At 45.6% G+C, this 59,503-nt stretch overlaps 1 protein-coding gene across 1 annotated transcript; it reads right to left on the bottom strand.

The window, feature by feature from the left end:
- Positions 1-22,205: 22,205 nt before the first annotated feature.
- RGS8 (regulator of G protein signaling 8) lies at positions 22,206-51,252 on the bottom strand. Its single transcript, XM_081492550.1, has 8 exons — positions 51,137-51,252; positions 49,915-49,987; positions 48,408-48,555; positions 47,878-48,006; positions 45,346-45,447; positions 44,018-44,082; positions 24,172-24,338; positions 22,206-22,733 (listed from the first exon to the last, which is right to left on the bottom strand). Exons 4-8 carry the CDS (start codon positions 47,901-47,903, stop codon positions 22,551-22,553), a joined length of 543 nt encoding a protein of 180 aa, XP_081348676.1. The 5' UTR covers positions 47,904-48,006; positions 48,408-48,555; positions 49,915-49,987; positions 51,137-51,252; the 3' UTR covers positions 22,206-22,550.
- Positions 51,253-59,503: the final 8,251 nt, after the last annotated feature.

Genomic DNA, 59,503 nt, shown 5'->3' with positions numbered 1-59,503 from the left:
TCCTCTGTGCCTCAGTTTCCCTTATCAGTTAAATGGGGAATAATAGTGCCTGCACTCCTTCACAGATTCACGTATAGAGGAAATACAGCGCAAGGTATAAAATTAGAAAACAGAGCATGCACGTGCTTGTATAAGTAGCAAAAGGATATCTGCCAATATTAATCTGGGGTTTTCTTCCTCTACCTGAAATTTCCTCTTTTGCTTCCTCTCTGCAGTCAGGTAGACTGCAGATCTTCCTGGCTTTGGATTTCCCAGACCCTAAATCTTGAGAAGGGTTCAGGGTTGCAGAAAATAAAAGGAGGAGTTTGTGGGTTCCTATGATGGTGTCCTAGGGAAGTCATGGGGGCGATGTGGCAAACCCTTCTTCCCGGGCTCTCAGATAGTCCTGCTCCAGCATCCTATCCCCACCTCCTGCAGGCACGTGAACTTGACCCCTGTCAATCAACCAAAACCCCACTCTTCACCCCCACCTGCTGGGCTCACATTTCTATCCTCTCTGGTCAATCTCTTGTCATTCTTCCCTCTGCTCTCTGTCTCTCTGTGTTAACGCTACCGATGTTACCTAGTTTCATGGAGTTACAGTTTATTTTGCTATTTGCTGTTCTCCTAGTTGTTAGTCATTTTTGAGAGAAGAGGAGGTACAAGAAGGTCTTTACTCTGCCTTATTGAAATTGTAAGCTTGTGATGCCTTTGCCTCATATTTTTATTGAGACATATACAGCAAAATACACAGGTCGTAACTGTTTTAGTTCAAGGAGTAATGACAAATGCACTCATGCACATTATCCACATTGCTATTAAGATCTAGAACATTCCCATCACCCTAGATAGATCCCTCGTGACTCTACACAGTTTCCTGCTACCATCCCACTCCATCCATCCCCAACCAGACTCTTTTTGTTTTTAAACCATAGATTAGTTTGCCTGGTGTAGAAATTCATGTATACATTATCACACAGGATGTAGTATGTGTGTCTGCCTTCTTGAACTCAGCTTGCTTTTGAGGTTCATCCAAATTGTTTCATGTACCAATAACACATTCCTTTTAACTGCTGAGTAGTATTTTCCGTGTATGGGTACACCACAATTTGCTGATCCTGCATTGTCCTGCTTATTTTGGTTGCTTCGAGTTTTTGCCTGTTGTGAATACAGCTGCTATGAGTGATTGTGTCCATGTCTTTTTGTGAACATGTATTTTCAGTTATGAAAGCTCCATAAGTGGACTTAGCTGAGCCATAGGGTTAGCTTTATAAGAAAGTTATGAGCTATTGATAAATTATATATATATAATTAATATATATAATAATTAATTTATATAATATATTATATATTATATAAATTAATATAGTATATTATATATAAATACATAATATTAATATGTTAATATGTATAACACATATATAACATATATATTATTATATATTAATATATAATATGTTATAATATATTAATATATAATATATTATTATATATAATATATATTATATATATGTGATAAGTTAGCTTTATAAATTTTATATATATTATATATAATATATAAAAATATAATTTATATAATTTATATAATATATATAAATAATATATAATATATATTGGATATTATATATAATTTACATAATACATATAATTATATAATATATAATATTTTATTATTATATATTATTATAATAGATAAGTTAGCTTTATAAATTATATATTATAAATATATAATATATAATATATATTATATATTATACATTATATATAGGATATTATATATTATGTAATATATAATATTATATATTATATATGTTAAAGTTAGCTTTATAAATTATATATAAGTTATATATAAATTTATATATATAATAGCTACATAAATTATATATAATATATTATATATTATTATAATATATATGTTATAATAATATATAATATTATAATATACATTAATATATAATATATTATATATTATGTGTATATAATATATAATATATTATGTATATATATTATATAATATATAATATATTATTACTTATTATATATGTTAAAGTTAGCTTTATAAATTATATATATAAATTATATATAAATATATATCAATTATATATATTATTATATTATGCAATATATTATATATATTATATATTATTTTATATATATATATGTTATAAATTAGCTTTATAAGAAACTGCCAGACTTCTTTCTGAAGAACTTTGTACCATGTTGCATTCACACTAGCACTATATAAGAACTCCAGTTATTACACATCCTTGCCAACTCTTGTGTGACCAGAATTTTCATTTTACAAACCTGGTGGGAGTACAGTGAAACCCCACTGTGGGTTTTGGCATAATTATTCCAAGTGTTCTCTAGTTCCTGGGAGAGCCTCTTAGAACTCTGAACAGCAGTCTCTTAGCACTCTCTTTGGTTTCACTTGTACTTCACAAGTGCAGCTGTTTATATGGGCAAGAAAAATCATTATGGTGCTATACTCTTTTAATGTGGGTTTGCATGTTTACAGAGGATGGTAGCTGCAGCCTCTTGGGAGACCACTCCCTGGCAAACTCAAATATTAATATACCATTTTTGAATTTAGGAAAGAGACCTCGAAGGCCATTAATGAAAGATTACAAAACCATTGACACCTACAGATCATCTAGCTGTATCTTCATGGCTTTAGTGTTGTGGATAAAAAGAATTTGGAGGCAGAGAAGGGATAGGAGGAAAAGTTTTATATCTTAAATTTTGAAAAGAACTCAGGATCCATGGAACTGTTAAGGATACACACAAAGCCATTTCAAATGGTGGCTCTGTTATTTAAAAGCTCAGTGTTGGCAAACTACTGATTTACACACCCCAACTGATTTATGGTGTTGACTAGTTTTATAATTTGGTTTATTGGCCATTAATGTACATTCATTTGTGGAGCATCTGTGCAAGTCTTTTGACCAAATTTTTACATTGCTTTTTATTTGTTTTTTATTGAGTTATAAGAGTTCTTCAGACTTCCCTGGTGGCTCAGATGGTAAAGAATCTGCCTGCAATGTGGAAGACCTGGGTTCGATCCCTGGGTTGGGAAGATCCCCTGGAGGAGGGCATGGCAACCCACTCTAGTATTCTTGCCTGAAGAATCTCTGTGGACAGAGGAGCCTGGAGGGCTACAGTCTATGAGGTCACAAAAAGTTGGACATGACTGAGCAACTAAGCACAGCACACAGGAGTTCTTCACATTTTCTGGATATAAATTTACTGTCAGATTACAGTATTACAAATATAGTCTCCCACTCTGGTCTCTCTATTTATTTTAGTAATTGTCATTTTAGGAGCAGAAGTTTTAAATTTTGAAATAGTCTAATTTTCACTCTTTTCCTTTTAATGCTTAGGGTTTTTTGGGTCCTGAGTAATCTCTGCCTATCTCCAAACCACGAAAGTGTTGTTTTCTCCTAGAAGCTTATGCAAATTATTGTCTTTTGAACAGACCTCTGAGAAACCCCAGAAGGGCCTCAAGGGGAGATGGTGAGGTCCAGCCAATGTGACCCCTGACTTTTTACGTCTTTCACCCCTTCCTTCCTCTCTCTCCACCTCAATCAAAGCAGCCCAGGCCTTCTCATTTTATGTAGCGCAGTTTTTAAATAAAATTTCTCTTAACAAAAAGATCCCCCCTCTTTTTTAGCCACTCCTGACCTAGAAGTTCCTTGTACACAGGAATCATGAATATATTATTCTTTATGTTTTCAGCTATGCACAGTGCTTGGGCATATTGTAAACATTTAATAAAAATGTTTAATTAAAATAAATCTAACCAGGGCTTCCCTGGTGGCTCAGTGATAAAGAATCTGCCTGCCTGTTTCCACGCTACTCTGTTCATTTGTCCCACCCTTGGATGGCCAATGGAAATTCGCTGTATGACTCAGGGAACTCAAACTGGGGCTCTGTGACAACCTAGAGGGGTGGGATGGGGAGGGAGGTTCAAGAGGGAGGGGCCATATGTATACCTATAGCTGATTCATGTTGATGTATGGCAGAAGCCAACACACCATTGTAAAGCAATTATCCTTCAATTAAAAATAAATAAATTCTAAAAGAAAAAAAAAAACCAATCTGCCTGCCAATGCAGGAGACATGGGTTTGGTCCCTGGTCCTGGAAGATCCTACATACCAAAGACTAAGTAAACCTGGGCGCCACAACTGTCAATCCTGTGCTCTAGAGCCCGGGAGCCCCAACTACTGAGACCCAAGCACCCTAGAGCTTGTGCTCCGCAACAAGAGAAGCTCAGGCACCGCAAGAAGAGGGTAGCCCCCGCTTGCCACAACTAGAAAAAAGCCCACGCAGCAGCAAAGATCCAGCATAGTCAAAAGTAAAGAAAGAAAACTATTTTTAAAATAAATAAATGAATGAATAAATTTCTAACCAAGTTTGAACTAGGAAGAAGGGGTCTATGTCTTTAGCCAAATCTTACATAAGATGTATTCCTGGGCTTCGATTCTGGGTCAGGCTCCTGGGAAGGGAGAAAGTCTCCCAGTGGGAGCAAGATCAGAGGCCCCTGCCTGCAGCAGGCTCCATAAGAAGCAGGAAGAAAAGCATCCCCTTACACTTATGTAACCTTTTGCTATTTATAAAACGCTTTCATATACCTTATCTCCAAAAAAAGCATGCCTCTAAATGTAAAAAGCCTGTCCCTACTCTCAAAGGCAGACAAACACCCCAGAGTTTCAAATCTCTAGGAGGGTGGGGAGTAAAGAGATTGGCCATGCTTCCAAATAGGACAAAATCCTGCCCTTCAGAGTAAAGAGAAGGGCACCCAAGGGGGTCCTTTAAAAAACCCTCCCTCCCCCCAGATGCCTACGGAGGCTCAGAATCTCACCAAGCCCTATCCCTTCAGGCCAAGTCTTTCATCCCAGTTAAATGCAGATTCTGCGGGGATGACAGGCCAACCTCAGTCACCTCCCTTCTCCACGTGGTGTGATAGGAGGGTCTGTGTGGAAAGGTCAGTGTTTCCAGGAGACAATTCTAGCTGGGAAGCGAGGGGCCCCCAGGGCCTCCCTCCCAAGTCTCACAACTGGGCTCGAGTAAGAATCTGCAGACACCACCCCCGCCTCCAAGGGAGACAGGCAGGAGTGACCTAAGATACAGGATGCTCTCACTTCCTGTCTGGGGCAGCCACCTCCGTCCTGACGCCTGCTCTCTGCCCCCACATTTTCACTATTTATCTCTGGGTAACCCCATCTAATCAAAGAAACCACCCCACGTCTAGAAAATGAAGATTTGGAGACGTACTGGTTATATACTGTAAGGTGTTGTTTTTTTTTTTGAGTACCTCAAAAGCTTTGCACTAGGCTAACACATGTGGGTGTTGTCTATATCTCTGTTTTGAAAGTAAGTTTCAAAGTTCCCCTCAGGCTTCTGGTCTGTTTCACAGACCAGAACTAATCATGGACAGGGATGAGCTAAGTCACTCTCTTTGAGGGAAAAGTAGGCAAGTTTCTCAGCCACGCGTAAGAATTTTTAAAAGACCTGCAGTTTGTACATTACAGGTACCCTTAAACCTTCCTCCCGACTTCCACCACCATTAGGGTACTCCAGAATCGACAGCCAGTGACTTATTTTTCCTCCCAGGACTGCTCTGGTTGACTCCTTCCCCTTGGTTCCTTCTGACACAAAACTTGAGAAAAGAGCCACCAGTAAAGTGATTGTGGTCTTTTTGCCCAGGCTTCCCGCACCAGTGGGCGGGGCTCAGAAAGTGAGGAAGAGAGTCAGGACCTGCTTCCAACCCCATGTCAGATGTCACCCATCTGTCCCACCAGTTCATCAGCCTTGAATCTGAGAATAAAGCTTTCTTGTCAAATCTGGATTGAGTCATTTTCACTCTAGCCGAAGTGAGTGTCCCGATCACCCGGAAGGAAACTCAGGCTCTAGAGAGGATGTGGGATTCAGATTCGGCAAGCAGTTTTGAATGGCAGCTATGTGTCAGGCAAGCATTGTACTGCCTCTGTGTGTGTCTCTGGGTGTGTATGCATGTGTTTAATTTACATTCAACTTGCATCATACAGATGAGGAAAGCAGAGCTCAGGGATGCTGAGTAACTCACTCCCCTACAGCCAATGACTAGGAAGGTCAGGATTCTAATCTAGGTTTTATAGCTCCACGTCCAAGTCCGGGGTTTTTTCCATTCGATCACAGATGTCATCCCAGGGGCAATGCCCTGCCATCTTCTCCAGCATCCTGCTCTATCCAACTAGAATATTAGAGATTACAGCAGCCTCTGTCTTCCCCAAACATCAACCGCATGGTCACGGGTCCCTTTCACTTACGGAAGCTGCCCAGCTCAGCAGTTGCATCTTGTTGTTCTCACCCACTGACAGAAGGCAGGCCACATGGGGAAGTGACAGTTTACCGAGGGCTCTCAGCAATCGAAAAGCCTTCTCATATATACTACCCCCATAACTCAGGGACATAGGATATAAATAAGCTTTATTTGTTCTGGGGAGGGAGAGAAGAGTAGGGGGAGGGAAGAAGGAAGTAGAAGAAAATTAGTGAGTGATTTAGCACTCAGTCCTAAAGGATCAAAGCACTGAGAATCCTTATATATGGGGAGCAAGATCAGATCCATGGTAGGCTGGGAGAACAGAAGGATTAACTTTACTTCTTGAATACCTAGTAGATGCTAGATAGTGTCCTAGTAGGTTGTTAAGAATATTATCTCATTTATTGGAACCCTGCAATCATATTTTTTAATGAACCTCAGTGTGCAAAATTGAATTAATCTTTACAATTTTTTTATTCATTTCATACTATGCTTGTAATTGTTTATTTTCCCTTTCAATCACTTAGTTTAGTGATATGATGCGCACCCTTGAACCACGTCCAACCTGAGAATTTAGACAGTTAATGCTAAATTACATCTATTCATCTGCCCCTTCCCTATCCTCTCCAACCTCCCTTCACCCAAGTCAAACCCCATTCTAGCATTCCCTTGCCCTTTTTTAGTTTTATTGCATATATCTGAAATCTCAAAATACATTGTTTATTTTGTGCTTGTTCCCAGTCATATTTGACTCTTTATGACCCCATGGACTTTAGCTTACCAGGCTCCTCTGTCCATGGGATTCTCCAGGCAACAATATTGGAGCAGGTTGCCATTTGCTCCTCCAGGGAATCTGCCCAACCCAGGGACTGAACCTGCAACTCCTGCATTGGCAGGCGGGTTCTTTACCACTGAGCCACCTGGGAAGCCTCACTGTTTATTTTGGTCATTGTTGTTGTTGTTCAATGGCTCAGTAGCATGCCAGGCTTCCCTGTCCTTCACTGTCTCCCAGAGTTTGCTCAAACTCATGTCCTTTGAGTCAGTGATGCTGTCTCACCATCATTCTCCTCCTGCCCTCAATCTTTCCCAGCATAAGGGTCTTTTCCAATGAGTCGCCTCTTTGCATCAGGTGGCCAAAGGATTGGAGCTTCAGCTTCAGCATCAGTCCTTCCAATGAACATTCAGGGTTGATATCCTTTAGGATTGACTGGTTTGATCTCCTTCCAGTCCAAGGGACTCTCAAGAGTCTTCTTTATCACACCACAGTTCGAAAGCTTCAATTCTTTGGTGATCAGCCTTCGTTATGGTCCAGCTCTCACATCTGTACATGATTACTGGAAAAATCATAGCTTTGACTATATGTACCTTTTGGGGTCATATTTAAATTTTAATAAAAAGGACTTGCATTTTAAGCTCAATGTTGCTTTGCTAAGATTCATCCATATGGTTGCTACAGTATCACTGCAGTCCACTCATTTTCACAGGTAGATGGTATTCCACTGAATGAATGTGCCGCAGTCTATTCATTTTTCTAAAGCCTGCTGTGTGGTGTCCAGCCTTTGATGACCGCAAACAGTGCTGCTAAGAACACACTCATGCCTGTCTGCTGGTATCCTCAGACAAGGCAGTCTTTGAGATTTATATACCTAAAGGGGCAGAAATGCTGGGCGCCCTTTACAGATAAGGAAACTGAGGCTTAGCAAGATTAAGGAAACTATTCAAAATGACACAACTAATAAATAAGCAGATCCAGGATTTGAATCCAGGACAGCTGTGAAGAGCAGAAGGTGAGGGAAAGGTGGGAGAAAGCGGTAATGAGGTGTATTCAGAGAAACGAGGCGACTCCGTATCGTAACGATTTTATCTTGAGATGAGAACTTCTATTTACTGCATGTGCTCAGCACTTTATATCCCTGTCCTCATGGGCCCTGGTTTGTGCTGGAGTTGGAAAGTACAGAGGTTGGGGGAAACTCTGGCCCTGGTTCTGGACAAGGAGCCACCAGGCCCTTTATCACCGGTGCTGAGGGCTTTGTTACAGGCCAGACCTTTCTGGGAGTTAGGGGCAGCCTCTTCGCAGGGCCCCCCTTGCCTCCCCGTGGCGGAGGTGCTCCCAGACTCTGCCCCTGCCCAGCCCCACCTCCCCCATGGTGCATACAGGATGCCAGAATCTCCCCTGTCTTTCCTGCTCTAGGGTGTCCCTCCCCAACCCCTCTGGCCCCCTGGGGGCTCTAGGGTGCCCCCACCCCCACCCTGTGCTCACATATTATAGGGTGAGGCCACCCACAGAGCCATTTAATCATCCCCAGAGCAAGGCCACACCACAGGCGCAGGCAACCGGAAGGGAAAACAAGACCCGCAGCTGCACAGTGATGTCAGCAGACGGGGCAGATGGGCGTTCAGATAAAAATTAGAATTACCAGGCAAATATACCCTCGGCCTGCCAGCTGCTCACTGGCCCCAGGCTTACAGGATTCACAGATCTGTGCTTGTTTAAGTAATGGCAGGACCATAAAACCCCTCCCCAGAGGGCCCCCAGGCACACAGATCCTGTTCCTCTGGAAAGAGGCCTCATTCTTTCCTGAGGCCACAGACCCCTCACTCAGACCTCAGCCTTCTAACGGAATTTGCTGAAGGCCATGAGGGGAAAGCATGGACGGAGGAGCCTGGTAGGCTGCAGTCCATGGGGTGCGAAGAGTTGGACAGGACTGAGCGACTTCACTTTCACTCTTCACTTTCATGCATTGGAGAAGGAAATGGCAACCTACTCCAGTGTTCTTGCCTGTTCTCCATCCCTGGGACGGGGGAGCCTGGCGGGCTGCCGTCTATAGGGTCGCACAGAGTCGGGCACGACTGTAGCGACTTAGCAGCAGCAGCATGAGGGGAAAGAGTATGGGTCCCAGCTGGAAACCTACCTAGTATTGAAGCCCTGCAGATAGAGGGTCAGGAATGCCATCTCCTGTGGGAAGGACAGCCCAGGGTGAACTCAGGTCATCAGAGAGCGTTCGAGTGTTAGTGTCGATCATCCAACTGCCCTGGGCATCAGGAGCTGCCTGCCAAGATGTATCAGATTTGGCTCTTGCCCTTGGAAAGCTTACATTCTGGATAAAAAGAGAGAAAATGAACAACAGATGAAACGTTAAATAAATGGCTAAGCTCTCTCCTAGGAGAGGTGTCTGGAGGGGTTTGTCTCTTGGAAGGTGGGGCACAGACAGAGGAGGTGGTGACAGGCCAGGGCAAAGGGCACGGGGCCAGAGTCTACAGTCTCGTCCTGCCAAACCTTCAGAGCCCCACGCCCCTCTCTGTAAAACAGGATGATGGTGCCTGCTTCCCAGGGCTGCCTGGAGGGTCATGCCGCGTTTGTAAGGCTTATAATCAGGGCTTTGTGAAGAGCAGCAATTCCTACATCAAGAATGGAGCACCCCCATCAAGTTCTCTGCTCAAACTCAAAGATGACAAGATGCCTTACTTCCTCGCCTCTGGTCTGTTTCTTTCCTCTCTCCTTCTTGATTGGTGGTGATCTGAACACGTGGCATTTTCTTCTACTTCTCCGCTCCTCAACCCCCACCCCACCCTCCTCATACACAAGCACAGACACCCCAAAGGTAGTTCGTTGGCTCTGCTCTGGGATCTGCACATGTTCTAGAGTGAGGGCAGGGGTGGAAGTCTGATGCCCCCCCCCACCCCCATCCCCGATCTCTCTGCCCGGTCAGCTGCCCGCCTGTCTGGCTCTGGGACAGACACCTCCTCTGGGACATGGGTGTGGGAGCAGGGGCAGGTGCTACTGAGACAAAAAGGCCGGCAGATGGAACAGCTGCCAGCATCCGTGGGGGGCCCTGTGTGGGAACTTAGGTGGGTCCGTGAGGGCACGTGACTAGCGTCTGGGCCACTGTACCTCGCTCTCAGCTCACCTCCTCCCAGAGCTAATGGCCCGGGTAGGCGGCGCTGAACGCACCCTTTATTCTAGAGGCCAGCCTGCTTCGTTCCTGTTCAAAAGAGGATTTAACCCAGCCTTGGTGAGCAGGTGGCCGACAGCTGCTCCCTGGACAGAGAAAGAGTGTCTCGGCCGCTGCAGAGGGGCCCAGATGCCGCCCCTCTGCGTGAGAATGTTCCCTCCCAGCCGGGACAAGTGCTCTGCAGAGCTGCCTGCCCAGAGCTGTCTGCCAGGGAAAGGGGTGAGGGTCCCACGACTCCCCTGGCCACCCGCAAGCCCTAGCTCCCTGCTTCTCCAGCAAGTTCCCTGCATCTTAGCAACCGCCTCGCCCGAGTCAGGAAAGGAAAGCTGTTTGCCCTCTGGCCTGGGTTCAGACTTCACCCAGGCCAGGCCGCAGCGAGGGCTGACATTTCTTATGAGTAATTGCCCCCCATTTGTCTCCCTGGGAGTCAGCTCCTTTCCTTCCCAGGATGCAGGGAGAAGAAGCTGGCCCCAACCCAGCGTGTTCCTGTCCCAGGGTTTCTGTGATGGGAACGTGACTGTGAAGGCTGCGGTCCTAGAAGACCGCTTCCCAGCTTCTGATCACTTCTTTGCTATTTCCTGGGAGTTGCTGACAATCTGGACCCCTCGGACTTGTAGACTTACATGCTATTGGTTACAACTGACTGGAAAACTCTGCCGAATTCATTTTTAAATACACGGTTGAAATAATTTCCCTTAATACCCCAGCAAACCTCCACACGGCTATTTTGTAGTCGAGGCAGGCTCCACTTTAATCTACTCCAGAGCCACTTACATTCTCTGCACCTGGAATGAGAATATCCACATCAGTTATGTTTCCTGTGTTTCAGCAAAGGTTGCAAGTCAAAACTATAATTTTAGTCCCAGGATGAATTAGAAGGTGCTGGAGATGCTTGATCTGTGAAATTGGTTTTGAAAGACACAGGGATTTTTTAATTCTGCCAATTCAAAGTCCAGTTAGTTTGTTGCTTTTTCAGTGCCCTTTGAAGAGCCTGTGTGACAAGTGAGCGATGCCAGTTACAGTTCGCTCACAGGGCATCCATGGAACAGTCCTAGTACCTTGGCCAGGGCAGAGCGCCCTCCTCAATGAAAGGCATCTTGTCTTGTTTCTAGTTGACCGAGGTCCTGTATTCCTGCAAGTGTAATTTACACTCAACCCACCCCATAGATTTTCCACTGCTACCAGCTCCATGACAGTTCTGACCCTCAGAAAACTTAAAAAAAAGACTGAGAGCCAGGATGTCTGCAACTTCAGGGCTAGATCACTAATACTTATACCTGCCATTTTTTGAGTCCCAACCTATATCAGCTCCTGCCTCAGGTGCTTTGCACATATCACCTCTAATTCTTTAAATTTTTTGCCACACCTCAAGGCATGCAGAACTTCCCTGACCAGGGATCGAACCCACGCCATCTGCAGTGGACATGCAGAGTCTTAACCACTGAATCATCAGGAAGTTCCACCTCTAACCCTTGCAGCCACTGTGCCTGGAAATGTAGGCATTATTACACACACACCCCTTTTTGCTAATAAGAAAACAGAGGCAGAGAGGCTAAGTTTCCCAGAGTCATATACACAGAGTAAGCAACAGTGTCAGGATTCAGTCTCAGCCCAGCGCATCCAAATCCCTTATTTTCTCCCACGCTGTGGCTTGAGAATCCTCTGTCCCTTTTGGTGCCAGCGAGCCTGGTCTCAGCGCTTGAGAAGATGAGGCCGTTTCTTCCTCCTTGGAAGGGCATGTCTGGAGCCTGCATCATCAGGATGTGCTTGCTTAATGGCAGACGTGGGAAATGGAGCCAAAGCTTCTCTGGAAGTTGTGGGCAGGGCCGTGACTCAGCCTTCCCTGGAAGAGTGGTGGGTTGGGGTGAGATGGACCACAGTGAACTTGTACTAGTAGAGAGAGAGTATAAAGGGTAGGCCAGCAGCAAAACAAAGCCATGTAACTGCACCTGAATGCACCACCAGGGAAACTAGCTAATCCAATTTCCAGCCACCACCATTTTCCACCAGGTCTCCAGCTTCTCCAGGAGCCCAGATTTCCACCACCACCTGGCCTGCATCCTTCCCATCCCATAAGCATTTAGCTCCAGCCCGTGGAAACAGTGATAGACTTTATTTTGGGGGGCTTCAAAAATCACTGCAGATGGTGACTGCAGCCATGAAATTAAAAGATGCTTGCTCTTTGTAAGAAAAGTTATGACCAACATAGACAGCTAGTGGAGGTGATGGAATTCCAGTTGAGCTATTTCAAATCATAAAAGATGATGCTATGAAAGAGCTGCACTCAATATGCCAGCAAATTTGGAAGACTCAGCAGCGGCCACAGGACAGGAAAAGGTCAGTTTTCATTCCAATCCCAAAGAAAGGCAATGCCAAAGAATTCTCAAACTACCGCACAATTGCACTCACACACTAGCAAAGTAATGCTCAAAATTCTCCAAGCCAGGCTTCAATAATACATGAACTGTGAACTTCCAGATGTTCAAGCTGGTTTTAGAAAAGACAGAGGAACCAGAGATCAAATTGCCAACATCTATTGGATCATCGAAAAGCAAGAGAGTTCCAGAAAAACATCTATTTCTGCTTTATTGACTATGCCAAAGCCTTTGACTGTGTGGATCACCACAAACTATGGAAAATTCTTAAAGAGATGGGAATACCAGACCACCTGACCTGCCTCTTGAGAAATCTGTATGCAGGTCAAGAAGCAACAGTTAGAACTGGGCATGGAACAACAGACTGGTTCCAAATAGGAAAAGGAGTATGTCAAGGTTATATAGTCGCCCTGCTTAATTAACTTATATGCAGAGTACATCATGAGAAACACTGGGCTGGATGAAAAACAAGCTGAATCAAGATTGCCAGGAGAAATATCAATAACCTCAGATATACAGATGACACCACCCTTATGGCAGAAAGCAAAGAAGAACTAAAGAGCCTCTTGATGAAAGTGAAAGAGGAGAGTGAAAAAGTTGGCTTAAAGATCAACATTCAGAAAACTAAGATCATGCCATACTCCCATCACTTCATGGCAAATAGATGGGAAAACAGTGGAAACAGTGACAGACTTTATTTGGGGGGGCTCTAAAATCACTGCAGATGGTGACTGCAGCCATGAAGTTAAAAGACACTTACTCCTTGAAAGAAAAGTTATGACCAACCTAGACAGCATATTAAAAAGCAGAGACATTACTTTGCCAACAAAGGTCTGTCTCGTCAAGGCTATGGTTTTTTCAGTAGTCATGTAGGGATGTGAGAGTTGGACTATGAAGAAAGCTGAGGGCCAAAGAATTGATGCTTTTGAACTGTGGTGTTGGAGAAGACTCTTGAGAGTCCCTTGGACTGCAAAGAGATCCAACCAGTCTATCCTAAAGGAAATCAGTCCTGAATATTCATTGAAGGGACTGACTGATGCTGAAGTTGAAACTCCAATACTTTGGCCACCTGATGCAAAGAACTTACTCATTTGAAAAGACCTTGATGCTGGGAAAGATTGAAGGCGGGAGGAGAAGGGGATGACAGAGGATTGAGGTGGTTAGATGGCATCACCGACTCAATGGACATGAGTTTGAGTAAACTCCAGGAGTTGGTGATGGACAGGGAGGTCTGGCGTGCTGCAGTCCATGGGGTTTCTAAGAGTCAGACACGACTGAGCGACTGAACTGAACTGAACTGAACTCCCTCCCGCCCCTGCATCTGCTCAATTCCCCCCATGACCCCCATCCCCACATTTTCCTCTGGTCCATTAGCATAGCAGGGGTTCTGGATTTATAGGGTTCTAAATCTCCCCTTTGCCATCTGCAACTTGTGTGACCTTGGATGTGTGGCTTAAACTCTCTGTTTCCTTATCTGTAAATGAGGATAATAACAGAATACTCTATCTACCTGTTATGGGATGAGTTATACCACCCCCTGCCACCACCCCCAGCAACCAAAATTCACATGTGACTACATTTTGAGATAGGTAGTTGGAGGAGTGAGTAAGTTAAAATCAGGCTGTTAGGTGGGCCCTCATCCAATCTGACTTGTGTCCTTATAAGAAGGGACACCAAGGGCATATATACAGAGGAATGGCCACGTGAGGACACAGTGCAAAGGTGCCACCTGCAAGCCAAGGAAAGAGGACTTGGAAGATGTTAACCATGACTACACCTTGATCTTGGACTTCCAGACTCCAGGACCATGAGAAAATTGATTTCTGTTGTTTAGAGATCCCCCATCCTGTAGTATTTTGTTATGGCAGCTCTAGTAAACCAATACACTACCTCATAGAATTGTTGTGGTGATTCAACTAGATGAAGCATCTAAATTGCTCTTCAAAGTCCTTGGCTCCTAGGAGTTTTGTATTAGTACTGTCACTGTGACTATGCAGCCACTTACTTCCTTTACCACCTGTTGGTTAAGTCCTTTGGTATCTGAGATCTATCTTCTAGGCCTTGGGAAGGGTTAAGTTCCTGTAAGAATTAAATAAGCTCTATGAGGGCCCAAGTTGTGGGTTTCTTGCCTCCATCTCCAGTCTCGGTGCCTAACCTGTAAGCGCCCAACTTAAAGGAAATCAACTCTGAATATTCACTGGAAGAATTGATGCTGAAGCTGAAGCTCTAATACTTTGGCCATCTGACGTGAAGAACTGACTTATTGGAAAAGACCCTGATGCAGGGAAAGATTGAGGACAGGAGGAGAAGGGTGTGACAGAGGATGAGATGGATAGATAGCATCACCGACTCAGTGGACATGAGTCTGAGCAAACTCTGGAAGATAGCAAAGGACAGGCAAGCCTGGTATGCTGTAGGCCATGGGGTCACAAAGTGTGGGGCACAACTTAGTGACTGAACAACAACAACTGGTAAGAGGTGCTCAAAAAGCACTTATAGGTGCAATATTCTTTCAATAAATATTTGAGGACTAGAGCAGGGGACAAGGCTGATACAGTCTCTGCCCTCAAGGAGTTTTTGGTTTAGCAAGGAGGGAAGAGACATTGACAGCTTCCCAGGTGGTGCAGTGGTAAAGAATCCACCTGTCAACGCAGGAGACACGGGTTTGATCCCTCGGTTGGGAAGACCCCCTGGAGTAGGAAATGTCAACCTACTCCAATATTTTGCCTGGGAAATCCTATGGACAGAGGAGCCAGTGGGCTACAGTTCATGGAGTTGCAAAGAGTCAGACACTAGTGAGTGACTGAGCACACTCACGAGAACCCCTGAACTGGTATCATTTGCTTTGAATGACTTCATTTTTCAATCAAGAAGGGGGTGCTGGCTAGAGCCTTGGTGATCCCAGTGTGAGAGAAGATGACAGCACATACTGTGTGCCTACTATGTGCCGGGCATCATAATAAACCCTCTTCTATGTTAAGTTACATGATGTTCACAGCAGCCCCAAGTGGTCGGCTCTGTTATGTACATTTTACAGATGAGGAAACAGAGCCATAACGTTCCTAGGCTCACACAACTTCTAAGAGTTAAAGCTGGGATTCAAACTCAGAATCTGCATCAGAGCCCCAAATATGAGAAAGAGCGTATGATGACATCCTGATCAAAGAAAGCTCTTCCAGGCTTGTGACTTTGTTTCACCTCCTGCAGCCGCGGGGTCGTGGTGGTCCCCATGACTCATTCCCTCTCTGTTGTAGAATGAGTTATAGATGGAGAGGCAGCACCCGTGATGGCAGCTTTCAGGGCGGCTTTGTCCCACAGCTTCTGGGCAGGGGACCAGAACAGACCCCAACCAAGAAACGTATCCGTGGGAGGGTGTTATCTCAAGGGCCTCTGCTCTGTCTCCCTCTGACTCGGGCTCTCACCTTGTTGACGTAGACAATTGGACCAGAAAGGCTTTGTTTTTTTTCCCCCACATTCACTGTGTGTTGATGAGATGCCCGGCATAGAATTAAGTGTTTCCCATCTGTAAGAGCCTTCTCTCAAGGCCTAGGAGATAGATTTGAGATCCAAAGGGTTGCAGATCAAGCAAACACTGCAGGGAGGGAGTGGCGAACCAGTGGCAGGCACTCAAAACCTGTCTCCAAGGGAAATCAGTCAGGGCTAGAGAGAATCTGTGACAGTTTTTGGAGACAGATGTGGGTGTACTCTAAGTTCTACCCCACACATGTGGGGCTGAATGCCTGTCTCTCTCACCTTGCCCCCAAGAACGCCTTGCCCCTTGGAGAGCCTGATACATGGCTCCTGATGTTTGGGGACCTGACTCCAGCCTAGAAAATAGAAAACGTGAGCAGGGTGCTGTCTGGAGGCTTTGGCTGCAGAGAACAGGCAAAGCAACTGCTGCCTTGTAATTCTAGGGCCACATGAGGGCCCGGTGCTTCCAATGGGCCAGGTGTGGGTCTCTGAGAGAAAGAGACTGCCATGGGGTCATCCTAGGGGCTGTCCAAGAGGATGTCCTGGAGGGACAAGCGGACTGCAGCAGAGAGATGCCGGGGTACCTCCCAGAAAGCAGCAAGCCACTAGCCAGAGGAGGAAGCATTTACCCTAGTTGGGAGAGCTGCAGGGGGGAAGGAATCCCCCAGAGACAGGGTCCCCCATGAGCCTAGGAAGGACCCACCTGAGTCTTCTAGGTTCCGAGAGACAGGGGCCTGTCCCAGGAGGCATGTGCACCAGGTATGAGCCCCACGCTCCTTCACCTCGCCTCCTACGCCGCTCTTCTCCCACTTGGGGGTAGGCGGGTCAGAAAACCCAACTGGCAACTGGGGTAGGAAAACTGCCAGCAGGGCAAAGTTGGCAAGAGAGGAGTCAATCCCAGCCCCTCCCGAGGGGCAGCGTCCCCATCTACAGCAGCCGGGCTGTCAGCTCTCGTGGCCAGTCCACAAAACTGGGATGCGGGAGTAGGGGCGGATCGTGTCTAGGCAGAGGGCGTCTTCATTTAACCCAAAGCAATCACCTATGAAAAACATCAGCTTTCCTTTAAAGACAGACCATCTCTGGTGCATTTTAATTATTTCGGACGATTCACATTTAGTGTATCTCTGTCTCATCACCACACCTGAAAAATGAGCTTTTGCGAGCAGGTTCTCCAGCTCATTCTCCTGCGGGTCCCCTCCATGGGACCCATCACCAGAACCTCTGGAAGATTTGATGACTCACCCGGGCCTTTCAGGGGCACACAGATTGTATAAAGTGAGGTACAGGCATAAGCAAGATCAACCCACTCCATTCTCAGATAGCTCCAGCTGAACAAATATACAAGCCATGCCTCAGTCTTTTCTCTCCCTGCGTTCTCAAGCAGTAGGTGGCACTAATAAAAATACCACCTCATGTTTGCATAGCACTTCACAGTTTCAAAGCCACTCTGGCAGCCCGAAGCCACTCTCCACCCACCCCCGCTCATCCCAAGTCCTTCCCATCCCATTTTCACCCACACCACTGCTTTTCCTCATGGCCGGCCCCGTGCCAGCCTCTGCCAGGGAGAGGCCACGTGCCCCCTCCCGGGGTGTCCATGTCTTACGGGAAGCGTTTCCTCACAAAAGCGTCAGCCGGCCAGAAATGTGGGCAGAGAGCGAAGGGCAGCGTGTTCAGGTTCGGTTTATTATGTTCTCACAGCCTTGTTTATAGTAGAGGTGAATGACATTATTCCACTTTGCACGGTAATGAAACAATTCAGTGAGGATGAGCTGCTACAGATGCGCGCGCGCCCCGTGACTGGGCTAACGCTGCCTCGCCTGGAGGGCACACAAGCCCAGCCACCGTTTCTGTCCTTGGAAGAGGGGAGGGAGCCGAGGGGCAGAGGGAGGAAGAAGCAGGAAGGGGACCAGTGTATCGACAGGACCCGGCCCCCACACCTGGGACGGCCAGTGGCCCCATCCTGCCGACTTGGACCACGGCATCGTGTGATCCGGTGAGGTCTCAGGGACAGGAAGACTTCTTCCTTCACAGTCTCATGCCGAGTGGCACAGGCTCCCCGTGCCGGGGGGTGACTTTGCCATCTCTTTTGCTTTTAAAACGGAGGAGGCAGATTTAAAGAGGGCTGATGTTCAGCAGATTGCAGGAGAGCCTCAGATGGAAAATCGTTAACTCCTCTCCCTGGCTGGGAAGTGGGCACAGACAGGGGTCAGGAGAGGTCTGGGTGTTCTCGATGATGGGAGACATCCTGCCTCTGAACTTACCACTCACCGCCTCTCCTTTCTGGTTTGTGGAGAAGCAGATGCCACAGGAGCGGCTTGCCTTCATCCCACCCGCAGCCTCGCTCCTTCCTCTTCCGTCTTCCCCGGCTCTCAACCACCGTGAGTTCACGCCTTGTCCTCACACCTGGACACCCAGCCGTGCCGGGGACAAGCGCCCAGGGCCTGAACCCAGCGGCTGGGCCTGCAGCCCAGGCAGAGAGCCAGTCACAGCTTTGGTTAATCCAGAGCAGCAAGTTCTGCAGGGAGCACCAGAGAGTAAAATCCACTAGGAACTTCCCAGCTGCCCACTCGGCTTGGTGAGGGCACAGAGCAACAACCTAAGCCCCACGGTGGCCTTGGCAGAGAAAGCCTCAAAGGGCTTGCAGTTCTGAGGGTATGACACCCTCCGCTGAGAAATCTGAAGCTGCCGTGTTACCACTATTACTACCGCTATGAGCTCCTCACCCGCTACCTAAGACCAGCTCCCGTGTTTCACGGTCTTGGGTACAGAGGCACAGCCTAACATGAAATGAGCAAGCACATGAGTGCATGAACACAAACAAAAAACAGAGAAGCAGCCCACGAGGCAAGCTTGGAGGCAGCCCTGTGAACAAGAGCCAGGAGCCATAGAAAACCCCAAGGACCCCTTCAGCCCCCACCGTTGGCATACCCCATGCATGCAGCTGGGGCAGAAATATTTTTATTTCAAAAGAGCAGGTCAGAGAGGGCACAGAGACAGCCACCCTAAGAGTCAGATTCAGGGCTGGCAGGTTCCTGGTTATTGTGCTTGTTTGTGGCTGGGTGTGCTCTAGCCCTCTGGGGCCAGCTGGAGACCACCACCCCTCCTCCCCATTCCTCAGGCCCAGCTTCCCAACCTCATCTGCACACTGGATTCACCTGTGGAGCTTTAAAAACTACTGATGCTTGAGTTCCAACCCCAAGCTGTTCTAGGGTGGGATCTGGACATCTGGGTTTTTTAAACTCCTCGGGTGATTCCACTGAACAGCCAAGGGGGAGATACTCTGTCTTAGACCACTGTCTTAGACCATCTTTTTTCAAAGTATGGTTCACAGGCCACTACGTACCTGGGAACTTATTAAAAATGCAGATTTTTGAGTCCCACCCCAGATCTATTAGATCAGCATCTCTGGGTGTGGAAGCTGGGAATTAGCAATTGTAACAGGCTTTCTGGGTAACCCCTGCACATTCTCAGGTTTCATAATAGATGCTGCTCAGGGATCCTTCCTCACCCCAGAGGTGCCCAGAGCTCTGAAGGGTTGTCATTGATGATGTTCTATTTGGTTTAGCGAGGGCAACAGGAAATCTCACACCAGCCCCCAAATCGGTTAATACTCATGAGGGGCTGAAAGGCCACTCAGGGATGAGAGCAGCCCTAAATGTCACAGCTCTGCCCGGCCCACTGCAAGGCTTGCACCCGGAAGGCAGTCCACAGCACAAGCCTGGCACGAGGCGCCAAGGAAGACGGTGAATGGGAGAAGCGGCCCCTGGGGGTGCCCCCCTTAACGAGGCAGAGGAGGGCTTGTGAAGAGGGCAGGGGAGAGGGTGGAACAGGGTGATGGGGAAGGTCAGGGATGAGGTATGCTCGGATATTGCTCTAGATGTTGTAAACATTTCTCTTTGTGTCGTCACAGACCAGAATCTGGGTTGGCATGACCAAAGTGCCTGAAAGTAGCATCAGAGCGGAGAGCTCTGCGCCTCTATGGGAAGCAGGACATAAAGGGTGTGAGGAAAGCTCCACCCACGGGAAGATCATCTCTGTGGTGTCCTAGTCTAGTGCTCTTAATTGTCTCTCTCTCTCTCTCTCTCTCTCTCTCTCACACACACACACACACACACATTCTCTCCATGGGAGTACCATAAACATAGCTATCACGTTCCTCTACACACAAACACAAGCCTACCCACCCTCACTTAGCGGCAAATTTCGGGATACCCAAGCTGGGTCCTTCACACCTCCCCATCGTGGGAGGAAGTCACCGGGCACCATGACACCACTATCTGCTGCCTTCCTTCCAACAATAGTTAGGCAAGAACTCTAGGCTCCAAATGAGGCCCCCGCACAACGCTCCTGTTCAGACTTTTCTTCTGGGGACAGCGGAAGTGGTAAAAAGGCCCCTCTTAGAACGTTTCAAGTTTCCATAAATCTGTGCTGTTCCAATTTACATGCCCTTCGTATTCGACAGTAGAGTTGGCAGCAGATGCACGTTTCGTATGTAAACAATGTTGGAAATACCCTGTTCAAGAATTTGATCATTAAATTAATTCTGGCAGCGTAAGCTAAGGATGGTTTTTCACCAGAGGGGACGGGGGAATACTACCCGATCTAACTAGGAACACCCACATGAGGCTGCAGAGTTCTTGAACGTGAAATTCCACAGGTCTCTTCAGGAGTCCCGTGTTCTCTCTCTCCTTGATGGTTTATACAGACACATCAACCCTCACTCACAAATGCTCATAGATACACAGCCCGGCAGCAGACCCTAATAGCCAGTGGGACTCAAGAGCCTTCTTGGCCCGTTGTAGCTGTAGCCGAGGAAGGAAGAGATTCATGAAGCTGCTGGATGAGAACACAAACGTGGAACACCCTCACATTTAAAGAGGCCCATCCTTCCGCCAGGAGGAGACAGCTTCCACCAAGGCCTCAGTCACCTGCACTGCAGAACCCACACCTGTGTAGCTTCATTTAGTCCAGCTGAAAGCTTTGGAAATCTGCAGTGAATCCAAATCCATTGGCTGTCAATCACCCCGACTGACCTCCAGCCTGTTCTCTCTGATTCAGTCTACTAGGAGACTAGCATCTCCCAGGCTCCTCTCCCACTTTCTGGTCTCTCTGCTGAGGCTTCATCTCCCTGGCACCACAGTCTTGGGCCAAAGTCAGCTTCTTCCTGGGCAGCTGGAAAAAGGTTTCCTGCATCTCACTCACCATCCAAGGAAGAGTTTCCTGATGTACTTCCAAGAGCAGCGCTGGGGTACCATGAAGTCATCTTGAAGGAAGGTTCTCCATAAACCAGATGTTCACAGTGATCTTCTCAGCCTCACTTTCACTTCCATGTTCAATCCCAAAACATCAAGAAGGAAGCTGCTGATCAGCCAAGATGGCCCTCATGAGAGGGACCTTTCTAAGAAAGTATGCTCCCAGGAAGCAAGCTGGAAAGAGAGTTACAGCCTAAGTTCCCATTCTCCCCCACCAGAATTACATGACCTGCATGGAGGGGGGGAAGAGGGAGAGATAGGGAAAGTATTAGGCACATGAGAGCTGTCCATGCTAGGGTAATTCACCTCCCTTTACCAAGCTGTCCATCATTCTATGAGATCTTTGATGTGTGATGCCACAGGGAGGTGAGGGCAGAGTGTACATTAAGCAACAGAGAGGTTATATGGTGCCCCGCTGCCCAAAAGTCTACTGGCACTACATTCCCTGCTCATTCAACTTCTGGAAAACTTCTTGGTAGAACTGAGGAAGACTTGCAAGCTGTCTATTTCTCAATAGCGGCTCTACATCAGAAATGATGAAGGATGTCTCCCAAGATCCTTCCTGGATTTGCAAGTGTATAGGAGTCTTGTGAATTTCCTAGGTTGAGATGGGCAGTGATCATGGCCTTTCATACTGGTCCTATGGAAATGGAAGAAATAGCCAACTTCATGGAGTTTGTCCCTTTCCTCAGAGGCTACCTCTCAGCAGCAGTGCTGAAAACCCCAGATACCACTGAGGTCTCAGCACCCGGGACTGGCCAGTACATCATGACAGCAAATCACAAATGTGATCCAGAGTCTTCTAGGCCTGCCTCACGGGGGTCTAGGACAAGTTCAAGAGTCGGGAATCCTAAATGAGGAGCGTGTGGAAGTGATGGAAATTGCATTTGCGTTATTTACAGATTAGCCCAGCACAGCAAATCTCCCTTCTGGGTGCAGATGACCCAAGGCCTTATGAAGGGCAAGTTGCCAACCCAGAGAAGGGTGACAAGGTACTACCACTAACCAAAACACAAACATGGGTAAATGGGATAGGTTAGAGTCCGAGCTCTGGCGGCTGGATCAGACTTTGGAATGGCCCTTCATCCGTTCCTCACTCCTGGCCTCCCAACCCAATCGCCACTGCTTTTGAACACCTATGACACTTCACATTAGAATATGGTCTTGGCAGCAAGGGAAGGGGGGAGCCGGTGATCTCCAAGAGTCCCCATCTGAGTTCTAACTGAGCCGCCTCTGGCTTTGGGACAGCAAATCTAAGTACATTTTGGACCTCAGGAACCGGGGGTAAGAGTCTTTCTCCATGAGACTGTGTACTTTGCCCTGGGCTTGATCAAAACAAGTCAGAGATGGCTCTTGCATGTTCTTCCTCGTGGCTTCTCGGGTCTGGAAGTCTATGTTTACCTGGAGACACAAGCAGAAAACATCGTCACAGGCCCACGAGGGCCAAGGCACCTGGCAGCTGGTCCTACTTAATAATTATTCATGACAGCATCTTAAATATGTTAAGGTTATTCATGCTTTTCAAACTGCTTTCATGAAAGTCATCCCGTTTGATCCCAGGAAGAGTCCTGTAAGGTCTGAAGACCAGATATTCTTCATCCCAATTTATAACGATACTGAAGAAATGAGATATCAAAAAGCTGGTCTATGGAGTAGGACATGGCAGCCCACTCCAGTATTCTTGCCTGGAAAATTCCACTGGAGAGGAGCCTGGTGGGCTAACTACAGCCCATGGGGTCACAAAGAGTTGCACGTAACTGAGCGACTGAGCACTCCCCTTTCCCACTCACCTCCCCACTTGTATTCCCTGTTGCTATTAAAATTTAGTGTGTAATCTTAAAAAAAGAAAAAAAGCTGGTCTAATGTACTATGGAAAGTTAGTAACAGTCAAGGTAAAAAAACCCAAGTTACTCAACCCTCAATCCAGAGGTCTTCCCAATGTCAGGCCAAAAGTTAAACCAGAGACTAGCATTAATGTGGATTCCCTAAAGTAAACTTGCCCATTTGTCCTTTCTCAGCTACTACGGAAACAAATGCCCTGGGGAGAAAGAATATGTTAAGAATGTACATCTCTCATCCAACCAACATTTATAAGAAGCCTGCTGTATTCTGGCCATTGGCCAAAGGTCTCCTGAGTCCCAAGTCAAAGCATAATTGAAGAGTTCTACATACATAATGCATCTAAATTCATAGACAGCAAATATTTTTCTTCTATAAAACCCTCCCAGGTAAAAACCTGTTTTATAACTCAGAATAGCAGTACATAGAAATTCATATTACTATTATAAGTAATTACAATAAGTGACCATAAAATAATATAAGTGACTGTAATTACTCATTACTAAGCAATGGCAAATATTGGCTAGGTGTTTGACCCCTAATACTCATAGTGGTCTTGAAAGGTAGGTGACATTATACCCTTTTACACTGGGGAAAATGTGATTCAGAGAAACAAGGTAAGTTGACCAAGATCACACAGCAAGTAAGTGGTAAAGCTGATGTTGCAACAGGATTCCAAAGTACATGCTCGTTCCATCAAGCTGTGCTGCCTTCCTCTAGGAAAACTAACACGGATTTATTGGCATCTATCTTGCAGAATCCCTATAGAAACACAGTTCCTGCTGGCACATATTTAACTGACAGACAGCTAAAATACTCCTAATAGAGCTCCTTTTTATAGAATCCCTGGGCTCTGCACCTTAAAAGTGATCCCTTTTTCAAGAGCCATCAGAGCAGTGAGGTTCAGTTCAGAAGAAAGTCCTCGTCAAACCTGGCTCAAACCCCTTCAAAGAGAGAGGGCTATGGATGGAGGTCTGACAAGACCCCACCGCCAACACACCTCCCGCGGAGCCTGCACGTCCACAAACTCCTCAAAGATTCTATGGGCCTTGGAGACCAGTTTGGTGGTTGATCTGGTCTTCTTGAACTCCTCACAGGCCAGCCAGAACTCCAGGTTCTCTTCACTGAACTCCGTCTTCAGGAAGGCGCGGAAGGCAGCCACTCCATCTGTGGATGTGGAAGGGTGTGGAAAGGAAGAGAAACAGGAAGAGGCTTAAGTTCAGGAACTGTAGAAGAAAGAAAGAAAGGTGGTCAGAATGCAAGAGTGGCCCTAATTAGGCCACTGTCCAGCCCCCATTGATCCTCCTCCACATCCTCTTGAGGATTCTCTTCTCTTAAACACACAGGTACCCTCAGAGGTGAGCCGTGCTCCTCATTAGAGGATCACAGGGATGTTCTGGAGAAATGATTAGGACGCCACAGGAATAATGACTCTGGGAAGGCCTGGTCACTTCTAATCAGCCCTCAGGAGTCACTGCCTGTCCCCTAATGCAGAGTTGGCTGTCCCCTGGGTCTACTGGTGAGTCTGTTTCTAATGAGGCCAAAGTAATATATGGAATTCGTTCTCACCCAATCCAAATCAACCAACCTGAAAAAAACAATCTGTCACAAGACAGATTGGGTGGGTCGGGTGTGTGTGAATGCCTCAGGGCAAATCCTTTACTAATATCAGAAAAATGTCTGAAAGTAAACACCCCACTGCCATGTAGTCAGTAAAACCATCCTATTAAATGGAAGGGGTTCTCAGCCTCTTTTAAAAAACTTTTGAGGTACCATATTTTAATGATTAATTCCGTGGATCCTTTATTTTAAAAGAGCTTGCCTATCAGATTATATGTTTTAATTAAGAGCAATTATAATTTTTCTACCAAATGGTTTAATGATTAACACATCCTTTCATTTTTCTTAATGAATGTCATGCATATTGCCAAATGGAGCTTCTGATCAGAATAAGATGAGCAGGGTTATCACACAGATTTGGCAGAAGAAACAACATTCATTGACAGCCTATGCATTCGGCTGATGTTTTTATCTTAAAAGAGTTTTTATAAAGTATCCTAACCCTTAACAGACACTCCTCAAATCAAATAAGACCTATAGCTTTCTACCAACTGTTCCCAGAGAAAAGGCAGATACAACTGAAAATAAAGGAGTGACTGCATTTCGTAAAAAATGACTCTGCCTATAATGTTTCATTTCTTTTCTAAAATTTACTAGAAGGACAATATGTTAACAGGTTTTTTTATTCACTCTTTTTTTTTAGTTTTTAGTATTTTTGTTGGTTTGTTTTTTGTTGGAGTATAGTTGCTTTACAAGGCTGTGTTAGTTTCTGCTGTACAGCAAAATGAATCAGCCGCACATATACATATACCCCCTCTTCCTTGGATTTTCTTCCCATTTAGGTCACCACAGAGCACTGAGTAGAAGTTTCAGTGCTATACAATCTGTTCTCATTAGTTATCTATTTTACATATGTTGTTGTTTAGTCACTAAACTGTGTCAAACTCTGCGACCCCACAGACTGTAGCCATTAGGATCCTGTGTCCATGCGATTTCTCAGACTCAAGAATACTGGAGTGGGTTGCCACTGCCTTCTCCAGGGGATCTTTCCAACTCAGGGATCGAACCCACATCTCCTACGTCTCCTGCATTGGTAGGCAGATTCTTTACCCCTGAGCCACCAGAGAAGTCCTGTTTTATACATAGTAGTATGTGTATACCACTCGCAATCTCCCAGTTCATTTCACACCCTCTTCCCCCTCTGGTACCCATGGACTCCCCTGAGCAGCCTAGGTCCATGCATATGTACAAGGATTGGGCACTGCCCAGCTTCATTCCATGGACCGGTGGCACCAGCCACATGGGTGACATATTTAAATGTTTGTTTTACTTTCCTGAAACATTTTTATTTTTATTTAATGCCCACATTAAAATCATAGTTATAAAAACCAAGACTTTTAATTTTAAGAGCCAGGAACTTGGGAGAGAAAGGGGTTTCAATGAAACTCCCAAACCTAAACCTTAAATCACAAAGAAATCTAAGTTTGGGGGCATGAGCTTAAAGTGTTTAACAAAGGTAGGGTTGGCCATGACATTTATCACCCTAGCCAGGACATTTCTGAGAGTGAAGGGGACCACTTCTGTTAATTACACAGGAAGAACAGGCATAAACCATGACCACCATAGGCAAAAACCAGGACACGCGGTCACCTTTACAGTAAGACAAGGAGACTGGAGAAAGCAGATTATAAGGTTGTTTTGCCTCAGGCAGGATGGAAATAAAACTGTTGCCATGCCAGGCAGGAGGGGAGTAACACAGTTTAGATTCATATGAGAGGCCTGCTCAGAGCTTCACTCACCGTTGTCCCTGCCTTGGGTTCAAAATCCTGAGAGGAGAGAATAGAAATGCGAGATAAACTGAGGATCAAAGTGTGCGTGAAACAGTGGCCTGGTGATGATTAGGCAGAGAGAGAGAGTCTGAAAAACATTCATTCAACTCAACAATTTTTTTAAAAACCTACTTATGTACAAAGAACCATTCAAAGCCTTGGGATATGTTAGAGGACAAATCATAAAATTCTTGTCCATAATATCTCTTGTGGGTGCTCTTTTTGCCACATCCTGTCTCCTCCAAGGTCTTAAAGAGGAGGTCAAGAGGTTTCCACACCCACCTGCCGCCGTGGGAGCCTGAGGGGACTCAGTGCCCGTGAGAGGCAAGGGGTGGGGGTTGGGGTCTGCTCCAGCAAAGTGACCTCGGAGCAGAGACCAATCCACATGTGACCAGAGCCAGGGACACTATCCATGACATGGGGAGGACGCAGGCCGGAGGCCCTGCTCTTGTGCCTTCCCACTGTGGTCAGGGTACAGAAGGAAAAAGTTGGGGGGACCCTAAAACACTGCATCGATCTAAAGGAGCAAATGTGAAGAGACTCAGAAGAGTGACTAGGAAGGGCCTGGGTGTTTTTCTTCTTTTTAATTGGAGTATAATTGTTTTACAACGTTGTGTTAGTTGCTACTATCTACTGAAGTGGATCGGCTATATGTATACCTAAGTTCCCTCCCTCCTGAACCTCCTTCCCATCCCACTCCCATCCCACCCCTCTAGGTCATCACAGAGCACCCTGGGCTATACAGCAAGTTCCTTCCAGCTGTTTTACATATGGGAGCGTATATTTGTCAATGCTACGCTCTCAAGAGCCTGTTGTTTTTAAACCAGAAGAGGCTAAATTCTTTGAATTGAAAAGTTTGTTGCTTGTGTTAGATTTTGTTTTGCTTTTCATCAAGCAAGAACAGGTGCTGGTGAGCAAGCAGAGATAAAGAAAATTACCTCTCTGCCTTCCTCAATGGTATCAGTGAGAATCACCCTCCCAAGGAAGCTGTCTGGCCTCAGGCTACCCAAGGTACAGACCTTATCTCTTTGCATCAGAGCTCAGCTTTGCTGGGTCTTTGTGTGGATTAAAGGAGATAACACTAGCAAAGTACTGTCAGGATCATTGTTTTACGTCTCTGCACTTTACCGATGAGGAAATGGATGCTTAGAGAAGGGGCTAGACTGAGTTCACACAGGTAATAACACGCAGCACTAAAAAATATAAGACAGGTTAACTTCCACTCTAACACAGCAGTGACGCCATCTTTACTCATTCATTCATTTATTCTTGCACCCATTATGCGACCCAGGCATTCTGCTAGGAGCCTGGGCAGAAAACAGACACAGTTAAGTGATCACAGAACTTCCAGTAAAAGAGCAATTTGAGCCAAGATAACATAATTATGGTAATTATGGTATAGATGATAAGTGATATGATAGGGAAAGCGTAGGTTGCTGTGAAAGTACCCAGAAAGGGTGCCTGTGCCAGAGCTGAGGAGAAGAGGGAAGTCTTCCAGGAGGAATAAGCTTCTAAGCAGAGAAGTGAAGCTGAGAAGGAAGAGAAGTGAAAGCAGGAGGGGAAGAGGGAGAAGAGACCGGCAGGAAAGGCAAGTCACACAAGCAGAGGCCTACAGTTAAGAAACGTCATTAGAGTAACCAGAAGTAGTTAAGACTAGTGTTTACTACTAATAATAATGCTAAAATTATTGAGGCTACTTAGAAGATACACATGCACCAAGAGGCCTGTGAAAGAGCCAGAGAGAGAAGTGTTGCAGAGAAGAAGCCAGTTCTGACTCCACGTTGGAACTGTTTCTTTGACTTGCTTTTTGCTGCTTTTATTATCATATACAGAATGGCCTGCCTCGGAGAATCCTGCCCTTCTGCCTGACTGTTTAAACTAAAGTGCCTTTGTTCAGAACCTTGTCCACCTGTGGATGGCAGGAAGGAAAAAATTAACACATCCCCTGCCTGAGGCTTGCATTTCTGGGAAACGTTTGCAAGATTAATGGACCTTTTGCTTTGCTTCCTCACCTCCCCCATCTCTGATCTATAAAAGAGCCTGGCTTCCAGACCACCCCCCCACAAGATGGTCATTTTGAGATGCTAGACTGCCATCTTCTGTGTCAGCCCGCTCCCCAGTTACAGTCTCTTCCTGGCCTCAACCCTGTCTCTCAGGTTCATTGGCCTGTCATGTGATGCGCAGAGCAAATTTGCACTTGGTAACAGAAGTATGACACAGTCCTGCAAAAGACCTGAGGAGTTAACATTTCAGGGAGAAGGTAGCCACCGTGTCCAGTGCTACCCAGAGATCAAGCTTGATAGGGTCTGAGAAGCAGTGGTTGTTAGACTCAGCAGCCAGATTCAGCAACCATTGGCAGGAAGGGTGCCAGCGGTGTGATGAGAGCTCTAGTCACATTGTGGTAAGTCACAGGGGTGAGTGAGAGGGGAGGAAGTTGAAGCAATGAACTTAGATGCTTCTTGCAAGAAAGGGAGTAGAGAGATCAGAGAGCAGAGCTGGAGAGAAACAGGAAATCAGGAAAGAGCTCTGGGGTGTGTGTGTGTGTGTGTGTGTGTGTGTCTGTTGGGGTTTTTGTAAGATAGCCTTGGTGGTGGTTTAGTCGCTAAGTCATGTTTGACTCTTGAGACCCCCATGGACTGTAGCTCTCCAGGCTCCTCTGTCCATGGGATTTCCTAGGCAAGAATACTGGAGTGGGTTGCCATTTCTTTCTCCAAGATAGCCTTGGGTATGATTAAATGTTGATCTGGCCAGAAAATACTTGTTGAGCAGGAGGAATTGAAGCTAACGAAAAGAAAGAGTTTAACTGAGGGGACTTCCCTGATGGCCCAGTGTTTAAGAAGCCATCTTCCGGTGCAGGGGACATGGGTTCGACCCCTGGTCAGGGAACTAAGATTCCACATGTCGCAACTAAGGAGACGGCTGCATACCACAATGAAGATCCCATGTGCTGCAACTAAAATCTGATGCAACCTAAATAATTTTTTTAAAGAAAGTGTTTAATTGATAAAATGTTGTCTCCAGGAAGGCAGGAGAAAGGCCAGAGAACAATGTCATGATCAAGACAAAGAAAAACACATGTGTGTGGATGCAGGGAAGTCTGTGGTTTGGGCACAGGATACAGAAGGGGGTCCTATCTGATGTTAGCTGGAAAAGTGGTAGGAACTGGAGATATGTTTTTTACTTATTTATCTAGGATCTGCGGCAGAGAGTTTTATGTATTTACTCCACACCATGCTTTGAGCTAGAGATTTCACACACAGCAGCTCAGTGTACTTTCACAGCAGTGCTGATCCATAGATAGCACAAATAACCGACTCTCAGTTTTCCACAAGAAGACACTAAAGCATATGGAAGTCAGATAAACTTTCCAGTCACACAGATGGTAAAAACAGCCAAGTTTCCCTACTGTCCATATGGCTGCAAAGCAGGATCTTTCCAGATGTGTTTGCAGGCAGAAGGGAAAGAATAGCAAGGGAAGAGAACAATTAAAGGGGAAAAGCATAGTATCTGGTAAAGGCAAATTCTAGAGAAGGAGAAGGATCAAGAAGAAGTGGAAGAACTTGACTTCGTAAGAGTCAAAAGTTTAGAGAAAGAGGGGTGGGGGTTGAAGGAGACAGAAACAGTTCAGAGAGGGACATATTTGGGATGCATCAATTTGAACAGCCTTGATATTCTTAATTTGGGGGTGAAAGCCCTGCAGGTCGTCTGCCTTCACATGCTAGATTTTGGAGATATGGTAGAATCAAATCAGATAAAGTCACAACCTCACAGAACTCCAAGTTAGTCTAGTGTAACAGACAGTAAGCAATTATTTAAAATAATTAATTGAGGGCCTTCCCTGGTGGTCCAGTGATTGAGAGTCTGCCTGCCAATGCAGGGGACAGGAGTTCAATCCTTGGTCCTGGAAAATTCCACATGCCTTGGGGCAACTAAGCCTGTGCGCTGCAACTACTGAAGCCTGCACTCCAGAGGCCAAGCTCTCCAACAAGAGAAACCACTGCAGTGAGAAGCCCGGGCACTGCAACAAAGAGTAGCCCCCACTCAGAGCAACAAAGACCCAGGGTGGCCAAAAATAAATAAGTAAATAAATAACAAAATAATCAATTGAATAATTACAAGTGCAGTGTGTGCTGAAGTGGGAATGCCAATGAGAGTAGAAAGAGTTTAGAACAGCCACTTTGGAAAAAAGAATAGGCATCTGGTAGGAGATAGGCAAACCATTGTGAAGACATAGATCTCACTTCCTGGAGAAGGTTATGATGCACTGGGAAAGGAGTAAGACCTTTTAGTTTTGGGGTGTGCCCATCATTCAAGGACGGGAGCATCAGCTCCAGGGTGCAAGTGTAACCTGGAGAACAGGAAGGAACCAGCAGTTGGGACATTTAAAAAGGAAGAGGCTAAGCAGAAGGTTAAAAAAAAAATTTATTTTTTAAGTAAGAGGAGGAATTTTTAACATAACCCCTCAGTTCAGTTTAGTTCAGTTGCTCAGTCGTGTCCAAATCTTTGCGACTCCATGGACTGCAGCACACCAGTCTTCCCTTTTCCATCACCAACTCCCAGAGTTTACTCAAACTCATGTCCTTTGAGTCGGTGATGCCATCCAACCATCTCATCCTCTGTCATCCCCTTCTCCTCCCGCCTTCAATCTTTCCCAGCATCAGGGTCTTTTCAAATGAGTCAGTTCTTTGCATCAGGTGGCCGAAGTATTGGAGTTTAAACTTCAACATCAGTCCTTCCAATGGATATTTAGGACTGATTTCCTTTAGGATGGACTAGTTGGATCTCCTTGTAGTCCAAGGGACTCTCAAGAGTCTTCTCCAACATCATAGTTCAAAAGCATCAATTCTTTGGCGCTCAGCTTTCTTTAAAATCCAACTCTCACATCCATACATGACTACTGGAAAAACCATAGCCTTGACTAGACAGGCCTTTATTGGCAAAGTAATGTCTCTGCTTTTAAATATGCTGTCTAGGTTGGTCATAAATTTTCTTCCAAGGAGCAAGCATCTTTTAATTTCATGGCTGCAGTCACCATCTGCAGTAATTTTGGAGCCCCCCAAAATAAAGTCTGTCACTGTTTCCACTGTTTCCCCAGCTATTTGCCATGAAGTGATGGGACAAGATGCCATGACCTTAATTTTCTGAATGTTGAGCTTTAAGCCAACTTTTTCACTCTCCTCTTTCACTTTCATCAAGAGGCTCTTTAGTTCTTCTTTGCTTTCTGCCATAAGTGTGGTGTCTTCTGCATATCTGAGGTTATCGATATTTTTCCTGGCAATCTTGATTCCAGCTTGTGCTTCATCCAGCCTGGCATTTCCCATCATGTACTCTGTATATAAGTTAAATAAGCAAGGTGACAATATACAGCCTTGATGTATTCCTTTCCTGATTTGGAACCAGTCTGTTGATCCATGTCCAGTTCTAACTGTTGCTTCCTGACCTACATACAGATTTCTCAGGAGACAGGTCAGGTGGTCTGGTATTCCTATCTCTTGAAGAATTTTCCACAGTTTGTGGTGATCCACACAGTCAAAGGCTTTGGCATAGTCAATAAAGCAGAAGTAGATGTTTTTCTGGAATTCTCTTGCTTTTTCAATGATCCAACGGATGTTGGCAATTTGATCTCTGGTTCCTCTGCCTTTTCTAAATCCAGCTTGAACATCTGGAAGTTCATGATTCACATACTATTGAACCCTGGCTTGGAGAATTTTGAGCATTACTTTGCTAGTGTGTGAGATGAGCATAATTGTGTGGTAGTTTGAGCATTCTTTGGCATCACCTTTCTTTGGGATTGGAATGGAAACTGACCTTTTCCAGTCTTGTGGCCACTGCTGAGTTTTCCAAATTTGCTGGCATATTGAGGGCAGCACTTTCACAGCATCATCTTTTAGGATTTGAAATAGCTCAACTGGAATTCCATCACTAGCTTTGTTCATAGTGATGCTTCCGAAGGCCCACTTGACTTCACATTCCAGGATGTCTGGCTCTAGGTGAGTGATCACACCATCGTGATTATCTGGGTCGTGAAGATCTTTTTTGTACAGTCCTTCTGTATATTCTTGCCACTTCTTCTTAATATCTTCTGCTTCTGTTAGGTCCATACCATTTATGTCCTTTATTGAGCCCATCTTTGCATGAAATATTCCCTTGGTATCTCTAATTTTCTTGAAGAGATCTCTAGTCTTTCCCATTCTGTTCTTTCCCTCTATTTCTTTGCACTGATCGCTGAGGAAGGCTTTCTTATCTCTCCTTGCTATTCTTTGGAACTCTGCATTCAGATGGGAATATCTTTCCTTTTCTCCTTTGCCTTCGCTTCCCTTCTCTTCTTTTCACGGCCTCCTCAGACAACCATCCCTCTGTTGCCAAGTGCAAATTTGCTCTGCGCATCACATGACAACCGTTTTGCCTTTTTGCATTTCTTTTTCCCTGCCAATTTGTACTGAGCATGCATTTGGGGCCAGACACAGCACCAAATGCTTTGTGCGCCTCATGGTATTTGTTCCTCCTAACAAAGCGACAGCACAGGTCCTGAGAATTTTTTCATTTCACAGCAGAGCAAGATGAAGCTTAGAGAAGTTAAATAACTTGCTGAAGGCCGCATGGTTAGCAAGTGGCAAAGAGGCCAAACTGCAGAGCCAGCATTCCTCTGTGGCTGGTGGTCCAGTCCCCAGCTCTGCATGATGATGATCCCAAGGGATGCCTGCCTACGCCAGAGATGACTAGAGAGGAGAGCCACTGCAGCGCAAGCCAAGGAGGTCTGGAGAGCATGGTGGTGACGACATTTCCAGGAATGAAGACGACAGATGAGGTGAAGAGAAGATGAAAAAAGTCACCAAGGGAGGAGGAAGGGTATGGGAGATGAGAACAACACAGAGACAGGGATGCGCTTGGGCAGGAGAATCCAATGGAGTTACAGCAGCTCAGACTTGATGGGGAGGGGGATTTGGAGTAAAATGCATAGCGGCCTCATACTCAGATTGTCAGGCAGCCGAGTTGAGGCAGCCTCCTGTGTCCGCCCATCCCTCCTGGGGTGGGAGCACTGCCATCTCAGCTAGAGCGCCAGTTCGGGTCACAGGCAGGCCGCTGGTAACTAGCACATTCAACCTGACCAAGCCTCGGCACCCTGGTCTGTAAGTGAGGGTGGTGGATCTGATGAACTCTCCCAGGTAGGGTTAGTGCTGCGCCCTGGGCTCCCATCGCAATCACCAGCCTGCATCACACACAGCTCTCAGTCAGTGGCTTTCCATTCTCCTCCTCTTCACCATCACACACTGAGAACTTACCCCAGGCCAAGTTCTACAGTGTCCAGTCCACTTATAAACTCACATAACCTCTACACCAAGCCTGTTATCACTGCAGAGGCTCTGGGGTCAGACAGCCTGGCTTCAAATGCTGTGAGACCTTGGAAAAACACCTTAACATCACAAAGCCCAGGTCTTCTCATCTTGGAGAGTTTAAGTGAAATGATTGTGGTCATTTGGCCTGTGAGGGGTGGAAGGTGGATTTACACACACATCTACGTGACTTCAGAGCCCACTCTGCCTGTCGTCCTCTGGTGACCGTCGGCGGGTCCCACGTTATCACTTCCTCCGAAGGTGGGATGAGCAATAACCCCAAATTGGACAGTATGATGAAAGTACGCTCCACCAGGGCAAAGGCACCATTTGGCCCACAGAGCTGGGGATTCTCCAGCAAGACAACATCTGCCACCATCTCCTCTGTGTTGTCCACAGAGGCTACCAGGTACCAGCCATAACCTGGAATCAGTCTGAACTCGCTTCTTTCCCACAGCTCCGATATCCAACCTAGGTGTCCCCCCGAGGATGCAGGGGTACCTCACAGAGCAGACAGGCACATTCCCACACCCCGGCCCCAGGACACCGTCACACAGCACAGCTGAGTGACCTTGTAGAGTGCATCCTTTCAGGTGGCCTTGATCCAAAATCTGTATGTCTGCATTTCAGAGGCTTCAGAGAGCATGGGAGAGGAACCAAAGCAAAATATGGTACTCAAAATTGCCTGGCATTCCAAGGGAAGAGCTCAAGGAGAGATGGGGAAGGAAGGGAGAAAGGCCTGCGAGGGTCTGGACCCGAAAAGCAGCACTGTGGCAAAGGTGACCTGAAAAGTGTCTTTGAAAGAGGCCTGCACCCACCCTGGGGATCCCAGCCCTCCTCCTTTCCTTCCCCTTCCCTCTCAGCGCAACCAATCGCCACTCTTTTATATTCCCAGGGCCAGCTCTGAGCAAGGCAGGGCGGAGGGTCACTGTGCAAAGAGAAATTTCATCCCGCAAAAAGGAAGCTGAGATGCAGGTGGAACCCTCTCACCCCCATGACTGCAGAAGCTCCTCCCCTTCCCCACTGTGTACAGACCACTCGTCCCCAACCTGGCCCACCTTTCCTGATCTCGTGACCTAGCTAAGGAAGCGTATGGGACTACAGCAGGGTTTCTTCCCATCCACATCTTTTCCTCCCACTTCTATCACCTCCCACCTCCTCCCAGCAAGTCCTTTGTCTGGTCCTCTCCCTGACTCCTCAGCATCTTTCCCTGCCTTTCCCCCTTCTCTTCTGTCTTCCATCCCTTTTCGATCCTCCTTCCATCTTTCCCCTTCTCTCTACCAGGACCCTCTCCTTCCCTTCTGCTTGTCCATAAACTGCAGTTGGTTAAAATACGAGATGCCGCTTCATCTCTGAAAGGCTCATAGCCTTCACTGGCTTCTGAGAGTGACCTGCTTCATTAGCTGTGCTTCCTCTGCCCTCCCCCCACCCCACCCCCTGGCCAAGCACCATCCACCCCTCCTTACCCACCCCTCCCTGGGGCATCCCAGACCCAGTTCCCTCCCGAGTACCCAGAGAAATAGAGTCCCCCCTTAACCACCCCCACAGATTCCAGGCAGCCAGAAAGAGTGACAGAAATTCTGAGTCCTGAAGCTATTCTGTCTCGGACTGTGTTCTGGCTCGACACACACTAGTTAAGTGTGACCTTGAGCAAGATACTGGACCTCTCTGAGGCTCAGTTCTCTCCTCTGTGAAATGCAGATGCTAATAGTACCTACTCCATGAAACTGTTAATACATGTAAACAGCATGCAGAGTCTGACACCAAGATAGTGATTGCTCTATACATGTTTGTGACCATTATTCCCGTACTTTGCTGGCTTAAGGACTCATTGGACAGAACATAACACGCCTGATGTATACTTATGGCTGATTCACCTTGTTGCATGGCAGAAGCCAATACAACATTGTAAAGTGATTATCCTCCAATTGAAAAAAAAAGCCTAACACAGAAAAATGACCCCGGTAACTTAAAGATGATGAGAAAGAAACAGTTCAGGAAAATGAGAAAGAAACAGGAGGATCCGCCTTTTTCCTTTTTCATTTCATACTGGGTTTTCTCTGTACGATCCTCTAAGAAGTCAAGGCTCTAAAGACATCAGACATGTTTGAAATTAGTGTCTATCAAGTTGCAGGAAAGGAAAGGCTAGTGACCAGAATTCCTGGGACACAGGACAGAATTTTGACGTCCTCCCGAGCATGCACAGAATCTCCAAGAACACACCCGTGGCCGCACAGGCTGCCTGCTGCCGGCACTCTCCCTCCAGTTCTTTGATGCAGGGTGCTTACATAAGAAAAGAAACTGGGTCACTATGAATGATCAGTGCAGCTGGTGCGGGCGGGGAGAGGGGCTTAGGTAACAGTTCAAGGTCCAGGAGTCCTGATTTAGCTGGCATTGGGGGTGGGCTTCAGCCTAGCTCAGTCCCCAGGCTTGGAAAAATACAAGATCACAAGAATGATTTTTTTTTTTTTTAGCTTTCTGTTTGCTAAAGTGTAGTAGTCTCAAAGACCAGAGTCCTCTTGCATCCCTGACCAATTGGAAAAAATAAGCTGGTGCATGGGTCCAAGGTCAGACAGGAGAGGAGAGGAATATACATTCATAAAATCTAGGATACATACACTAATGGCAAATCAAAACCTCTTTGATTCAGAACCAAGCTTACTAATTTGAAATTTGTGATGAGAATAGCACCAGGATCAAAGCCTTCCTTTTATGTTATCTACAGAATGAAGGTTTTAAAGCAAATAACTTTGGCTAAGAAGATTTAGGTAGGAAGATTATTTAGAGAACAAACTATTTCCGGTTCTTGACATTTATTGGCAAGCAACTAGTATGCTAATTGTACTTCAGTCTTGTGATTAACGTAATTTTCTTCAATGATCTCTACTTTGTTAGTGTGTATATAGCAAGATGATAGATTATGAATTAGTAGGACTTGGTTGCTAGAATCTTTGAGTCAGAAAGGACATGGGAGACACTACGACCCAGCCCTACACTGAACACTAGGAAACGGTAAGGCCCTGCAGTTTCTTGTTCCTAGGATGTGGTCACAGAAGAGAAAGGAGAGCCTGGGTCTTAAAACTTCCAGTCCAGTGTTCCTTCTTATTTTGTCAAGCAGAAACTGAGTCAAGTAACAGAACATGATAGAGCCTGTATCTGCAACTATTATAAGAAATTAGCAAGGAATTTTTTTTTTTAATTAAAGTTGTGAAAAAGGAGACGTGTTCCAAATAGAGTGAAAGTTTAGCATTCACAAATAACTGTTAAGACAAGAGAAATATTGCCAAATCCCATGTACACAGTCCACAGCTTAAAAGATTTCAAAAATTAAGTGTTTGGGAATGCTTGTCTAGTTGGTTTGATATAACAATACTGCAAGGACTCTCAAAGAGGAAACGTGGCAGATTGACCGACTGGGCTTTTAAAAACTACCTCCTGCTAAAGAAGATGTGGTACATACATACAATAAATACTACTCAGCCATAAGAATAGAACAAAATAATGCCATTTGCAGGAACATGGATGGATCTAAAGATTGTCATACTGAGTGAAGTAAGTCAAAGACAAATCACATAATGTCAATTATATATTAAATCTTTAAAAAGGATACGAATGAACTTACTTACAAAACAGAAATAGAGTCACAGAAGTAGTAAACAAACAAATGGTTACCAGGGGGTAAGGAGGGGAGGGATAAATTGGGAGATTGAGATTGATATACATGCTACTATACATAAAAGAGATAATTAATAAGGACCCACTGTGTGGCACAGGGAAATCCACTCCATGCTCTGTAATAGTCTATACAGGAAAAGAATCTAAAAAAAGGATAGATACATGTGTGTGTATTACTGATTCACTTTACTGTATGCCAGAAACTAACACAATATTGTAAATCAATTATACTCCAATAAAATTAAAAATAAAATCAATACTTTTGTTAATAAATGTTATTCAAATTAAAAAAAGAAAAAACTACACCTCCAGGCATATTCTCTCACATTCATTGAGAGGAAATTGGGACGCTATGAGAAAATGATGTCAAAACCTCATGTGGCAAGTGGAGGGAGGTATTATGAAATCTGAATAAGCCCACTGGTGATGCTAACATGACCCACATCCTATCCACTGAGTTCCACCTCAAGCTGCCTATGGGATCAAGGAGCTTAATGCAATCTCTAGCATATAGGAGTCATGAAATGCATGTGTTCTCAGTGAATTCAATGTTGGGTTATAACAAAAATAATAATAGTTATCCTTCATGGAGCCCCACTATGCACCAGTCACCATGCGTAGCATTTCACAATCACATTTAATACTCACCACAACTCTACAAGGTAAGTCTAAGCATTCCCCTTTCATAGATGAGGAAAGTGAGGTTTATAGAGGTTACATAATTTACCAAAGGTCACAGCTGGTAAGCAACAGAATGAGTGTCCAATTGCATTCATTCAAACCTTTTCCAGGGAGCTTTTTAATAGCTGCCTGATATATTCTTGGCACTTCTTCTATGAAGGCTAAATGCACCCATACTGCTGGGTGGGTGAAAGTAAAAATTATAGCAATGTAGAGAGGGTGGCAGGCTTCCCTGGTGGCTCAGCAGTAAGGAATCCACCAGCCAGTACAGGAGACATGGGTTCGATCCCTGGGTTGGGAAGATCCCCTGAAGAAGGAAAAGGGCAACTCACTCCAGTATTCTTGCCTAGGATATCCCATGTACAGAGGAGCTTGGCGGGCTGCAGTCTCTGGGGTTGCAAAAGAGTCGGACACAGCTTAACAACTAAACAACAACAACAGAGAGGGTAGTAAGGAGGAAGAAAAGTTTCTTTTCCATCCAGCTCTAGTTCGAGTATCTCTTTCTAACCTTTATCCTCACTTTATCCAGAAAGCACACCTGACGTATTTGTTTATTTACTGTGAATACCCTCTACCATGTCTGCTATATATGGGGACTCTGCAACACATGGACACTGCCCCATTAAATAGATGTGTTGCCTGAGAACCTTGGAGAACTGAAGTCCAGTCTTTAGTGTTTTTCTTGGAAAGCACTAGCCACCTGCCCCACCAAGATGTTCCAGGTTCATAGTTTTCCCTACTTGTATTGAGAGCGGTGTTGCTCAAGCTTCAGTGCACATCAACATTACCGGGGGACTAGAGAAAAAATGGGCTTCCTTGGTGGCACAGTGGTAAAGAATCCGCCTGCCAGTGCAGGAGATGCAAGAGACATGGGTTCCATCTCTGGGTCAGGAAGATCCCCTGAAGGAGGAAATGGAAACCCACTCCAGCATTCTTGCCTGGAGAATTCCATGGACAGGGGAACCTGGTGGGCTATAGTCCCCCCAGGTTGCAAAGAGTTGGACATGACTGAGTACACACTATTATAGAGAAAAAACAGATTGCAGGCCCCCGCTTGCAGAGATTCTGATTCAGTAGGTATGAGCCAGGACCCAAGAATCTGCATTTCCCACAAGCTCCCATCGAATCATCCCCTGCTGATGCTGCCTTCCATGGATCCCACTTTGAGTAACACTGTTCTAGAACCTTAGGGCTTGCAGAGGAATGTGAGGAGGGCTGTGTGACAAATGGAAATCTGATTATTCAACTGTACATTCTAGCGCTAAAGGCCACTTGGACAAACAAGTGTGGAATTTTGTGAGCTGATAATTTTAGCGTCTGCTTGTTTGGGGTTTTCCGCTCGGGTGCCATGTGACCAGGTCACATCACTATTTTTCTATATCTCAATCATAATCCCAAAGGGGCTAATTTTTTCATTCAACTAAAAGCTTCTTTACTGGTCTCCTTTGCTCAGAGATGAATACTAACTCTGCAAATGTAAAAGAGCTTTCAATTATATTACTCCATGAACCTAGCTTTCCCTGGGCCTGGTGGGGACAGGTCAGTCTGGACCCTCCATGCTCTGCAAACAATGAAACAAAGGCAAGGACCAAATGGAGACCCGGAATGGGGTGCTGTCATCCAGGTGAGGGATCAGGCTGACAGAAGTGAGAGGAAGGGGAAAAGAACACGGTCTCCACCTTCACCTTAAAACTGGAATGAATTTCAACTTTTATGTCAAAAAAAAAGGACAGAGGGACAGAGGGAAGGAGAGAGAATCAATTCAGAGTTAAGGACTGAATGTCCTACTAAAAGCTGGACAAATAACAAGCATATGTCTGAACCTCATGAGGAATAAAAGCAGGAAACACAATTCTGTACTCTCCAGCAACCTGTCAGAAAAGATTTCCCACAAGCCAGGAGGCTTCATTCTCCCAGGTCTGAACTGCAGAGGTGGGCGCATGCACACACGCCCCCGGGGACAGACTACGTGCACATTCACAGGCACCAAGTCTAATTGTCACTGGTTGAACAGGAAAAAGATGCCAAATTAACGCACATTAGAAATCCCTCTCTATCTAATGAAGCCATCAGCAATTTCAATTTCATTTTTCATTTGTTAGTTAAAAAAAAAAAAGCACTTAGCAAATAGTTATCTCCCAGACTGCCACGGGTGCTTCTTCAGCTCTGTACTACATTTGTAAGCAAATGTAATTGGAAATAAAACTGCTTCAAGTATTTGCGTTCCAGCTTTTTTATTCTATGGTTTAAAATTTAGTAAAGTTGTTTTCTTTTTTGCCTGAGATTTGAACCCATGAGGTGCATCCCTGTCCAGTGGGATCCTCCCAAGGAGAGAAGGCTTCATAACACAGGTGCCCTCACCTCTCATCTGCTTGCTCAAGCCATTTCAGCTCTAAAGCACTTTTATATAATCCTGCAGGCAGTGCTGACTCAAACCACCTGCCGTAGGTGATGAGTGATTGCCAATCCTGGTGGTTGCTATACACAGTCTCCTAGAACAACAGGGCAGAACTCAATCCAGCCCTCTTGAGTCCAGATCCTTCACTGTAGAGATGAGGAAACAGATTTTCCAAGAGAATGAAGGATTCCATCAAGGCCACCCAGCTATTTAGCAGTAGAGCTGGGTCAAAACTGAGAGGTCTGACTACCAGTCAGTGTGAGCAGAAACACACTCCCCAATTAAATGAAACAAAGCTCTAAACCAGGGGTCCCCAACCTCTGGGATCTAATGCCTGATGATCTGAGGTGGAGCTGATGTAATAATAATATAAATAAAGTGCACAGTAAATGTACTGTACTTGAATCATCCCGAAAACAACACACCCCCCCACCCCTTCACTCTGGTCTGTGGAAAAATTATCTTCCATGAAACCAGTCCCTGGTGCCAAAAAGGTTGAGGACCGCTGTTTTAAACCAAAAGCAGCCCTTCTACTCTGGATTGGTAAGGACCTCTAACACAGACTAGGTAGCATTTAGGAGGAACACTGGATGCCAAGATCCTATTTGAAATCTTGAATTCCTCCCTGCTCCCTGAGTCTTAGCACGCTGCCTATATCTTGTATTGTCTATAGGCATGTCTGTTCTCTCAGAAGGCTGCATTCTCCATCAGGGAAGGACAGTCCAGTTCATCTTGCAGCCCCCTGTCCATCAGCGACTTAGCATAGGTTTTGTCCATAAGGAGGACTCGGTTCACCTTTTAGAGAGAATGAAAACATTCAGGCAGGGCAAAATGGCAGAGATGCTCTGCTGATTGAGAATGGGAACAAAAACAATTATCTGAATTTTCTGAAATAGAATATGCAGGGAGGACAGCTGCCTGGAGAATTACCAGCCAGTGTGTTCTAGACTAACACAAGTGTTCCTGGAGCCCAGTCATTCAGTCAGTCTCTTTTCTTTTTAGGACATTTTGTTGTTTAAATTCCTGTACACCTCTGATCAACTGCTGTCCTTCCTAAGAGACCAACACACATGTAATCCCTTTGGAAAAGCTTAATCAGGCCTAATTGAGTCATAATACGAACCCAAATTAATTAGACTTTTAAGAAAGTTGCCAACACTCTTGGAGGTAGGCTGGGCTCTGACCCCTCCACAGATTCACAGGGAGTAAGTGTTCAAGTTTTAAAACCTTGAAATTCTGCCAGAGGCCCCTAAATAAAAGTCCCTTGCTTCTCAAAGACATTCACTCCATCGGCTTTTTATTTCCGTAGTAAAAAAAATAAAAATGAACATCAGATTCCAAGAAGGATCACAGAACTTCAAAGTTCAAAAAGCCTATTTCTGTAGCTTTTTTTTTTTTTTTTTACAAAGAGGCAACCTGGTGTCAGCTTGTAACCCCTTAGTGGAATCTCACTCTCAGAAAATTGTTATTTCATTCTTGAAAACCCAAAGTATCTGAGACAGAAGCAGAACCAAGTGGCTTTAGCTCTAAAAGTCATTGAATGAAACAAATACAATTAAACCTCTCAATCTCCGGGTCTTACCACTGAAGCAATCCAAATATACCCTGAGCATCCATCCACTAGCTTTACTACCATAAACTCTGTCTGTAAAGGCTTCTCATTAATCATTGGCAACAAAATTTGCAGTCTTATTCTCAAGGCATGTTTATTTCTCATTTGAGAAAAATTCTTTTAAAATTCCATTCTTAAAAAAAATTCCACCTTATTCTCACAAAACACCTTTGCATAGAGAACCCCAAAATCATCTTAAGATGATTTTGTGAAGATTCTCACACCCGGGTAACAGGTGGCACACAGGTATTTCCATCCTCATTTAAGAATGAGGAAACAGCCTCAGGGACTTAAACCGAGTCAGTCATGAGGCTGAAATAGAAACCAAACTTCAAGATGACCTTGAATCAAATCCAGCCAGAAAAGAAGGCGTAAATTGATAGTGACACTTGTTTAGCCGCCTAATGTGACTCCAGAAAATAAGTCAGAATTGCCTCATAAAAAAACGAACATTACTGTCAAATCCTAAGTATTATCTCACATACACCATTGCCTTGGCAAATTCACCACAGAAGTTTGCTGTTTGGGGTTACAGCCATATGTTATACTTGCTGTATCTCCTCTGCTTTATTTTCCTTCGTAACTGTAATCCATAGAACACTAAAATGACTGTTTGTCTCACAAAATTACTCGCTACAATATGTGCTTATTCTTAAATTTTGCATTTCACTTTAAAATCTATTCAAAAGCATTTGTTAATTAGTATTAGGACCAAGGATATGGTTAGAAGGAACTGCTCCTCTAGATGAAGGCGAAGTCACTTTTAAAGACATTTTCTAAAGACCGAGCAACCCCATCAAGGCCATCAACTGTCTGATAGCCGAGCTGGGTCAGAATCCAGAACACAGGTATATACCAGCCAATGCCCTTCACTTTGTGGAGCAAAATCATGTCCCATGCTCCACGCCAAAAGCTTCCCTCCTGCTCCCAGATCAATCAGGATTCCTAATACCAACAAGATAAATTTACGGGGAGCACTGAATGCCCGTGTCAAACCTTTTCTCCTCAAAAGACTCTTCCATCTTCTTTACCTCTGCTTTCCCACTTCCATGTTTTTCATGCCACTAGGATGTGAAGCCCAATGAACTTGGACTTGCTTACGATGAGAAAAAAAGCAAGAGCTGAAAAGTCTGGCTGCCATCAAAATGCCATTCCTTCATGGCAAAATGCACAACTCTTTCTGTCTTTGTGGCAAACAGAAGGCATACAAGATGAGGAAAGAGGGAAATAGAAGAGGAGAGATATCAGAAGTGTGTACTAATAAACTTATGGCCAAGTTGAGGGTATAATACAGCTGGGGTAGTAAACCCCCCAAATAAGGAGGGATAAGAAAACTCAAAACTCTGCCAACTCAAGTCAATAAAAAAAATGCACAAAATATTCTTTTGACTGATGAGTAACCCCAGGCTCTTCAGTGACTTGGGGGGAGGTCATTTAATTTTATAAAGCAAGATCTGGATGGAATCTAGACTTTCATTCCTAATGAACCCATCACTCCAACTCTCTAAGTCAAATTCTTTCTTGCTAAAGTTGCTGAGACATGAAGGCTTCTTGGGACCAAACTTCCAGCTCAGAAAACAGAAAATAAGGGCCCTATTCCCAGAGCATTTAAATTATGTTTTCTTGTCTATACTCAGGCTCTCTGAGGGTGGAGGCTGGAGCTGTCTGGACCAGGCACAGTACCTGGATCGTGGTGGGTTCATCTTTTACAAAATGAATGATTTGCCAAGACATGATGAAGCCTGAATTTTACTTACACTTATGGGAGAGAAGCACATCAAAGGAATCTGCCCACCTCGTAGCTTCTTCTGTGGATAATCTCCTAGGAAATAAGAAATATCTGTCTTGAATCTTCCTGCAGTGACCTCCTCTCCTTCAGCCACCACTGAGATTTGCTCATGAGAACAAATCAAAACAATGGAGGGCAAATGAAGACCACACTTGGACTCCTGCAATCCTGTCGCTAGAAATGTACACATTCTTAAGTAGCTGATAGAAAAATCTCAGAATTGGGATTCCGTAAGTTTAATAAGTTGGCTTTCAGTCTAAAAGCAAAACTAAGAAAGTACATCATTTAAAGATGCCATTGTAGGGGAATTCCCTGGCAGCCCAGCGATTAGGACTCAATGTTCTCATTGCCAAGAGCCCAGGTTCAATCCCTGGTCGGGAAACTGCACAGGGCATAAGCTATACAGGGCAGTCAAAATAAATTAAAAGTAAAATTAAAAAAATAAGAAAACAGATGTCATTGTAAACCAGCTATGAAAGTTAAAGTGTTAGTTGCTCAGTCATGTCTGACTCTTTGTGACCCCATGGACTGTAGACAGCCACAATCCTCTGTCCATAGAATTCTTCAGGCAAGCATACTGGAGTGGGTTGCCATTTCCTTCTCCAGGGGATCTTAATGGCCCAGGGATCAAACCCAGGTCTCCTGCATTGCAGGCGGATTCTTTACCATCTGAGCCACCAAGCCAACTATACCTCTAATTAATAAATTAGTTAATTAACATATCACAATCACAATGAAAAGAAGCTGGGCTTGGAAACAAAAAAGTTAGGCTGAGTTCCTGACTCCATCTCTTACTGTCACCTTTGTTTCCTCACCTCTTTAATGGGGATAATGGCATCCATCACAGAACACCATGAGGGTTAAATGAGGTACCATCTGTGACATCATTTAAGACAGTGCCTGCACAGAGAATAGGCACTGAAACCAGATCATCTGAACCTAAGCAGATTTTCAAGAGTAGATTTGAGTGTTTCCAAACTGAGAAGCTCAGGTTGACAATTAAGTAGAACAAAGAAGTATTCTTCACTGCAGCTTTAAAGAGTGGTGCCTAATATGGCTTTCTTAGGAGAAAAAGGAGGGTCCCTATTCTGAATTGTGAAGCCATACGCTTTGAAAAGGAAAATAACATTCTTTCATTCGCGTTCAAAGATAGAAAAGAAGCCGCCAAGAGACAGGAAGTTATTGTCACTCGGCTCATCTCTTCAGCCATCTACCAGAGAAAAAGAGGTTGTATAGTCCCGGCTTGAGCATCCCGTGGCCGACACTCCGGGGATGCAGTGTAGCCATATTACTCACTTCAGAGCACGGTTGGGTTTATCCGGAAGAATGGCTGTGAAATCACTACAAGAGTCAGACTTGTGAGACAGGCATCCCAGTCGAGTCCTCATCCCTTTGTTCCTGCAACAAACACAGGGGTAGAAAGATGGGGAACTGTCATGAAAATAACTATCAACCCCCAAAGGGGATCTGCTGTGGCAGAAGCCAGCCCTGCCCTGCTCCCATCTTTCCCCAGGTGGCCCCTGAAATTTTCATGAGCGAGAGGAGAAACACCAAGAGGATCAAGGGCAATACTCACTCCCCATCTTGACCGGAATAGTAATAGGTCCCCTAGCTCTAGAGGCTTAACGCTTTTTAAAGCTGACATGCAAGTTGATGGTAAGTCAATGAAGGTCATTAGCTTGGAAGAATTTCTAAATTAGGATTCTCTGTGGGGAAAGGAAATACAGTGATGACAAAGTAACAATCCACATTTTGCTCTCCCTCTAGGAGGGCAAAGTAGCAGCAGCAGCAATAACTCCTGACTGCAGAGCCCCAGTGATACCCACATGGAGAGCAGAGAGATGCTTGAGTGATACAGTGATGCCTGTCAGAGGATCTCAGAGCACAGACAAAGTAGGGACCTTCAGGGCAGGTCAATTCTACCTCAGGTCTTTCCCATTCATCCCACAAACCTGAAGACAGACATGAATGGCGACAGACCAGTGAGGACTGATGCCTGCAGTTGGCAAGCAGAAGCAGTGGGTACCATCAGCAGCTAAGAGCCAGGGTACCGGCTGTCAGCAATTTCACTTAACTAAGCTCTCATACACTTATTTGTATTTTGGCTAATCTCAATCCACATGTTTAAAATTTTAACATGTGTGCTTAAATTTCTCATATTTTTAATTTTCTTAAGGACCAGACACTTTGCAGTTATTTGTTGTGACAGCTCCAAGAGATATGAAGCTGATATCTCTTTCTGACTCTCACTATTAGCCCCCTTTGACCTTTTGCTGAGATTGGAAAATTACAGCCCTGAGTGATAACTGTTTGTGTAAATAAAATTTTACTGGAACTTTATTTATTGGAAACACCCTGCTTGTTTACATACGGTCTGAAACTGTTTTTGAACATAAGGGCACAGTTGGGTGGTTGAGGACAGTCTATATGGCCCATGAAGTTGAAAATATTTACTCCCTTTTTCCTGATAGATTAAGTTCCTTGACCCCTGACCTCTAACCATGAGCACTCCTTGGATGGAGGGCAAAGGTAAGAGGAAAGAGTTTGGGAAGAGCAGGACTTAAAAGTGACTGATAAGAGGGGACTGCCACGTGCACCCTGGTGACAATTTGCACTGGAAATAATCCAAGAAGACATTATTCTCCTTGTTAAAAGGAGCTTCTTCCAGCCTGGTTTCCCCTTCCTCATTTTCACTAATCCTGGATCTGGGCAGAGACATGAGATCCAATTCAAGCTCTTTTATTTCAAATGGGTTTTCATCTCTGACCCTGGTCATTGTTCACAGAAATCTCATCCAGCAAATGTCTACGGGGACGGTATTACCTTTGGCGGGGGTGGACAACCCATTTCCGAGGAGCCTTTCAAGACCAGAACATCCAAGTTCCCAGAAATATCTCCTCTCCTGCGCATCCTGTGCCCCCAGCTCTCATCTCAGCCAGGCTCACTGTGAAGCCATCGATTTCCTTGCATTTCAAAACTCTAGCTACAGCCATTCTCTCTCCCTTGACAGTGAGCATGTCATGTCCACTTGCTCTTACAAATCACAGGGTATCCCAGCACCAGGCTGTTGGAGCAACTGATTGAGGGCCCTTGAATCATCACATTCCATGAATTCAAGTGCAAGTCCCGCCCAGGCTGCACCACAGGCCAGAACCAACTCAGAGTGAGTTGGCTTATTCCTCGGTGCCTCAGAAACATCAGTCAGTGAATAGTCAGGTCGATGCCCCCAAAAGAGCAATTAAGAGGATTTCAATAAATGGCAAATCCATGCAAGCCATCTAACAAGGTTTAGCAGGGGCCAGTGTAAAGGGTGCTGCCTGTTACCAAGATAATGGTGAGTCTTCCAAATAGTTTGCAAAAATCTTCCACAAAATATCCTTTGGGGCAAAATAGTTCTGAGTTTCTATCTTGTCTAATTGAGACTTAACCTTTTCATTAGGTCTGAAATAATAGGAGCAGAAGCAAGAGTCAAAGGTTAAGGTTACTTTAAAAACAAAGGACTTGCCCTCATCTTTCTTCTCTATCCCAGTAACACAGAGAGACCCCTAAATGGTTCAATACAAGCTCAAGCACAGTCTCACCCTGTGAGTCCCATCCTGTAGGGCAGGGCTTGGTGCTAAGGCAGGTTCTGCTTGCAAGGCCCCAACTCTGCAAGAAGCATCCAGGCAAACACAGCACAGTCCACACAGGAGGCCTGGGGGATGGAGGCCAGTGATCCACCCACAGGATTAGAAGGTTTGGGGCGGGCTCAGACAGCAGGGCAGGTGGGAAGGTGGGAAAAGAGGAAAGAAAGGCACAGGGGTGAGAAGACAAGTTAGCATCAGTTACCTGCGTGGCATCAGTAAAGCGGCCATACGGGCGCCCGCTTATGGTTAACCCTCTGGCTGATGTGCAGGGATGACAGGGCAGGAGATAAGACTGCAGGGCTCAGAGATTTACCCTTTCACGTCCTCTCACCTAAAATCAAAGAATCTGCTGTAAGAGGGGGACCCCTCTCTGACTCACTGCAAGTCCTCGCAGGTGACCGTCTGCCAAGGAAATACCTCCCCACACACCCCCATCCCCCACGAACATCTGCTGGTCCTGACCAAGGGCGACCAACCAGGGTGGACGAAGATCAGGTTTTGGGTGGCTTCACATTGCTGCCTGTGGGTCAGGAGTCCCTACTTCCCCAGCTACTGACCATCACCGTAGAGTGGGACACAAGCCCCTCCCTGGGGAGGAAGGCACGGCATCGCAAGCCCCAAATGACCGCTCTCCATGTCTTACTCGAGTGGGGCCCAAGTGACCAGCCAGCCCTGGGTGGGGGAGGAGGGGTCAACGCTTGCTCCAGAATCCTTTGACTGGCTGTTTCTCACCTCCCTCCAAGGGGACCTGTCCAGGAGGTGGGAGTGCCGGAGCCCGGGGAGGGCGTGAGCGGGAGGAAGGTTGGAAGAACTCCAAGGGAGGCTCGTCAGGCACTGTCACCACTCAGGTTTGCTCCTTTGCGGGGATCACAGGCACAGGCTGAAGAAATGAATATGCAAGTCACTCTCTCCAGCCCAGATGGAGACGGCCTGACCTTCCACAGTTTGGGGACTGGCCTGTCCCTGACCTGAAGCAGGATGCGCATCAGGGAAATGGGGGTCTCCAGGTAGAGGCCTGATTGACTGATCACTTCTCTCTCCTGGGGGTCCCATTCTCAGGGCGTCAAACCCTTTGTTCCCACAGATGAAACTGATAGGAAGCAACACGTGAGGAGAGCAGCCTATCCATTAAGGGTTCCCCTGGGAACCCTGACACCAAACATAGAATCTATTTTCAAAGAAACCTAATTTAGATAGATACGGCCCCAGCAATATCTACGCAGGTTAAATTATTTTGATATCACTGGGAACATTTCACCAATACTTTAAAAAAAAAATACCTTCTCTCATACTACTATAATTAATCAAATTAAAAGATTACTTTATTAAAACTAGGGGGAAAAAGAATTAGACTTTGTGTGCAGGAGACTGAGTGAGGGTTGTGTTCCTGACAGCAAGGATGTTTCCTTAATCTTTGCCCTAACTGTGCATATACCTGCTTGCGCATAAGTCAGGAAATCAAAGTCCTTCACAGCCATAAGGGTCACCAGAAATCATTACTTTCAGTATCTTAGCCTCGTTTTCATTGACCTGTGGGTTAGAGCCCCAGAGGAGGGGGATGCCCAGGCCAGGAGCCTTTATTAGCTTGGGGCCGAGCAGAATCAGGTACTACCACCCACACTCACAGCAGGCAAGGTCACCTGGGCAGTATCACCTGGCCTCCCGTCCCTGCCCTGCGGCTCTTCCAGTCCCACAACCATCCATGCCGGCTTCCCAGGGCTGCTTAGACGTCTGCCTCTCTCTCTTCTGCATCCAACACTGGCCACTATTGCCCTTTAAACCCCTCCACCACCCTTTATATCAGCTTAGAGTCAAGTATGTAAGAGTTGGCAGGATACTCTGACCCCACCTTTCTCATTCATCCCAGCACCTAGGGGCTCTTACCCTACTTGGCCCATGATTTTTAGGAGAAGAGTTTGGGGATACCCAGAGCCCAGGAAGGTCAAAAGGATGATGGTACCATGGTCCATGTGCCCTAATAAGTGGTCATCGAGTTACAGGTGACTCTGGGGCAGACAGGCTGGGACATATTGGAAAGCAAGGATACTCAAGGGGAAAGAAAAAAAAAAGGTTAAAAGCAAAGAGCAAAGATTTATAAAGAGGGGAAGAGAAATTAAGAGCCTCAGCGGGAAGAAAGCAATCAATATGCATGGAGAGGCAGGTTAATTAAATATGGATAATGCAATCAGCCCACATGGGCACCCCAGAGAGGAAAGAGAGAAACCCAAGCGATACTCACTGTCTTTGACCAGTCCTCATGGCCTGCGGGTCTTTGCCAACGGGATGGTCAGAGAGGCTGCGGGTAAGGAGCTCTGGGGAAAGAGTAGATCTTTCTCTTAGCAGTCAAGTCCTTGGCGGGTGAAGGGCATGTGTGCATGAACACAGAGGCACACTTGAGCATGCACACACACACATATCCACACACCTGCATGCACAACACACCTCCCACCACTTGAGCCGGGCAGCAAGCGGCCCCACTGAAAGCTCTTCTCTCTGGCTGCTTGTCACATTCGGTAAATACTGAAGCAGCCTACACCCAGCGGGCGGCGGCTCAGCTCGCGGGCACAGGCTGCACGCCCATCCTCATTGGCAGGATGCAGGAGGTGCCCCGAGCAGAGCTCGCCTGGCACTCCTCCCGAATCTCCGTCTTCAGCCTCACTAACCTGCTTCACTGCTCCTCTGGCTGCAGCTCAGCAGCTCAAGGAGAAGTTCCCACAGCCCAGAGCTGCCTCCCTCAGCACCCAGAGGCTGCCCAGGGGGGCAGGGAAGCTGGAGGTATTAACTCTTTCCCGCCACCAGTGAGGTGAAAATCAAGGGTCTGGGTGGGGGGTGGGGGGCGTCTTCTAATGAGCTCTGCTGCTGGCTGAAGACTGGTTGCTGCTTAGGGAGCAGGGAGCATAAAGATTTTGCCCCCAGACAGCTGCTGACAGCAGGAGCCAAGCCGAATCAAATCTCCTAATGAACCAGGAGGAGGGGGGCTGTCTTGCTGGGTGTGATGTGATGTGATAAATGCAGAGAGCAAGAAAGCTATGGGGCAGGTCACACATCTAAATTCCACCCCCTTTCTTCCAATTTCTATTGTGCCGCACTGCCAAGCCACACCACACAGCCCTGAAATTACCCTCCTCTGCCACAGCTCAGCTGTCCCTCTTACCCCACAGCGGTGCTGGTCCTCCCCAACCCATCCCAGTCCCCAGAACCAACCACACCACTCCTCACTTCTTAATGAGAAATCTCCTCCTCCCCAGACTTGTACATTTCCAAATCGATGCTCTTGCCTCTCACCTGGGTTTCCCTACACTGGAAATTCACCCCTCTCCCTCATCCATCACCTAGCAACTTCCCCCGACTTGCATTTGTCACGGAATGAGACTTTTCCCTTTGTTCTGCCCAATCCGAACATTATCTCTATTTTTCTATCTTCTACAGTCTTTTTGTTTGTTTGTTTCAAATCGCCTTACCCACATGGATCTTCACACTGCCCGGTTCAGTTCCACAAGGAGGACTCTCTCTTCCTGCTTGCCCTAGTACAGTAATTCTCCGAGTGTGGTCCCTGGACCAGCGGTGTCAGCATCACCTGGGAATGTGTTCGAAATGTAAAGTCTTAGGCCCCACCCCCAGACCTACAGAATCGGAGACTCTGGGGATGGGGCTGGCCTTCCGGGTGATTCCAATGCATGTTAAAGTTTACAAACCGCTGCCCTGGGATAAAGCGTACTTACCTTCTTTCTCCTCATTCTACTCCAGGTCTCTAAGGCACAGCCTCCTGCTCCCACCCAGGAACAAGCTCCCAATGCACCTAGACTTTGCTGCAAATCATTTCAGCAACCCAGAAGGCAGCACTCGCTGGAGATATCAGCAGATATCACTATGGAAAGTGATGCTTTTATTCTAAAGATACCAAACTCTATTTGTTGAACTGTTCACAATGTAGAAAGCGTTGACCTGTGTTGTCACTCAACAACCCCTTGCCACAGTCAGAGACAGTATTATCATCCCTGTGACACAGATCAGAGAACTGAGGGTAGAAAAGGTGACCTGCCTTTTTCAAAGTGACACCACACGTCAGAGGCACTTCAAGGACCAGAAAACTTGCTTCCTTATGACTCTTAGAGCAGAGGTTTTTCTACCACATCACGCCGGAACCCAGTCTTTCCTGGCAGATCTATTGGTGCATAGCCTGGACCCTCACAGTGCAATGACTCTGCCGCAACCACATTGATGATAGGATGAAATAAAAATTCTGACGCTGTCTCCACAGTGACTCACAGTCTCTGAAAATGTCCACAGTGCCCCTCTGTTAGGTAAGGGGAACTTCGTGTTATAAAAGGAGATGCAAACGAGCGTTTTCTATCTCTCCGAATTCCTGTCTTGAACCCTGAGGCAAACTGGGGTTTCAAATTAAAGCATAAAGAGAATCATTCACTTCTGGGCATTTTTCCTGGTGAACTGTACCATCAGAAAGAGGCACACAGATAAACTGGTGAACAAAAGCCCAGCAATAAGCACTTCCCTAATCCAAGGTAAGTTTATACTGTAAGGTGGATCCACCCCTGGATTCCTCATCCAGGGCTAATGTTTAATGAGCACTTCAGTTCAGTTCAGTTCAGTCACTCAGTTGTGTCCAACTCTTTGCGACCCCATGAGCTACAGCACGCCAGGCCTCCCTGTCCAACACCAACTCCTGGAGCCCACCCAAACTCATGTCCATTGAGTCGGTGACGTCATCCAACCATCTCATCCTCTGTCGTCCCCTTCTCCTCCTGCCCTCAATCTTTCCCAGCATCAGGGTCTTTTCAAATGAGTCAGCTCTTCGCATCAGGTGGCCAAAGTATTGGAGTTTCAGCTTCAACATCAGTCCTTCCAATGAACACCCAGGACTGATCTCCTTTAGGATGGACTGGTTGGATCTCCTTGCAGTCCAAGGGACTCTCAAGAGTCTTCTCCAACACCACAGTTCAAAAGCATCAATTCTTTGGCGCTCAGGTTTCTTTATAGTCCAACTCTCACATCCCTACATGACTACTGGAAAAACCATAGCCTTGACTAGACGGACCTTTGTCGGCAAAGTAATGTCTCTGCTTTTTATTATGCTGTCTAGGTTGGTCATAACTTTCCTTCCAAGGAGTAAGCATCTTTTAATTTCATGTCTGCCATCACCATCTGCAGTGATTTTGGAGCCCAGAAAAATAAAGTCAGCCACTGTTTCCACTGTTTCTCCATCTATTTGTCATGAAGTGATGGGACCAGATGCCATGATCTTAGTTTTCTGAATGTTGAGCTTTAAGCCAACTCTTTCACTCTCCTCTTTTACTTTCATCAAGAGGGTCTTTAGTTTCTCTTCACTTTCTGCCGTAAGGGTGGTGTCATCTGTAATAAGCACTTAGTATGTGCCATTTTCATACTGTTCATACTTCTTTCATACTGCAAGGAGATCAAACCAGTCAATCCTAAAGGAAATCAATTCTGAATATTCATTGGAAGGACTGATGCTGAAGCTGAAGCTCTGATACTTTGGCCACCTGATGCAAAGAACTGATTCAGTGGAAAAGACCCTGATGCCGGGAAAGATTGAAGACAGGAGGAAAAGGGGACAACAGAAGATGAGATGGTTGGATGCCATCAGCAATTCAATGGACATGAGTTTGAGCAAGCTCCGGGCGTTGGTGATGGACAGGGAAGCCTGGCGTGCTGCAGTCCATGGTGTCGCAAAGAGTCGGACATGACTGAGTGACTGAACTAACTAGTATGTGCCAGACACTGTGCTAAACATTCCACTTTGTTATCTTATTTAACTCTCACCAAAAACTTACAGGCTTCTCTGGTGGCTCAGATGGTAAACAATCTGCCAAATGCAGGAATCCTGGGTTCCACCCCTGGGTCCAGAAGATCTCCTAGAGAAGGGAATGGCAACCCACTCCAGGATTCTTGCCTGGAGAATTCCATGGACAGAGGATCCTGGCGGGGCATAGCCCATGGGGTCGCAAAGAGTTGGACACGACTGAGTGACTAACACAAACTTACAAGACCAACATCTTTATCATGTGTTTTACAGATGGGAAAACAGAGAAAAGCCGTTTATAAGCAACAGAGCTGGGTGTCTAATACCAAACTCAGTGCCTCCAGCCTATTCCACCTTTCGCCTGGACACAAAGGCAGGGTCATCGTGGGACCCCTCTACCAGTGCTAACACAGGGGGCTGGAGGCCTCCTCCAAGTCTTACACTACCCAGTCCAGCATCCAGGATTTAAAAGCACTGAAGAGTCAGGGGAGTGTTGTACAAGAGCTCAAGTCTCAAGTGGAAGCTGACCCATATTAATCAGGCATCAGAATCTTCAATTAGCCTTTAGAGAATTAATACAGTTGCAGCAAGTCAATAAGCCAACCCAAATGTCTAAGGAGAGATACCATAATTGATAAAGTTTTAAAAGAAAGAACAGGAATATAAAGAGCAGAGGGATGAGGGTGTGTAGACATGTCTCTAACATGAATAAAAAGAAAATTAAAAGCACTGCAAACTTTTTTTTTTTTTAACCAACTCTCCTAAGCACCAAGAAGTAAACTCACAACACCCCAGTTTGAGCAGCACAGACCTAGGACAGGTCCCTCCCAAGGGAGGACGGTAAGGATTTCCCTGGTGGTCCTGTGCAGCGGGCCCAGGTTCAAGATCCTAAGTGGTACGGGTGTGCGTGCTCAATTGTGTCCAACTCCTGGCAACCCCATGGACGGTAGCCCGCCAGACTCCTCTGTCCATGGCATTTTCCAGGTAAGAGTACTGGAGTGGGTTGCCATTTCCTCCTCCAGGGGATCTTCCCGACCCAAGGATCCAACTCACGTCTCTGGTGTCTCCTGCATTGGCAGATGCATTTTTTACCACTAGCACCACCTGAAAAGCCCCCAAGATCCCACATGCCACAACCAAAACCCAGTGAAGTCAAATAAATAAATAATTTTTTTAAGGGACGACTCTTACCTTCCTTCCTATAGAGGCAGGTGTATAAAGAATTCAGGGGCGAGATATTAAATTGAACCGAGGGGATATGTATCTTGGCACAGTTTTCTCTCCTGAAGGAGAGAGACAGGAAAAGGCAAGTAGGTTGGAGGGCTAGTGAGAAAGGCACTTGCTACTTGGACTCTGGTCCAGGGACGTAGAACTCTGGATTCGTCTCTGTTTACAGCTCCTGAGCTGCTGGCTGAAAACTAAGCATAGGACAGCATCCCTGGTCGCAACACACGGTTTTTCCCAGGAAAACAATCATTGCAAAGCTCTGCTCTGGCTTCTTGGCAATTTTGGCTGCCGGGCACCTCGATGATCGTCCCTCTCTGCATTTGCTCCTCTGTGGAAATCCATCCTCCCAAGCATGGGGCACGGCTTCTCTCCAGAATCAGGGCTTTGGTCCTACTTCTCTTGAGCTCCACACTGCATTTTGAGAGGTCTTCTAGACACCCCCACGCCTCTCAGACCCTGCAGATTCTCAACTGCTTCCAAAACAACTACCTTCCCCTCCAAGTCCTCCATTCTTGCTGGGCTCCTGTGTGCGTTCATGACATCACTCCATTCCAGCCCCTCAGGGTAATAAGTGCAGGTATCTGGGGTTTCTTTCCCTCCACTCCTCTTGCTGAATTGATTTCTAGACCTTATCATTGTATTTCTGATTTATTTCTGAATTTCCTCATCTCGCATCCATTGACGTTGCCATGTCAGAGGTTATCAGCACCCAGCACAATGCATGCCCTTCCACCTCCCCTAAATAACTGATCTTCCTGTCCCTATTTCATCACCCCCATTTCCCACACACCTTCTGGCACACTCCACTACCACAAGAGTAACCTACTGAATAGATCCATAAAGCAAATCTTCCCTGGTGGTTCAGTGGTCAGAATCCACCTGCAGTGCAGGAGACACGGGTTTGATCCCTGGGTCAGGAAGATCCCCTGGAGGAGGAAATGGCAAGCCACTCCAGTGTTCTTGCCTGGAAAATTCCATGGACAGAGGAGCCTGGCGGGCTATAGTCCACGGGGTTGCAAAAGAGTGGGACACAACTGAGTGACTAAACAGCAACAACAAACAACAAAGCAGATCATCTGTATAATGGGCTCCACTGTAACTCCCTGTCCTGTCTGATATTCCAATAATTTGGTCCCAATTACCTATCCAGTCTCATATCCCGTTGTACACTCAGGCATTGCATGCATGCACACACACACACATGCACGCATGCAAGCACACACCTGATTCCTCAGCTAGTCTCTCTGAATATCTCCACTCCGGGTCTGTCTCTTAACTTCCAGTTCCTTCCTGAAACCCAGTATCTCCAAGCTAAAACTTCGCCTTTCCAAAGCTTTTCCAGAGCTCCCTCAATCAGGAGGAATCCCCCCATCCCGACATCGCCGCTGTGCTATGTGATTCTCTGACAGCCCGCATCACAGCCTGCAGTTTATCCTTGTGATTTATGTTTTCAGATCCTCCCAAATGACTGTGTGCTCCACAAAGACAGACTCTCTGACTCGTTCCCCCTGCTATCAATTTTCATTGCCTGGTATGGAGCAGGTGTTTAATAAATGTCAGCTGCATTTGATTTTCAGTTCATGAGAAAATGTGAAAAATCACCGAGGATTCCTTATGGCAGAAACATACCAGACTTCTGCAGTCACCAGGTCAAGATGGAAGTCAGCCTAATGTTAATGACACCCAGGGGCAGCCGTCCAGGCACCTACGGCATCTGCAAACTATTGTTCCCAACTGCCTGGTTGGGGCAGAATGGAATTAATCAAGAGCAAAAGGACACCTGGCATTGTCACACGGGCCACAGAAATGTAATTACATTGAAGATAAAGGGAATTAAAGACGGCAATATAATATTTTTAAAAGCCACGATAGTGGAAGCGGAGGTTTATTGCCAAATGCCCCCTGTGTGCTTATTTCATCAACATACCACCTAGGATAGGACCACATTAAAAGCTTTTAATAAAACAGTCATTTGGATATTAGATTTGAATTCTGGTCAGCATGCTAAAGCTCTTCCACAAATCTTTTAAAAGCAATTTCCAGTTTGTAGCTTCCTAGTAACAGTAGAAACGTGAATCAACATATGCCACATTGATTTGGGGTTTCCATGGAGACTGGAAGGACACAGGGAAGGGAAGGACAGAAAGAGGCCAGTTGGCCCAAAATTCTGCTAAAAAAATGCATCTCGATTCCATTCCTCTGAGCATTAGCAGCCTCATTTCCTTCCTGTTCATCAGTTCAAGCTTCCTGATATTTAATTTGTAATAAACCTACTCGACTTCGCACAAGGAACATAAGAGGGGGCATGGAAGAAAAGTCAGCAGCTAAAGGTGTGGGCCCAGGAGGTTTGCAAAGAGGACCCGAGAAACACGGGATCCGGAATCAGAAGAAAGAGCCTCTGATCCTCACTCTGCTGCAAACTAGCTCTGTGACACTCACTGCCATCACTAGCTGCATGATTACCAACTAACATAACCAAGAGCTTTGAATTTCAATTTCCTCATCTGTAAAACACAAATTAACACACCTGCCCTATTTTTCAAGGTAGTTATAAGAAAGAAATGAGACAGTCTGTGGGAAGGAAAATGCTTTGCAAATTCCAGCACACTGTACCCTGTTATTATATTTGGTGATGCTCTGAGCTACCCTCTAAATGGAATTTTGCCAGTGAGCGAGTCTATGCAGAACAAGATTGATGACTTAGTAGAGAGTAGACTGACCTGGAAAAAAAGAACAGTGAGTTTGACAGCCCTGAATTTCCATCTCTGCTCCTTGATTTCCCCAGATCTGTAACTGTGGGCAAGTTATTCTCCCTTTCTGAGTGTTATTTTCATCATGTCATCAGTGTGTTATAAAGATTATAACGATCCTTATACCAATGTCATCAGCTTGTTAAAAGGATCCAATTAGATAACATCATCGAGTTTAGCACAATGTTTGATGAACGGCAAATGACTGTGAGCCACTATTATTAGCTGTATCAATTGTTTCATCATCTGTAAAATGGGAATTAGAATTCCTACCCTTCCCCACTTTACATAGAGGATGACTTTGATTTGATAAGCTGTCTGGGAAAACATGCTAAATAAATAGAATATTATTATTTAAAGATTCATGTTTGCCACTTGCTAAGCCAGGTGACAGCAAAAAAAAAAAAAAAAATGTATGAAACACATTTGTAAGGATTTTCAAGCTTCTTGGTAGATGGGCGTTACTTAAGTCCCTGCTACAAAAGTCCTTTTCTTTTGTCCACCTTGAGCCTTCCTGTGTCTCCTTATGACTCCCTCCAGCCTTTCCTTCTTTCTACCTCTTTTCTTTATTCATTATTTTTATACTTCTCCTTCTCAGTGTGTCTAGAAGGAATTTTAAAATGAATCTTTGGAGGCTTTGTTGTCTAAACTGCAATGGTTCCTTAGAGCTCCTAAAATTAAATGGCTGGCCTACACTGGGGGAAATGACATGAAATCAGGAGTTGTTGTGGGATTACAGGACTCTCAGACAGTGGCCATCAGTGTTAAAAAAGCAAAACAAAACAAAAACTTAAGAAGCACACCAACCAAATACAGCATGCGGAATTTAACTTGGACCCTGATTTGAATCTAAAAATATATATAAAAAATTATGAGACAATTGGGAGAAGTGTGAGCACTGATTATATATTATTATTGGTGTGATATCAATACTGAGGTTTTTTTCCCTTAAGCAACCTTACTCTTTGGAAATACACTCGGAAATATTTAACATTGAAATGATATGCTATCTGGAAACTGCTTAAAAATCATCCAGGGTGGTGAGTGCAAGGAGGGGGTCAAAGCTGAGTTGTCCTGTTTTCTTGACTTGTGTATTTTTGATAGTATGCCTAATTTTTTTTTTTTTTAGTGTGACAAGATATGCTTTAGTAAAAAGAGCATACAATCTGTAACCCGTTAGTGCAAGGAAATCAAAATATGAAAGATGCAATTTGAATAGAAATTGATTTCCTGTTTGTTTTCCATTGTAAGCTTTCTTCCCATGAATAAATCAACTTAAAAAAAAAACTATTATTTGACTCCTAGGGAGCAGGTTTAGAGTGGGTATGACTCTCAGATATCACCTACATAACCTAAACTTTAAATAGACTTTGCCCAAAGTCACGTTTCTTAGAGCCATAGTCAGGACTCAGCACAGAGCTATTAGAACAGCATCCAGCTACTTCCTTTCCTCCTACTTCTGAGCTGCCCAAACATCCAGAATCCAGGGCCACAAGTCAACCTTGGATGAGGATGCAAAGGATGACCTGTTTGCTTACATCCCCAACCCTTCCCTGCCCCTATTGTGACCTGAGACTTACACAGTGAACTCACATTTTACAAATTAGCTTCCCAGTGGCCAGCTGGCTTCTGCGAAGGCAGTCAAAGGGCAGGAAGCCAGAGTGTAAGGAAGAGTGCTTGTGCTCATTCTCCATCGCTCAGTCGTGTCTGATTCTTTGTAGCCCCATGGCCTGTAACCCTCCAGGCTCCTCTGTCCATGGAATTTTTCAGGCAAAATTACTGGAGTGGTTGCCATTTCCTCATCCAGAGGATCTTCCTGACTCAAGGATCGAACCCACATCTCCTACATTGCAGGCTGATTCTTTACCACTGAGCCACCTGGGAAGCCCATAGAGAAGAGAGGGCTTCTATAACACTATCCTTCACAAGCCCACAGCCTCATCTCCTGGTTCATCAAGATCATCAAGCCCTTAGGTACAAAATAACCTCATCTTGTGTCTTCTCATGTCTCATCTGCAAGTCTATCCACATCTGTACACACCCACCCCTCGAAGATGGGTCTATCAGGG

The sequence above is a fragment of the Giraffa tippelskirchi genome, chromosome 5 (genome assembly GCF_054371585.1).
Source record: "Giraffa tippelskirchi isolate mGirTip1 chromosome 5, T2T-mGirTip1v1.2.pri, whole genome shotgun sequence".
NCBI classification, from domain to species: domain Eukaryota; kingdom Metazoa; phylum Chordata; class Mammalia; order Artiodactyla; family Giraffidae; genus Giraffa; species Giraffa tippelskirchi.
This window is presented reverse-complemented; position numbering and strand designations above follow the sequence as displayed.

What these genes read in the sequence shown, in the direction of transcription:
- RGS8 (XM_081492550.1), bottom strand. Translation starts at nt 47,903, where the DNA reads ATGGCCGCTTTACTGATGCCACGCAG. An exon ending in AAACCCAACCGTGCTCTGAA is followed by an intron (nt 44,083 to 45,345) that starts GTGAGTAATATG and finishes CTTATTTCCTAG; the next exon opens with GAGATTATCCACAGAAGAAG. An exon ending in ACGTGCAGGCTCCGCGGGAG is followed by an intron (nt 22,734 to 24,171) that starts GTGTGTTGGCGG and finishes TTGTGTCTCCAG; the next exon opens with GTAAACATAGACTTCCAGAC.